This window comes from Macrobrachium rosenbergii, chromosome 36 (assembly GCF_040412425.1).
Source record: "Macrobrachium rosenbergii isolate ZJJX-2024 chromosome 36, ASM4041242v1, whole genome shotgun sequence".
Lineage (NCBI taxonomy): Eukaryota > Metazoa > Arthropoda > Malacostraca > Decapoda > Palaemonidae > Macrobrachium > Macrobrachium rosenbergii.
This window is the reverse complement of record NC_089776.1, coordinates 18,531,881-18,597,918: the sequence shown is the minus strand read 5'-3', so window position 1 is coordinate 18,597,918 and position 66,038 is coordinate 18,531,881. Positions and strand designations below refer to the sequence as shown.

The window sequence follows — 66,038 nt, the reverse complement described above, 5'->3', positions numbered from 1 at the left end:
ATTATCTAACAAAGGCCTTTGTTAACGATTTCCATTTTGCTGAAACTTCTTCCAGATTTGCACCTGTCACAGTAGAACTCAATATAATTTTTAGAACAATTCCAAGGTCAATATAAATCTTCTGAAGAATGCTCCATCAGATGCACGTGTACAAGGGAGGAATATATTCCTATTGTTAAGACCGCTACAAAACTTTCAATTCTCAAACATAGACATTACCCATAAATCGTTCATGCTCTGTTCTCTGAATATTGAGTCTAATTAATACAGAAACCCAAACAAACTGTGTCTCTCCAGAAGTTGACTGACTCGTGAATTAGTGGACTATATTTATAATTTAATTCTCGGGAAGAAAGAATAGAGTTCTATACTTTCGTTCCTATGAAAAAAAGTATTCATGGCAAAATTAGTGTTCAAATATTGTTTTCTTTTCGGTTATCCTTTTCTCTGTAAAATCTGCAAGTATATAGAAGGCCTCAGATATTTCAGATGCTGTGAAGATGGCTGGATTTCACCTTGTGCAAAGGTATTGCTTGAACAGATCAGAAATGCTTTACTTGTTATTTCCAGAACATCTGTCCTTTCATCTGTTGACAAACTGAGTTTGGTTTTTTATTGAAGCAAAAGGTTGTCTTACCTTACAATACCTAGTGTGGATTACTGTATATATTACTGTATGTATATGCATTCTCTATTTCATGAACATTGTCTCTTGTCTCTTGCTAACGCATGCGCATAAACCTGCACTCTGCACATGCGCATGATTATTCTTCCTGCTCCTCTTGGCGCCAGTTGTACGCCTTGCAGTACCCTCTCTGTGTAAACGTGTTTGCTGTATGGAATAGAGCAACTTATGACTCGGGATATTATTTCTCCATCCCTGCAACCTTCAGTCTTCTCCTATAAGACATCATCACATATCACCACCTAGAATAACAACACCAACTGTCGCTGTCACGCAGCAAGATTCCTGAGTGAAGTACTGCGAAAACTTCAGTTCCTGCCTCCCAGCGAGTGTCAGATAGTCTTTTGAATGTCAGATGCTCACAGTCTTCTAAAATTGCCCCAAAATATGGTGAGATGAGAATATGCAGAAGACTGTTAACGAGCCCAAAGAAATCAAGTGCGTTGAGTTGATGATTATGTGGCTTCAGCAAGTGCCTGTTTATAAGTATGTGAAACAGAAGGACCCACAAAGCATGCTATCTCCAGAAGACGAGTTGTACTCTTGTTTTTCCTTTTATACGTCGGTATCAATCCATACGTCAACAAAACTTTTAGGGCATGAAAATGATAACCTAATTACAGTTATTCACATCTAAATTACAGTTATTCACATCTAAAAATTACAGTTATTCGTATCTAAAAATGAAAAAATACTTCATGCATTTTCAAAACTTCCCCATAGCTGCATTCAGCCAATCCAATCTACATTCAATTTTTTTTACAGGATACATCAAGAGTGAAATCTGTAATTGCTGAGCAATATTTTGTACTGGAAAGCGTTTCCAAAGGTGTTAATTTTATTGTTATAATTTTCATTGCGCGCGTCGACGTTGTATTCCACGTCACCAAAATGATGAAATAAGAACTGAGATATGAATACGTAGCATTTAGAGTACCGAGTTCTTTTTACTTTGCTGATACCATAAAAGAAGAAACTGCAAAGCTTTAGGAGCAAATTTCTATTTATGGCAATAAAAGTCAAAAAACCTTTATGCGTGGTTTGGCCGTAGCTGTGATTCGTGGCCCGGTATGTTCAAAAGCATTATCCCAAACTTGAAACTGCAGTTACTGGTGGAGATGTTCCCATTTTCTTTGAATAAAATCCTGTGTCATGTTCCGCTAAGATTTCAGGGTGCAAATATTTTTCAGCCCAGTATGCTACTTTAGTGTTCACAGTAGCATGGTAGCAAAGTGTACAGTAGATAGTTTTGAAAATCATGGTTATATTTTGATCGTGTGAATACTTTTGGTCAAGGCTGGAAGAGTAAGCATAATTATAAAATCCTAAGAAACTGTCATTTTCTTCTTATATATCACAAACTTGCTCGTCACAGAACATGGCCGGTCTAGGAACTGAGTGTGATGGTGTTTCGTGTTTCTCCACAGGTTCATAATTTCCTGATGTTTTGTGTGACGTCTAAGAATTTGCTGTTTCATTGAATATCCAAGTAGTAACTTCACTTTGGACAGAAGAAAACCTTCGGTATATTCTTAAAGTTAAGCGAATACCAAATAATGTTTTAATTAATATCAACTACAGCAAAGGTATCAGTAATGAGAGAATGCATCAGTATAACATTTAAAGAGGAAAGACGGAAAAATAAATGAATAAATAAAATAAAATTAAATAAATAAAAATAAATAAAAATTAATAAATAAATACTGAAATAGAGTGGGAAATATTCAAATTAAAAAAAAAAAGCCGCAGGGATGTTCTTATCGCCTCCTGGGCAACAGAAGACAGAATTTCCAAGTTCTGGTTTCTGAATGAATGGCGAGCTCAAGATCCCAAGGCCCAAACTGGATGCCTGTTGCTTGACTGTCGAGGAAGAATCATTTTAAAATCTTTCAAAAGTGGCTTCTTTAATCCATAATGCTATCTCGTGCAAAATTTAAGCAGGTTCAGATGCAGTGAATGTATGGATGTATACGTAAAATCATACGTATTATCAATAACTACTTCAAAATTTGTTTCTTATTACTCGTTTCGAGAATGACTGATTAGTGCACGAGCAACTGAACATACAAGTAAACAGTGGTAAGCAAACATGTTATTTGCTATGCACACGTCCTCTTTTAAGGAAGCCCATGGAATTCCTAACACTGCTGGTGAAGTGTAAAATGTCTGTTTCCATTTGTCACGATTTATAGATCCTCTGAGTATTTCATGGAAGGACTTGTCCTGCATGTATAACAGGCTGGTGAGGAGAACTTCTTTGGTGCATCATTATCGTCATCCGAACGATTCTACTCTTCCCCCGATGTATAATGTTTATGTATACATGTTCTGCATTTTTGGTGATAAACTCTTCGAAGAAGCAAATTATTTATCTCATAGTAGTCCAGCCATTACAGAATCATTTTAAATTAAAAGATTTGCTCATACAGTAACTTTTAATGAAGTAATTTCTGGGACACACAGATGTTATTTTTACGTACCATTAATGACAAATTCGATGAGAACAACGAGAATAACATTCATTTGAATATGCATTACCGTTTACATTCTACATCAAAAATTAACACACGATTCGTGGAAAAACAACACAATTACTGATCGTTAACTGGGGGGCGGGGTTTGGGAGTCCTGAGGAGCACTAACCCCCGACTCCTACCCCCCCAACACACACACCACAACCAATTGCGCCCACGCTTTAATCGTCCTAGAATTGCTTTCTTTCTCCTCTGATCTCAAGGACAAGAGAGGGTAAGTGAAAAAACAGGAAGCAGGTGTGGAGGCGGTTTAAACAAAGTATAAATACTGAAGCCTTGCATTCATCTCAGTTTCCAATACAGTGGTGCCCAAGGTCTCATTCTGAATGCGATCTGATGACATACTTACAAAGGGACAATGGTTTGTAAACTTTGGTATTAATCATTCCTGTCCCTTAGTCCGAAACGACAGACTACCAAGAAGTCTGCCTATAATCAAACACCCTATGTATTTTTCTTTTTTTTTGCAATCAAAACTTATTTAATGCACATTTTTTTCTTTTTTTTTTTTGCTGAACAGCCTTAGTCAAAGGTGATGAAAATATATACAGGAGAATATATGCTACTTGATAGAATAAGAGATAAAACTATCATGGACAAAATAGAGCAAAAAGTCTGATACTTCTTGAAAAATGATTCCACCTCCATCTAGGTTGAACGCCTCCCTCCATCAGCAAGGTAAGCTAGGCAAGCAAAAGAGTAGGGTCTCAGATTCTGCCTGGATAGATTTAGAATCTTATTACTTCATGAATGGAGACTTCAAGGCCTTCTACTAAGGAGTGAAGCTGAAATGAGCAAGGAAGGTTCAGGCTGACGCATTGTACACTTTGTATAAAGTGACCTGGATGTGACTGCAATATATAAGGTAACCTTAATCTGCCCTTTACCCGAAGCTTTTGAACAGAATACAGCTTATCCATAGGTCCAGTGGCACCAAGAGAACACATCGTTTGTAAATGGTACAGGGTGTAGAGCACCCCTGCAGAACCAGCGGCACGAAGAGAACACATCGTCTGTAAATGGTACAGGGCGTAGAGCACCCCTGCAGAACCAGCAGCACCAAGAAAACACATCGTCTGTAAAAGGTACAGGGTGTACAGCACCCCTGCAGAACCAGCGGCACCAAGAGAACACATCATCTGTAAATGGTACAGGGTGTTGAGCACCCCTGGAGAACCAGCGGCACCAAGAGAACACATCGTCTGTAAATGGTACAGGGTGTTGAGCACCCCTGCAGAACCAGCAGCACCAAGAGAACACATCTTCTGTAAATGGTACAGGGTGTAGAGCACCCCTGCAGAACCAGCTATGTCCCACAGACAGAAGCTGTTTAGAGTTGAAGTGAAAGACCTCAGAGGTGACTTCCCGGACATAACTCTCATGAGCCTCCAGTGGACACAACAGAACATTATTATGGTTACTATTATCGTTATTCATAGCTTTTCCTAATTCAAACTGAACAAGTCAAATCAATATGATAATACCCAACAATTTAACTCAAAATACAGCTTGTGAAAAGAAACCTGAAAATATATAATTAGCCCAAATAACCATAGTCCATGAAGTAACCTCGACTGTACAATGAGCAAGATGCTAAGAGCATTAACATTTAAGAAATTGCCTAGCATTACAAGTAGTGTGCTCATGTTTTCGCAACCCATCTAGAATCCTGAAATACTGATGTCAATGGAGGGCTGGAAAAACAATTACTGTAAACAGTATTAACAAAAAGGTCTCTCCTGTATTTATATTTGTTGCCAAATTACGATTATGCTCTATTAATCCTGATTGTTCATAGTATGAGTGCCAGGTAAGCCTCTCCCTCTCGACCTCTCCAACACCTCTTCACCAGCATCACTAGTCTTTGACCCTCAGCCTCCAGAGAAATCAGTCTTGGGCACCACTCTCCAGTCATTATTTTTAGATTGATGCTGGTAACTTTTCAGAGTAAGAGTGCAAAAGAATCCTTACTTTTCTCTTTCTTTATTGTATTTCTCCGTAAACTATTGCCTTTGTCTCAACTGCTTCCAATCTTTGACCAACCTAGGTATGTAGTTCTTCATCCAAACTAAGGTCTAAGGAAAGAGTCGAACCTAGATATAAAGATATATAACAAGTTCTAAAGAACTCGCAATCTAATTCGAAAGCCCTGTTTGTGATCCACCCCTTTCTGGGCAAGGGGCATGCCTCTGATCATTTCTAAGGTTGTCACCTTGTACAACCACGTAACATCCGGGAAAAACAAATCACTTTCTGTAAAACAGTGATTCAATTTAAAATGTAAATAAACTTTGCCCTTATCCTCAAGTACTTAGTGAGTGTAACAAGCAGGAAATATGCATGGTTAACACTTTTAGTGCCAGTACACATACCTGCTTCATGCCACCATTTACAACAAACTCATTCGACCCATTATCACATGACAGATACTCTGGCTTTTCATATCTTATGGAAATATTTCACGATGTTTAAAAGGTTGGGTACACAAAAAAGTTTCTCCAGTGTTAAAAAAAATCCTATTTAACTTGCCTTACCACATCTTTCACAAGTTCTATACACAAAATGAATAATGGTAGAGATTTACCACGCGATATCTTCTTTTAACGTGCTTTTTCCCATTTTTTGTATGGGGTAAGTACGATGCCTTCTTTTGAAGGACTTTGATTTGGCTTTGGGGCAGACTGAAGTCTCAATCGGCTGCCCTGCCTGACATCACTTAGACCCTGGTAGCGCATGTACATGTTTCATACCAATCACCAGCTCCCTTTCTCCCAGCAGCGAGGAGAGTTGAGCAGTTAGGTCGACAGTTCGAGACATGTGAGGTGTCTGTTATGTTTTCAGGAGATGTTGGAGTGGCTTTGTTTGTGTGTGTATTAGTCTGTAACACCCATTTGCTTTTAAGCAAACCTATCCGTTGATTACATACATAATCCCGGGGTGTCTACACGGATAGCAAAGTGTCCGCCTCTCTGACCGGTCGGCTGCAGATTTGAACCCACACCACAGACCTCTATGAAGTCCAGAGCTGCTGCTCTACTGACTCGGCCATCGAGGCTCTATTTACCACGCAATATATAAAATATATATTATATATACAGTATATATATGTATATTGTGTGTGTGTGTGTACTTGTGTTTTTGTGTGTAATTGTATATGTATATTTTTTGTCATAAAAAAAGAAAAAGGCAAAACCATGTCTACAGTAGAACTCTCAGGTCAAAAATATTAACTGTTAGGACATTTTATCAAGATGAAAGCGTTCTTCGAGTGGTTATTAGATTTATTGGAGCTGTTTTGAAGTGATTTTTTCATTAAATCTTAATTTTTATTTATTTTCACATCTAAAACACATTCCTGCTTTAAACATTTTTATTAAAATTCAACGTGTGTTTTTCAGAGATAATGTATACTCTATCTTACTGGAATGCCAACATTGACCGAGGCAATATCAGATACCACTAAGAAATATAGTTGTAAACATAAAATAGTATTAAAATTTAGACTAGTTTAAAAGGTTAACCACTGGGGTGAGAGAATCTATAATTGATACTCGCCTCATTTGAAAAATTTAACTCCTGGGTACTACCAAAGTATATTCTAATAAAGAGTTAACTGTCTACGCCCTAATAAGACGTTATATTCACCAGTGGGATATCAACACAGTAAAAAATTATCCTGATGGAAGTGATATAGCCCATTTATTGTCTTCTGGAAAATGCCACAACTGAGAATTTCTCTTAAAGCATCATAAAAATATAGTTAATCTTAAAGTGATATTTATAAGTTCAACTAGTCGCATAAAATACAAATAAAAAACAATTAATATTTTGACGTTTCAGTCCCAAAATACCTCATGTTCTCTAAGAGATCAATCCAGTTTCCATAAACTCATCAAATATTGACAGATAACGAGGTTTGCACAAAGGATGCGTGTTGAGCTTACTCAAAGTTATCATCCTGAGCTCTTGCATGAGTTCCTCCAGATCTCTGTCCGTAAACTCCGGAACATCGTCGGGTTCCATCAGTAATGCCGGAATGAGAGACAAGGCAAAGGCCAAGCCAGTCTTATTTTTGTCTCGGAATTCTTCCAGGAGCTCCTTTTGGTTGAAGTACATGGGCAGGCCACCCCCTTCGAGCACCTCTTTGTAAGCCGAATGGTAGACGGACATGAAATGGTCGATGTTCGGTCTCCTGACGTCCCCAGTGACGCTTGTGTACAAGAAGTAATTCAAGTCACAGGCGAGAGATACCTCACGGCATATCTGTAGGTCTACTAGCATGAGATCTACCGGGTGGCCTTCGTCGTCATATCGTCATATCTGTAAGAAGCGAACCTGACAAGATCTCCGGCGCTTTTGCAAAGATATTTCTATGACTAAACGAAACCGTTTTCTGTCACTTTGTAAAAAAAATATAGCGATATCAGTCTACCTGACAAGATCTCCGGCGCACTTTTGCAAAGATATTTCTATCAGAGGCACGGACTAAACGAAACTTGGGAATATATTCTAAACGTATGCACACTGAATGTTGGGTATTAACATTTCGCGTCACTTTGTAAAAAAAAATATAGTGCTAACCTGACAAGATCTCCGGTGCACTTTTGCAAAGATATTTCTATCAGAGGCACGGACTAAACGAAACTTGGGAATATATTCTAAACGTATGCACACTGAATGTTGGTTATTAACATTTCGCGTCACTTTGTAAAAAAAAAAAATATAGTGCTATCGGTCTACCTGACAAGATCTCCGGTGCACTTTTGCAAAGATATTTCTATCAGAGGCACGGACTAAACGAAACTTGGGAATATATTCTAAACGTATGCACACTGAATGTTGGTTATTAACATTTCGCGTCACTTTGTAAAAAAAAATATAGTGCTATCGGTCTACCTGACAAGATCTCCGGCGCACTTTTGCAAAGATATTTCTATCAGAGGCACGGACTAAACGAAACTTGGGAATATATTCTAAACGTATGCACACTGAATGTTGGGCATTAACATTTCGCGTCACTTTGTAAAAAAAATATAGTGCTATCGGTCTACCTGACAAGATCTCCGGCGCACTTTTGCAAAGATATTTCTATCAGAGGCACGGACTAAACGAAACTTGGGAATATATTCTAAACGTATGCACACTGAATGTTGGTTATTAACATTTCGCGTCACTTTGTAAAAAAAAAAAATATAGTGCTATCGGTCTACCTGACAAGATCTCCGTGCACTTTTGCAAAGATATTTCTATCAGAGGCACGGACTAAACGAAACTTGGGAATATATTCTAAACGTATGCACACTGAATGTTGGTTATTAACATTTCGCGTCACTTTGTAAAAAAAAAAAAATATAGTGCTATCGTAAACTTTATCTAAACGAAACTTGGGAATATAACTGAATAACATTTCGCGTCACTTTGTAAAAAAATATAGTGCTATCGGTCTACCTGACAAGATCTCCGGCGCACTTTTGCAAAGATATTTCTATCAGAGGCACGGACTAAACGAAACTTGGGAATATATTCTAAACGTATGCACACTGAATGTTGGTTATTGCAGCACTTTGTAAAAAAAAAAAATATATCTATCGGAACAAGATCTCCGGTGCACTTTTGCAAAGATATTTTATCAACACGGACTAAAAGACTTGGGAATATATTCTAAACGTATGCACACTGAATGTTGGTTATTAACATTTCGCGTCACTTTGACTTTTGTGACAAGATTCCGGTGCACTTTTGCAAAGATAATAATTAAAACATATTCTAAAATGCAAAGTGTTGGGCATTAACATTTCTACAAAAATTTCAATAAATCGATTTTTTTGGGAAACCTACTGTGCTTTCCAGCATCTAGAACTAAGATACAACCGCAAAAATACTTGTAAAAAGAACTTTTGCACTTCCCCCTAGATAATCAAATAATTCAAAATTAAAATATATCCTACAAAAATACATAAAAAACATAACTACACGTGGGAGCATGAAGAGATTGTTTAATGGAGCCCAAGATCCAGCGAAGATATTGGATAACGTACTTTCCAACACGAGTCACTTAAAATGCGCGAAAACTTAAAATTTAAGAATAAACACATTACATATCTGTTCAAAAGAAGTTATAACGCAAAAGAACCCGTTATTATAACTATGGTGACGTGTAAGAAACGAATAACCGGGGCCAGCCCGATGGTCTAAGTGAGGGCTGATAAGAAAGCCTCCAGGAACCAACTTAGTGGTGATGTGGTGATCATGACAGCGATAAAAGCAGTCTGGCCCAGCATAATATATTCAGCGTTATTCTAATCTGGTTTCTACTCGAACAGCGAAAGGAAAGCTTCGTTGTTTACGCTGGTTGTCATTCATCAGCTAACACAAAGCCACGTAACATCCTTCTTTTACAGTACTTGAACTACAAATACATTTGATTGCCAGGGATAATGGTCAGTACTGGAGGTTTTGGACCATCCATAATGAATCAGATTTCAGGGGAAGTGACGCCATCGATGACCTTTGTTGTGTCAGGCAGGTTTGTTCGAAATAAATTGAACAGGGAAAGCAGAGCAATGGGTAGTTTACTGCTTCATTCTGCTTGAAATGTTTTCATCAGTCCGTTAATGTTATAACCAATTTTTCTTCTTCTCCGATGGGCAGCTTTTCATCAACTTACGGCGTTATTACAAATTAATTACCTTTAATTCCCTTTCACTCCAGTTACATTCTTGCCTTTTTCATTGCCCCCTTTCCCAAGACAGAAATTTTTATCTTCCTTTTTTTATATGCTGAAAAATTAAACGCCCCATATCTCTCTCTCTCTCTCTCTCTCTCTCTCTCTCTCTCTCTCTCTCTCTCTCTCTCTCAAAACTTTACGCTACAAGTGGTGAAAGAAATAATAATTTTGTTTATGCTTCTAAGAAAACGGAAAATTTAGGTGTTTTCTTTCTGTATTCTGTCTTTGGTAGTTTCTTATTGTCTCTCCATCAAAAGTCATTCTTGTGGTACAGAAGTGATCATCTTTGCAAACAGCAGTTAAACAAGCACGGAGATTAATACTGAGACTAGAAATTATTATTCCTCAGGATGTTTGGCAAATATGTGATTTGATAAACAGTAAAACAGTATTGCTGACATTCCCAAACTTACTTGAAAAGAATGTTGTTGTTCCAGCAGTCGCCATGGCATATGCTGCTATACTTCTCGCTTTGCATGGCAGTTGTAAAAACATTTTCTATCTCCAGTTTGAATGTTTTCAGCCATTCAATGGCCGTCTCGTAGCCACCGACTCTTTCCAGCATCATCATTCCAGTGTCGACGTTAGCTTGAAACACTGGCAAAAATAGGTCTCTGGCTTTGGGGAAAAAGTTGAAGAAATCCAGAGCGAGGAAGTCATATTTCTCAGCGGCGGGCCTCCCTTCCAAAGACTTCTTCCTCAGGAGGTAAGATGCCCCGTGCAGTCTGGCAAGCTCCGCCAAAACAAGAGAGCAGTGATCCTTGCTCATGCCTTTCTTTCTGTCAAACATTTTGTAGTCTCTCGCTCTTAGGTCCTCGAAATAAATCTGCTCCTTCCCTTCTTCCAGCAAGACAAGAAAACACTTGGGAAAGCGTAGAGGTTTTTGACCAGCAGCGGTTAGTGCTCCGTTCAACACGGGAGCAAGTTGTTCATAAAATTTCCCTTCCTTTTTGAACATGAATGGTGTCATGTCTGGGATACCTTCCATCCTCCTTTGTGCATTGAGCTTGACTATGTAAGACACTTCGCAATCCTCTTCATTGCCCTTAGAAAACTTGACTCCGACGCTTGTCACGAAACAGGCATAGTTATCTCCCGGTTTGGTGAAGTCAATAACCTTCCAAGATTTCAAGAGGGCATCGCTCCCCTTGTCTGCCTCAAGGACTTTCTTCACGCTGTCTTCAGTTATCACACTCTGAGGTGTGACAGGCTTCATTTCATTGGCCGCCACTGGAAAATATCAAGAAAATCATTACTAACAAACAAATGCATAATTATACGAGCACAAATTAAGGACTGCGCAAATTATGATTTGCTTGAATATCTGAACTTTTTTATTAGCATTGCTGACTAATTCTTGTGATATTCCTTATATCCTAACAAAGCTATACTTATAACCATACCAGATTTCGAGAATTGCTTACTTGCAATACATTAATCATTTTCCTTTCTCCCTTTAGCTTTTCTCTCTCTCTCTCTCTCTCTCTCTCTCTCTCTCTCTCTCTCTCTCTCTCTCTCTTATTGAAAAAAAGCCGCTGTAAATTATCAAAATAAGATAAAATAAAAAGTACATAATACTCGTTATTATATCAAAATTTGCTCCCAGGTTAAAATTAGTCAAAGTGTGGTTAACAATCTCTGCAATAAACAAATATCTGAAACCATTATAAAAAAAAACACACACACATCAATACAATGCAAAAAATCACAAAAAAAATATTTGCAGTGAACATTCCATCCCAAAAAAACAATGACAAATAAGTAAGATACCACCAAAAATAGATTCAAAATCGGACCATTATAAAAAAAAAGTATACGTAAGCTCGGCATGAAACAACGCCTGAACATCATCTTACAAGGAAATTAGGCAAAGGTTTGTAGATGATAGTTCCTATTAGTTGAGAAGTCAAATGTATTAGTCACTGGAAATTTTGTTCACTTGCAATATAATGTAATGCTGTATTTACGAGTATATATTACTGCAGGCATCCATTCGAGATAACCATCTGTTGATAAAGGCAGATGAAATTCTGAATTCCTAAGTTGTATATGGTGTTACATCAGGCACTAGCAGACAACCCAGCGCTGCCCGGGAAAACTCTGAATGACAACCGATAAACTCTCTCTCTCTCTCTCCAACCCTCCCTGACTCTTTCCCTCTTTCTTCTCCCTAACACCTCTTCTACTCTCTCTTACTTCCTCTCTCTTTCTCTCTCTCTTGCACTTCCTTTCTCTCTCTCTCTCTCTCTCTCTCTCTCTCTCTCTCTCTCTCTCTCTCTCTCTCTCTCTCTCTCCAACCATCCTTGTCTCTTTCCCTCTTTCTTCTCCCTAACACCTCTTCTACTCTCTCTCTCTTACTTCCTCTCTCTTTCTCTCTCTCTTGCACTTCCTTTCTCTCTTCTCTCTTCTCTCTCTCTCTCTCTCTCTCTCTCTCTCTCTCTCTCTCTCCAACCCACCCTGCCTGTTCCCTCTTTCTTCTCCTTAACACCTCTTCTACTCTCTCTCTCTCTCTCTCTCCCTGCCTCTTCCCTCTTTCTTCTCCCTAACACCCCCTGTACTCTCTCTCTCTCTCTCTCTCTCACTTCCTCTCCCTCTCATTCTCTCTCTGTCACCCCCTTCCAACCCCCACCCCCTTTGGTGCCATTGATGTCTTACCCCCACAGTAATCTTTTCCATAAGTCTATGGGCATAACCTGCCCCGTTTCGCTGGCAGAACCAGCCCCATTTCAGGAAAGCCCTTCCACCCCCACCCCCTTTGGTGCTAGTGATGTCTTACCCCCACAATGTTCTTTTCGAGATAGTAAGTCATATGTATACCAAGTTTGGTTGAAATTGCTCCATGCGTTTCAGAGTGTATGTGGAACATACACACACGCATACATACATCCATTTTTATTTATATAGATTAGTGTCAATTCCTTTTTTTCAATCAACAACTCTGTTATACTTGTTACAGGAGTCTCAACAATGTTTCTATCAATCATTGTGGAGAAACCATACTGTTTGTGTCTATCTGATGACCCGGCTACTACCGCAATGGACCCAAATTGCACAAGCCAGAAATCAATCCACACATGTTCATTCTGGCAGGGCATTTCCACATGCCTACATTTGATCAACTGAAAATTTTTTACTAAAGGCTGAACACTTCTTTACCCTGTCAGCTTTTGTTTCAAGCAAATGAAATTGGCTTTTACTTCACTGTAGGACATGTTTATATCCACACACTTTGGATGTGACTCCTTTAGGACATAATATAAAACAATATGTCTCTTATTAATGATGTTTATCGCATATGGAGCTTCCCGCTTCTCCAAACCTAAGGTGTCGCATGTGCATTTTACTAGCTGCCGTAAAAGGCACACAATATTCACGAAGTAGCAATTAAGGTATGCAAAAAGAGATATCGCTGCCACATTCAAACAGTATCAGCATTACAGCATGCTGGTGTTTTTATTCAAGTATCATTTTCCCAATGAACAAGTTTGTATGCTTTGACCACCTAATCTAAGGCCAGTGCAGTCTGAAATAGGTCCTCATTTGAACTTGAACAGAGGAGTTTTTCTCATTTCTAGCAGTAACCCATAATCATCTTTGCTCTTTATTTTTTGATATGGCTGATTTAGAAGTTTTCTAGCTGTAGGACGCAATGGGATTCCAACTACATCTAATCAAAGAGTCACTCATCTTCCTTGAGTTCAAACCTCAGGAATACTTGTAGCTTTGGGTAACGGCAATGAGCATTTCACTTCCCACAAGAGCTCCTGTCAATCAGTTCCCTTCAAATTCAGTACGTCTAAGATCTCAGATCACTGTTGCGTCACTAGTCACCACTTCTGTTACCTCCAAGAAAATACACCTCGAAATCAGTTATTGCAATCTGCGCATTCTTGCTTCCATCCGAATTTCCTGAGGAGTTAGCTCACTTTTCCCAATTTTAAAATTATATCATTAGCACCTAAAACTCCTCTATAACTTGGTGTAGACAATGTCATTTACGTGCTAGTTAAGAACTAAGCTTAATTTACCTCAGGCAAAGTTTTTTTAATAGCGAAACATTGCACAGGCGAGTTCTCTCTCTCTCTCTCTCTCTCTCTCTCTCTCTCTCTCTCTCTCTCTCTCTCTCTCTCTCTCTCTCTCAATCAAACAGTCATTCAAAACTCAAAATATAGAACCACCTCCTTGTTATCTCGTTATCACAGACTGTCGATAGCATATAATCAACAGTACTTTGATTTTTGATAGGAGTTATTTGGTTATTGCCAGACACAGAGTAATCCAGATAAATGATTTAATACGATAATACACATCCAAGATCCAACGTCTAAAACCCCTCAATTGTGTTTCACGTGCTCACTTATATTCTGTAAATTTTTCTCTGCCTTTTAACCTTAATCATGTAATCTTAATCAGCAAATCGGGCCAAAAATGACAAAAAATTAGGTCAATTTAAATTTTCATCACTTGGTTCATTAGGCAGGTCGATTACAGTTTGCTCAAGCTATTAGTCAGGGAGACCTCAATTACTAATAGGTGGCATCGTAAGTCTCAAAGGAGCAATGGTCACTCAACACCAATGTGAAATTTTTTCTTGAGGATTCCAAGCACCCTGCACAAGCCTAGTTTCTCAATCCGTCCAATCACATGCGACAGATATTTCTGGATCAAGGGAAAGACTGTAAAAACGATATTATTCATCATATAACAGAATATAATTAGCTACAAATTCGTGAACAGCCACAAATATCGTTTAATATTTAACTCACATTACTTCCGGAGTAACTTACACCAAAAGGGAATTATAAATACTAAGTGTTTCGTCACCAGTGGTATTTGAACCGCTGCCTGGTTGAGAAACAACGATGCACACTGAACCATGAAGAGATGCTCAGTGGTAAAAAGTCACTGTACATAATTGTTTTCAAACCAGGCAGTGCTACTTAAGGTAATAAGGAAAATGATGTGACGAGGATATCTTGTCAAAGGCCATTTTGAGGAACAGACAGATGTGGTCTAGGTTCAGTAAAAGCACCAGCAGCAACAACATCCCGTTTGCTTTTACAATGGTGGAAGAGATGAAGTACACAAGCTACACCACTCAATGTATGAATCTTCTCTATAAGATCCTACTGATTAGCTAGGTCAAAGGCAGTGCTATGATCAGTTTGAACAAGAATGGAATCCTATTCATAATCAAGCTATTCTTGAACATAACTACAGTTGACTCATTTTAAGAATATCACTCGGCCACGCCCACATCCTCCTTACCCCACCCCACCACCCCAACTTAACTAAGTTAGCCTCCCCTCTTTCATGATATTACTCATATGGCTGGCAGCCTATCCTTATTGTGAGCCAGAGTCGGACAGGGATGAACGAGTTGAAGCAGTCATTGACGCACAGAGAGAGAGAGAGAGAGAGAGAGAGAGAGAGAGAGAGAGAGAGAGAGAGAGAGAGAGAGAATTACTATTTGTGTTGTCTTGAAGAGGAAACTTTTAAAAGTATGTTGATAGAACAGTTGTACAAAAATAAGTACCAATTTACAGGTTCTAGACCCTCCTTTAGTTATTGAATGAACGGCCTTTCGATGTTATCAGCAGGATCCAGAGAAGAGTTAGTGTGTCATAGCCAAGCAGCAACTGATATCGTCCGAGAGTGCGGTACAATAATGTCATGCATTATCTAGGTGCCAGGGGAAGGGGGCGTGGCCGAAAGATATTCTTAAAATGGGTCGACTTTTTTATAGTTAGATCTCAAAGAGCCCTGCAAGAACAAGTTGTATTCTGTAGGTATACTGCCTCTCAGGAGGCAAGTGCCTGGATTGAATGTACTTACATAAGTGTTCAAAGATCAACTTAGTAACTTTAGAGAACTTAGAAAGGATGAAGACTGACTTGTTCACTATATTCGTCACCTATACAACCCTTTAGAACAGGAACCAAATTACATATTAGCTTTTGAAGAACCAATTTTTAAGGATAAAGCAGATAAACAGTCTTCACGATAATACTGACTAATCTCAATCTTGTCCTTTTTGTAAAAAATTATTGAAACAGGCATATCAGTATCTTGTCTATCATTTTACAATCATCTTATAAAGCTTAACATTTCCACCGGACTGACTCCTTGAAATGTGTTCATGATGAAAAAACTTCAACTTTAGTACAATATTGGATACAATGTATGATGTTATTTTACAAGACTTAGAATCGACAGAGATTGTGGCGGATGTACCGGCAAAAAATGTGCAGAAAACTTATCCAGAGAAGTACCTCAAGGCAGTGTTCTGTGATCTAAATTACTTACTGTAGTATATATACGTACTAATAAATTTTAGCTTCTGATAAAATATAAAAGAAGCCTATACTTTTACAGATAATAAACAGTTTGATCTTGTTACAGAAAACGTTATCAATATCATCTCCGATAAAGGCCATAATGCCGGATATGAAGAGTTCAACTGACAAAAAAATAGACATTAAATGGGGACAAAAACTGAAGACATTGATGGGATAAAAGTAAAACCTAAAATAACTAAATATATAGAGTATCATTACATTATATAATAGAAAGAAGTGAAGACATTATGAAGGCTAGGGGTACTGATATGGAAGATCTCGTGTTAAATTTAATGAAATTACATAACATGGAAGAAGAGATAAAGCTTTCACAAAGAAGTCTCTGAAAAGAATACAATAAAAATGCCTGTTTATATTTTTGTAATCACACGATTAGGCTATTGTAACGGTTTTTCTTTAAGATGGTTTGGCAAGTCATTCACAAAAAAAGGTACAAGGATCATCCCATAAGACGGCTAGTCTAATAGAACTTCACCGGTTACCGATTAATCAAGATTAAAATATAAAATATCGGTTTCCGCCAATACTTCAGTAGAAAGTATGTCACTGAAATATTTAAGACGTCTCGAGCCATATTTCCTAAGCGTAAAGTAATTTCTCGTTAATTAAAAAATTTTGGTTTGGAACCTGAATGGGATTCACTTTAGTCGAGGGCGATAAGAACGCTTCCAAAAGCAACCGTGAAGGACTGAAATAAAGGCGATTGAGTTCAGACAACAGTAACTGGGATCAAACCTCTTCCTCTTTTTCTTCTTCTTGTGATCTCCCAGCACGGGCAAGATATGAACTAGGGTTGACCGTCCCTCTGCCCTTTGCTTATAAACACTATGATGCTCACCTTCACGGTTACATTCAAATAAAACTTCCTTTTGCGCTTCATCGATACATCCGACCTTGATATCCACTAACACTGGTGACATTTAAGATTTAGATGAAATTTTTCTTGATAACAATTACCGACGATACATAATTTTTCTAAGTTTCAGCAAATCACTCTTGACACGCGGAGAGAGAGAGAGAGAGAGAGAGAGAGAGAGAGAGAGAGAGGAATGAATGACATCTTTCAGATTATCGAGTCTTGATTTTCATGAAAATCGAAATATAACTGGAAAAACAACAATATTATGAAACTCAACAGTAAGAACATTGCCTCGTACTCGTAAACAATGACGCAATATCCTTGCTCTCGGCACAAAAGCTTCGGGAACTCGCAGACAAGCGCACTACTCTCGATGTGAAACGCAAGTCACTGAGTAAAAGCCGACTGGCGCGACTCGTTCCACAGCACGGGAAGATGAGAACGTAAAAGAGTGAGAGTGACCTTCGGATGGTGCTTCTAGTCGCATTTTCAGAGGTTTTTCTCTACAGCTCTGCACCTACGTCATAGCATAACTAGGATGTATGTAGACAAAAATTCATGTGAGTGTTTGCTTGAATTAGCGCCAGGCCACAAATTAAGTGATGAGCAAACATAATTAGTGGCACGTAATATACGAATGTGCTTATCCACTCTAACGTTAGTTTCATACGATAGTCCAATGAGAGACGCCCTTGAAAGCTGATCCCCGAACCCTTTCCTTGAATATTTACATGCACACTCACGCATGAATAGTGTTTGGTTATCAGCTGCCTGAGAAGATAATGCAACATGAGTCAGGGGGACTTGAGGGGAATTCGTCACTTGCCTCGCAGCATATGTCGGTAACCTGCATCAACTTTGACGTTTTACAAAACTAATTCGTGGTTGATTACTTAAAATAACTATACCCATCCTAACGAAAAGAGGACCAGAAAACACCGACGTCACAGTGTGAGATGCCTAAAATGCGTTTGAAATTCTAGTTTGGGACTAATGACGGTGGGTTTAGGTTAAACCGGCCTTATGTGCAACTCGGGCTCATGCCCTGGGGCGTGGTCATGAGGCGGGAAGTGGGCCAACTGTGGACTTTCGGACAAATGCTTTTGTCTTATATCGTACGAACCAGAACCATTTGGAATGCTTAGTTTAAAAAAAAGATGAGATAAGAAGAATAACTGAGGAAGAAAATATTGCAAAAAAAAAAAAAATAAATAAAAACTTCTGATGTGTTCTAACTGAGAGTGGGCGTAAGCGTAAGTTATAGTTACGCTCACTGTAAATAATTTTGCAACACTTCCGGTAGATTTCGTTCGCCGATGAATGACTTATTCTTTTATATACATAATGATATTCTTTTTTTATCATTTTGCCATTAGGAATCATACCAATCCCAATATAGAAAGAACAGACAGAAATAAATTCATTTCATAAAAAAAAAAAATGTACGAAACACTTTGAAAAGCTCACTTGAAATCTCATTAACTTGAATAAGGCTCATGTTTCAATAAGAGACATTGCTCGTCAGCTTAGCATCAACAGAACAGTCGTATACAGAACGAGACTGTGGAATAGAGAATATAGGAACGTCAAAACTTCTCACGGAAATGGGTGACTGTTGCATTGGGCCTAATGGTCGTCAGGATCAGTGTTAATAAACTTTCCAAATCTGCCGTTGCGATCAAGAGAGAAAATAACCTCCTCGGTGACCCACAAACCATTCACATGTAAGAAGCTGAGAGAGAGAGAGAGAGAGAGAGAGAGAGAGAGAGAGAGAGAGAGATTTGTTTGACGAGTTGTCTACCTTAGACCTGATGAAGGCAATTTTCATAATTTTACATTGCTGAAAATATGCGTTTATTTAGCTACTAGCGTTTGTTTAACCTAAATATCCCAAATCATTAAGATTAGATCATTGAAAAAATTGCAAAGAATAAATCATTCATTTGTATACCTTTCGGGGAAAGTTTTATTGATAACTTTAAGCATAACCCATTTAACGTAATTCACAACTGCAATTGTCATTAAGCATCAAAGAGTGCTCATAGACCTCCGTGTACGAATTCACTTAGATCAATATAGAAACTGTTGCAAACACTGACAGACTTAGAAGCGTTTGAAGTAACATTCTCTATTTGGTAACACGCTGTAGTGTCATAGTAAAAGGAAAATGCATGTAAACAGTGAAAAGGTGGAAATCTCTTTAAATGCACAAACCACAACAGTTATTACGTGTGGCGGCTTCGTGAGTTTACCAACGTTGCCAGTTAGCACTTTTACAGGTTGTTCTCCGAAAGGTTTCGGGAAACTTTGCAAAACTTTTTTGAGTGACTAACACAAGAAAATACAATTCTCGGCTATCAGTTACCAAGTATTCCACTTTTCATAATGTACCTGGATAGTTATTCGGATAACAAGGAGAGTTTTTCAATAAAATAACTGAGACCTCCCATACTTTAATATCTATGAGAATGAACTGCTTCCATTTTTTCATCATCCATATCAACGTTTGATGCCAGGGGACAATTTGCTTATGCGTGGATGCGTTCTGAATTACGATGTTTTGTTAATCCTAAAGAATCTCCTTCCAGTGGTTCCACAATGATAATCAGCAGTAAATTGTTTTGACGACAATTATTGATAACGTAATCAAACAGTCAGTCAGCATTACGCAGCACAACCATTGTACCTATCGTCAGCATAATGGCTTTTATTTGCTGATGCACAGTTGGAAAAATTTATTCGTTATCGAATGCTTCCCGTCAGTGCGGTAAGAGTTCCTCGAAATTGTTCTTGCAGCTTATTTTAGAACAAACCTTTATACATCAACATGAATCCGCAATGAATGTGCCCATGAGTCTAATAATGCCTGGCAGCCGGGTTTGTTGGTATTTGTTTGACGGAGAGTGAATCAATTTTCGTCGTAGATTCAACTCCCACACCTATTTCAATTATACATCTATATCTAAAGTCGAGATATTTGCTTAGGTGAACAGATATAGGTGTTATGCATACGTACTTTAAGTCAAGCTTGCATAAATACTTAAACAGATAAGACGAGAATGAAACTATTTTTCATTCCACACTCAAGTTAAATACCGTGGCCTGTCAGTTGGGGTTTGACGACGCAATAAGGATGTGACAGAATACATCGCCCGAAGGTCTTTGTGGGACCCGTGACTTGGCTTGCACTGTAGTTGTTGCATATCTGCAATCGTCATGACAACTTCAGAATCTGATTTTCCAGAACACCTAATTTAGAGGGGGGGCGGTTGGCCTCACCTCCTAAAAGACTAGGAGAGAGGAGTCGCTCTGAACGTCCTCAAATTGCCACCGACATGAAAAATTATTTGTTTATTAGTAGCTCTTTATAAATGTATTTATTGAGAGGTTTACTTTTTTGTTACGGCTGAGTATCTTGAAACCTAGTGTAGTGAATGCGAATCTATTGCTTCCTTCGGGATCAAAGCCTATTCCTTTCCCTTCCCTGGTCTTGCTCTTATTTCCTCAGGACCTGGCCTGCGTTAGAACATGTTGCCCGTCCCATCGACCTCCGCACTTTGAAAGTCGATAGAATTACAGTCCGCAAAAAAGTAAGGTTATTCCAGAGCCAAATGTGAGGTTATTCCAATGTATAAGGATGTCATGCTTTTCCATAAAGATGCCCTATAATCAATTTTGTAATAGACAACTGGCAACCATTGTCATTTCAGCGTCATAAATGAGAGAATCAACTCAAGAGTGATGTTAATATCGTCTTCTGTGATTTCACGAATCCTTGGGAACTGAAGGGTTTGACTTTTCTTTTTTTACGGTGCTGAAATTGCGCTGGGCATCTTTATGCTGAGTCAATGATTCGAGAACCTTTCTCCTCAGAAACTGTTATAAAGAGATCGTTTTCAAGATTAGTCAAACGCTTTTGACACAGTAATACAGACATTGCAACTTGAGCTTATCGAATCCTAATGCTACACTTCAGATTCGACACAGTACTGACGTTGATATTAATGATAAATAGCAGTAAATGAGGAAAAAAATATTTATTTATATCTCAATCAGACTTCCACTCATCTATGCATGTCCCGATACAAGAGATATTTCTTTCTTATTTAACTGACGGTTACAGATTACATTCAGTTATTATATTATGTTAAATAGTGATTAACGATATTGTTAATTTCATTACCCTGCTACCATAGTCCTTCCATGAATCAGTTCTGGAGGATAAAGGCGATATATGCAGACGATGTTTCTTTCCGGAATCTTGTGATGCTCTGCCTAGTACTAAACGGTTCTCATACCGTCACACGGGCCGAAATATCTTTTGCTGTAAACTAGTATCACCTCTCATTTTTTTTTTTTTTCAAGGGCAATGCTTATCCAAAGTTTAGTTTCAGATGCACTGAACAGTCTTCTGTAGAAGTTAAGTATACCTTAGTCTTCTGTAGAACTGGCTCGAATAGAGTGGGCTATATGCCATAGGCCTGCCCTATTTCTAAAACTGGAAATTGTTTAAGCCATGTCTCATCATCAAAGGAAATTGTCGTTCGTAGATTACATTATATAAAAATAACGCTGCTATTTAAGGTTTGTAACATTTCAAATCTTTTGGTTACATTTGTATCGGTGTTGGCTGGGGAAGGTATTGGACAGGCCTCCTTTTGCACTCCTGCCTCAACGAAGATGGCGACCTCTGTCTGCAAGATGACGAACGTAACACCCTTCACTTTTGCAGCATCTTCTGGCTCCCTTGGGCAAACTCTGGCATCGCTATGCAGCAAAAACATGCCTAAATTGTACCCCTGTGACAATGCCTAAGGTGGCTTTCATAATTTCTATTCTTCATAGCGTATGTTCGAATCCCCCTGTGGAAACCGAGTTTATTCTCACTGGTTTCGCCATCAGATGACTAGGCTTTGTGAATACAATACGTATTGAAATATAATTTGGAGAATGAAGTTACACGTACGACGGGAATGTTTAAAAAATCGTGGGGTCACATACCACTGCGGGAATGCGGAATCCATTTCTGCACGACCGTATAATACGGACGCCGCGAACACTCAAGGGGCGGGGCTTTAAGGAGGTCGTGTATGTTACACAACATGATGGCCAGGCTTCAGTCCCATCCACGGATAAATAACAGACGAAAGTAAAACTGACCGGACACTCGTGAGACATGAGAGTCTAGTCAAGAGTTCGTTGTAGCATTTACACTTGCCTGATTATGGTAAGTGATCAGCAGATTTCTCTCCTTTTGGCTTAATCAGAATACCAAATATCGACATATAAATGTACGGACGTCTAAGCTCAAATAAATTCTTATCATTGCTAGAAGCATAACGGATAGTGTTTGATTCTAATATTCAAAGACTGGGTTGGATCAAGGAATCTGGTGCAACGAATTTTCCTGACAGGCGCGAAAAGAGCCTGGAAATTCTGGGAGAGGAATGACGCCATGGATTTACTTAAAAAAAAAAAACGCTGAAAAGGTAAGAATGAAGAACAATATCATAAATGTTAGCATATATAAACTACGAAATGCAGGCCATGCGAGGGTGACATCTAGCGAAGGTCAGAGGCAGCGAGAGAGAAAATAAGACCTTGAGGATGGAATTAAGCTTGAGCTTCGACAGGAAATACAGGGTGCCCCACAAAAAAACGGGAAGTCTTAGATTCACATTACGGTATGTATTTTACACACTGTTGCCTGGCTCAGAGCCAATACTCCCGACTTCATTGAAACCTAACGAAGGGCCCTCAGAAAGTCCAGATCTCAACATAATGGATTTTACCATGTGGGGTTTACTGTTACATCAGCTTCAGTTACGGAGGAGAGAGGACAAAGACCTGCAATCCTTAAAAACTCTGTTGATGGAAGCTTAGAGCAATACCCCCCTTGAAGTCATCCAAAGGGCGACTGGAAGTAGCCTAGACCGTCTACGTCGTTGTGCAGCTGCCCACGGAAAGCATTTTGAACACCACATCTAACTTTTGTGCATTTGTTCTGTTTTAATTATGTTTTTGTTAACAACAACTGTTTTATGTTTCCAACAATTGAGTAAACTTTACCAAATTTCATGGTTTTTTGTTGGGCACCCTGTAGTTGAGCGACCACGCAGCAATAGCAGCCGCAGGCTGCCGGTCACGAATACGGGGAACCATTGTATTGGAAGCATTGGGAAAGCTCTCGAGTGGACGACACCTGGGAGAGCGTGGGAGGTGGCAGCGGGGTGGGGTGCAGGGGGATGGGTGCCTTTGGCCTTATTAGATCTTTTACGGTAATTTAATGTCAATAGGAAAATGCATGTAACAACTACATGTTTATAAATGTAGTGGTCATCTCTACATAATTATAACTGTTCAAAAAATATTTTTTCTTTTATTTTAACTGTTCAAAAATTGGGAGAAAATTGGGTCCAAATTCTATCGGTAAATATAACCCATTTTCTGTGGGCTTATTTAAAGACGATGAAAGTCTCATTTATGTTCAGTGACTACTTTTTGATAACTAATTTTTTGAATATCTGATAGCACTGTCAACAACACGGTTTAATTACTTTAGTTCTAAAGTTACATCCAACTAATAAACTATCACATTTTTTTCATTGTTTACAGATTTGGGAAAACAAATTTCACGGGCATATTTATCATTCTTTAATTTATCACCAGTTTGCCGCAGATTGTCTCCCTAATAGGTCATTAAAGAATATGAATAAAATGACACATTGGCTTGTTTCATAAGAACTTATGCTATGTACAAATAATAATTTTCTTTGAATGGTGTCACCACAGTTCTAGAATACTTCTTTAGAAAAACTGTCTCATGGGAAACTGACTTGAGGATTCCAAGAACCTGTGAATTAACCCAGGACTGTATTGGTGAGCTTTATGGGAAAAGTGGCTCTGGGAACTTTATGAGTTCTTTATAGAATTCCACAACAGCCTTTGCTGATTCATGGATCCTCGGAATCCCCAAGTGAATTTATTCCCATTAAATATACTTGAAAAGAAAGCGTTTTGGAAATATAACAATGCATCGGCTCCGTCTCCGAAATCCAAAAGAAATTTTACTCTCTCTCTCTCTCTCTCTCTCTCTCTCTCTCTCTATATATATATATATATATATATATATATATATATATATATATATTACTAAATAGAGAAGGAACCATTAATATATATATATATATATGTGTGTATATATATATATATATATATATATATATATATATATATATATATATATATATATATATATATATATATATGTGTTGATTAATGGTACCTTCTCCATATAGTCATTTCTCTCTCACTGCTTCTCGCTCTCTTTCTTCAACATCTGTTTAATGCAGATGGTTCTCTGTTGGAAGTCATAAAGTAAAGTGAGTCATACGAACGTGCAGAAGTACAATTATTATTATATATATATGATGATGTTATCCATATCATGCCAGTTTTCCGGAAGCTGATCTTGAGCTGAATGATTGAGAGGTCTAGTTCATTGTCACGAGATACCGCAGATGTCGAGAGGTCGACATCCTTTCAACTGTTTACTAACATCTTGGGGCAGGCCACACGAGTTCGGGTCGTTTCGGCCGCAAGCCATTTAGGCCGTAAGCACGTTTACGTGCAAAATGGGCGCCGTGTTTAGTACCAGCCCCTCGGGGATATACGTAAAACACCAAATAACGACGGTAAATACCATAAACATAACGGTAAATACCATAAACCCTATCGTCTTGCTTTGTCTTGGATGTTACGGCCGAAACGACAAGGACCGGGCCGGGATCCTCGGTTTTTTTTGCCATGCCTCTAGTTTAGGTTAGGTTAGGTTAGGGTACTTCAAATAACCACGCTCATTAGAACTTTGGGCGTGGTAAACGTATTGAGATTATTTTCAAGATGATTCTATGGTTAGTTTTTAAGATATTGCGCCCCTCTTTTTTCAGGGAAGGTCCCGAACCATAATACAATTGGGGAATATGCGACCAGGGCCACACCTCCTGCCTATGACACACGCAGGCAAGCAATGCATTCTAGAGGCGTGATTGCTGGACCATAAAAATTCCATTTTCCAAACCACTTTGGGAATCTAGTACTGCGCGGTCTAACAGGGTCATTTAGCTGTGTAGTCAAAGGTCCACCTCCAGTGATGTCGTTCTTCCCATTATCGTCTGTGGTGCCACACATAATTATAGTCTGTGCAAACATAATTTCATGTCTGTTGCAGAGCTACAACATCGTTGTCAAAAATAAATCTTAAAGGATATTTTTGCACCTTCAACTCGTAGCAATCATACCACTCGATAAATCTCTTCTGAAGGTGAATAAGGCAGTTTACCACTCTGCCATCAGAAGTTACGGGCCCCACCAACCTCTGCCTTAAGTGCCCCTTAAAAGCAAATTCTTCCTTTTGTGTTTTCTATAAATACTTGTAGAGAAAACGTGCCATTTTTACCCTTAATTAAAGTTACAGTAATCTTTATTTCTCTTCAAAAATAAATATGATATATGCACTGTGTCTTTTCAAACGATATATTTGTTAAGGAGCCAGAATAACAAATCTTTTTTAAAAAAAGCGAGAAAGTGTTTGCATCCAGTCTTCAAGACTTAACAGTAAGAAGTAGTTTAGGTAGGAGCGCAATGTAATACTTGCGGCTGTTTCACATTTGTTTGTTCCTTTGAAATCGTGATACCCTGATTCTGCTGATGAATACAGCACTTTTTTTTATTATTTTTTTGGCGGGGGGGGGGGTGGCTCTAAGGGAAGTCACAGTAGAAGTCTCTGTATCCCCGTCAAAAGTTAGAATTTCTGGGACTGAACAACTGATTTCCTCGAAGGTGATATTTTCACCCGAGGCTGGATGTAGGGCCGGTCTTGTGTTGGGACAAAGAACATTTCTTGGGTGTTGTTTCAACCAGCCAATAAAACAACCACTGACTACATATATACTTTAATATTGATAAATGCATACAACAAAATTAAATAGACTTTATAAATTTAATTTCTTGAAGTTCATACTCCAGAAATTGATGAGGTACTTAATTCTTAAGTTAGTAATAATGGATAGCTTTCATTTGCTTTTCTTAATCTGTGCAATGCATTTGTAGTGATCAAAAAACTCCTTCCATATGAAGCTTACCAGAAATGTTGTCACTCAAAATGTTCGCCTTCAGGGTAAGTGATGCAGCAAGCCTATACTGTAAGTATACCTTAGTTTAACCAGACCACTGAGCCGATTAACAGCTCTCCTAGGGCTGGCCCGAAGGATTAGACTTATTTTACGTGGCTAAGAACCAACTGGTTACCTAGCAACGGGACCTACAGCTTATTGTGGGATCCGAACCACATTATACCGAGAAATGAATTTCTATCACCAGAAATAAATTCCTCTAATCCTTCACTGGCCGGCCGGAGAATCGAACGCGGGCCTAGGAGAGTGCTAGGCGAGTACGATATCGACCCATCCAGTGAAGAACTGCAGCCTACTGTAAATACAGGCAGTTCAGTGATCGAGGGTTTCCAGAATGGACGTAATTACTGTAAATATCAACAGGATATCAAGAAAGCCTTGGAACGAATTATTTCCTTATATAATTTTTCACTCCTGTTCCTCCTCTTGAATCGTATCGCGTTTATGATACAACTAATCCTATCCACTCTCCTTTCTAAATTTGCCTGTATTGTAAACAGAAAAGGTTACCTTTACTTAAACCACAATGCACTCTTCTGGATTCTTTATAATGTCTCAGTGCAATTTCTGTTACTGTCTTTCTTGTGAGTTTATTTGAATTTATTTTGAATATTCTAGAATGTAGGCACTGCGATCAAAATCTGAATTATCTGAGGTTTTTAAAAGTTTCATGCATCCTGTTAGTATTATGAAATGTATGTGTGTCATACTTATCATGCATTGAAATACAGTCTAACCACAGCAACGACTGATAGATAGAAACTCTCAAAAGATTATTTATTTAATAAGACGTCATTTTTAATGAGAATGTAATTACTTGTAGTGGAATCTAACTTGGTTGGTAACATAAGTTGTCATTTCCATAACTTGATTTTATTGATAATTAAATATCAATACATTCAATACATTTATAAGTCATTCTCTAGTAAAAAATATTTTGCTCTCTGAAGAGACTATGAAAGTGAAAGCCTTTTTCCGGAAAAGAAATATTCATCACTGATGTGACGATATACCTAGATTATGACGTCATGGAATATTCAAAGCAGAGCCTGAATCATGGTAACAAACAAAAGTTTAATATTATATAAAAGAGAATCACTCATTATTTAGTTAAACAAATTCTAGGCAAATTTCCAATCATTCTTGTAGACTTATAAACTAGACCCCACACATCACTAAGAAATGACTGAACAGTGGTACCAAATGCGCTGAAGTATATGCTACCGAATATTATATTTTTCTTTGATGCTAAGATTTCTTAACATGAAAATATACGATTTTTGGCAATCATAAGTGTTTCGGAATAAAATGGATACACATAAAGTACGTTGCTTTTTGTGAACAACAATGGAATGTCACCAAAACTGAACTCAGAAAATATTTACCAGTTTTCAGGGTATCAGTCCCGTTTCCTTGAGTTCATCAAAGACCGACAGGAAACGAGGTTTAAACATAGGGTTCGTGTCCAGGTGATCAAGAGCTATCGCTCTGAATTCCATCGCAAGAGTTTCCATGTCTTTGTCGGTGAATTCAGGGACCTCCCCAGGTTCCATCATCAAAGCCGGCAAGATCATGAAGGCGAAGAGCAAACCATATTTATTCTTGCCACGAAATTCTCTCTCAAGATCCTCTTGGGTAAAGTACATCGGCAAGCGACCCCCTTTGAGCACTTCTTTGTAGGAGGAATGGTACACGGACATGAAGTGAGCCAAGATGAGGTTTCCTCACGTCTCCGGTCAAGCTGGTGTAAAGGAAGTAGTTCAGGTCAGTTGCTAAGGACGCCTCCCGGCATAGCTGAAGGTCCACCAACATCACTTCAATCGGATGACCTTCAGCATCGTATCTGAAAGAGTTGTTAAGCAATGTTATGGTTCCAGTTTTTCTTCTTCTTGTTTTTGGGGGGATATTAGCCAGTTTGTGAGTTTCTTTTTAACAAGAGTAGGAATTGCAGAAAAGATACAGTGACATCATTTCAACATGTTCTATACCAGACAAAAATATTAAACACTGCTGATAATGAAGCTTATATTTCATTACAATAATTATAAATGCTCAAAGAAACAATAACCCCTAAAGGCATACCAAGCTCGGTAGGCCTACCGATCTTTCATGTACAAGAGTCATCGAGAAGTTACGTCCACTCAGAGTATAAATCTTTTTTATATTTAAAGGTTGATTGATCGAGCAAATTTAGTCAGTTATTTTCGTTGAGTCTGAACTCAGAGATGAAAGCCCTGTCTTTTAAAAGAGGATAAGTTTTGGAATCACAAATACGTTAAGGCATGGAAATGGTTTAATCCCAAGCAGCGTGGGAAAAGAAATGGTCATTGAACGGAAGAAAAGTTGGATTGCTGCTTTTATCGCAGAAAGCTTAGAATGAGGTGGTTGTCAGAGCTACGTGTCTAAGAGCTGCTGGCCGCTGTCTCTTTTCCCTCAATTCAGCAGCATGATCAAAACACAAGAGAAACAATGGCCCTACCATGCTGCTGAGAAATATTGCCTGCAACGAGTAAAAAAAATTCCATTAATTCGATAAGCAACCTGCTGAGAAAACATTAAGTGGACAGTTGTTATGAGACCAGTGCCTGTTTTCCACTCAAATGGAAAATGAGAGAGTAGGATTCTATACTAAATTAAAACAGACATCTTTATAGCAGAAACCTTAATAATTAAAACGACATGATCATTCCAAGATCATGATTTGAAACGTGTAAAATGTTCAAAGGCTGGGCTTCATTGACATCAAACCGGGGAATTTGGTCACGGAAATTATAAGAGATGGGAAAACCTACCACTGAAAAAGTTACTGGGTCTCCATCCAACTAGGCTGACAAAAACGGGATTGCTCTAGAAAAAAAACTAATACGAAGTAGAAGGAAGAAAATCCTACTTTCAGTGGCGGTAACACTTCTTGAAAGGTTGAATGAATGACCAGCGAAGTCGTACTCATAAAATGAGTAGGCTGAAAATGGGCATCACAAAAGGAAGAGATAAAGAATGTCTGAAAGGAGAATCGTGACGAACACCGCTACTTATGAGTCTCCTAAGAGGAGTCGAGAAATAAGTAGGCTTGGCTAACAGATCTCTTTGACCACTTCGTTAAATGCCCTGGAGATATCAGGAGCAGGAGAATAAGATTCTCCAAAGTTCAGCAGAGCAAAAGACAATGTAGACAGGAACTCAGGTTTTTGTAAATAGTGCCTTTCGGAAAACGTATCGGTAATCCAGATTAATTAGTTATAGGTTTCATAAGAATTAGGAAATGAATATAGTTTCATAAATTTTGGTGGAGTCATAGGTTACGTCAAAATTATTACACTTTGAAAGGTTTGAAAGACCACTTCTCTTTTGATTGTGTTGAACCTAAGAATATCATAGGGAAGAAACCAGTATTATGCCCAAATATGAATAATGAATGATATTATCGAGTAGACCTTCAATAAAAACAAGCACTTTTTTGTATTCTATACGACATCAACATAAGAAGATATTTGACAGAGGGTCAAAGCGCACAGTTCAGAACACTCATTTGACAGAGGGTCAAAGCGCACAGTTCAGAACACTTATTTGATAGAGGGCCAAAGCGCACAGTTCAAAACACTGAGGTCTCTTGCTTTTTCACATTCGAAAAAATAAAAAGTTGTAGTTGCAAAAGTAGTTTAAAATCTTGTTGTATTTATTTATATCTTTTGATAAGATGAAAGATCAAGATCTACTTTTTAATCCTTAATTTTGGAAATCTCCTTTCCAAGCCCCATAAAAACAGACAAAATGAAGTAATTCATATTCGATTTAAGAGGTGTGAGTAGCAGCAGAAGGAGATACTTTGAATTACTGATGTTCTCTTTCCATTCACTCGATGAACAAAGGTCAGGAACAGCCAAAGTATGATGAATAGAAATATGCTTCTATCTGCGTGGTTAACATCTCTACATTACTGGGGGATTTCGTCACCACAGTACAATCTAGTCATAACTAGGGGTTTCGTCACCTTAGGCTTCCAGTTCCTAAATAACAGTTCATGCATAGAGACTCAAAGTAAACAATATCTCTTAAGATTCAACACCTTTTACTTACCTAAAAAGAATATTGTTGTTCCAACAGTCCCCATGGCATATCGTGTTGAATTTTTCACTTTGCATTTGAGCACCAAGAACATCCTCCACTTCACTTTTAAATGATTTCATCCAGTCAATGGTAGTCTCATATCCACCTACTTTTTCCAACATCATTGCCCCAGTATCAATCTCCTTGTGAAACATCGGTACAAATAAATCTTTAGCTTGGGGTGTAAAGGTTAACCAGTCTTTTGAGAGAAATTCATATTTTGCCGTGGCGGTGTCCCCTTCCTTATACGTCTTCATCAAGAGATATGAGGCACTATGTAGTCTAGCAATTTCCTTCAAAACAAGGACAACGTGATCTTTACCCATACCTTTCCTTCTATCAAACATTTTGAAATCTCTCGCTCTTAAATCTTCAAAGTAAATTTGCTCTTTATCATGTTCCACGACAACATGGAAACATTTAGGAAGGTGAAGAGGTTCTTGTCCTGCAGAATGTAATGCCTCATTTAACGCGGGTAAAATTTCTTGATAAAACTTTCCCTCTTTCTCAAACATGACCGGCGTTAATTCCAGAAAACCTTCAAGATTCCTGAGACTATTAAGTTTGACGATGTAAGTGACTTCACAGTCTTCGTCGTTCTTAAGGTAACTGACTTCTACACTCGTAACTATGCAAGCATAATTATCCCCTGGTTTGGTGAAGTCAACAACCTTCCAGGATTTCAGAAGAGCATCACCTCCTTTGTCGGATTTAAGGGCTTCCTTAACATGTTCTTCGGTGATCAGGCTTTGAGGTGTGATGGTCTGCTTTTCAGGGGATGCCACTGGAAGGTTATAGAGAAATATTTAGTTTCATGATAGAATCATTCAGAATACCTGATAATGAAGGATCCATTATCAGGAATCCTATATACTCCATCTATACTTAAGAAAAATATAAGGAAGATAATCTTGTAAGAACAAAATCCCATAAAAGCTGGTTTTCTTCATTATGCTGACGTCATCGACTGGCAAAGATTGCCACAAGTTACCAACAAAGTTGTCCGTAACAAAATCAGTTTATTCTTGCAAATCTAAATACATAGTCAAGGATATGCTTTCTCGTACAAAAGAAAACTCTGATAAAATGAATCAATAAAACCAGCTTAGGAAAACATGTGTAATTGATTTTTTGGTCGATCAGTTTTTCCAAAGCAATGGTGTTACAATCAAAAATGATCATCATTGGTAAACAGATTAAGTAGCTTGCATAAAACCTTCATTTGTCCACTGAAAATCATTACGAAACACTATACAAAATATTTTGTCAGAAACTATTTCTCTAAAGATAATATCTAGATAATGTTGCTCAGGAAATTCATTGTGTAAAAAATAATATCTTGCCAATATTGTCCTGGGAAGTCACTAAATAGTCTGTAGATATAGTATCATAAAAAGATATAGTATCATAAAAAGATATAGTATCATAAAAAGATATAGTATCATAAAAACACCATTTGCTCTCATAATGCAGAATCCCCTCTGTAATGATGGAAATCTTTTATTAATATTAATGATAACATTCTCAGCGACCTATACAATGAAAGAAAGTAACTGGTTTTCATTTTATCAAGAGGTGAGATTAGCCTCTAGAAGTTGCTGAAATCTATGATTTTGCATAGATAAGTAGATGGTTATGTGTCAGAGGGTATCTATTCGTCTTGGTTGATGACATACGTGTTGCAATGACAGTTAATAGTTTGTCGTATTTATACCATATTGTAACATCAAAAGGACCAAGAATTGATAAAACGTTGTTTAGATAAGTTTCACCATGTTATACACGCATTTAGTTGCAATCACAGCGCCGTATGTAGGATAAGAAAGTCAGCAACATCCTACTACAGTAAGTTGTTCTGAAAATGGCAAATCTTTGGTTGCAGCATGCTGTGAGGCACGAGAATGCTGACCTAAATAAACTTTCGTATTACAAGGAAAGAAAGGAAACAGCTTACAGGAAGGGACCAATAATAGAAGGTAGACGTTACCTAAATAATACATGAGAATATGAGTTAGTATAGATCCTGGGAAGGATTACAGAAACTAGGCAGGTCAAGAGTTTCCATTTTTAAACTTTAGCCAGCCTTAACCTTGAGCATAAAGATTCATCATTCCTTGACCACAAATGCCAAGGGCAGAACTGACATAGGTATACGTACACATAGCTTAAATAGGCCAGTTTTAGGAGATAGCGATATGCAGTACTGACAGTACCCATACTGCCGATATACCTGCTCACTTAGAAAGCTAGTTGCCCTGTCTAGCTCGTTTCGTCATAGAATGTTTTTACAACAAAAATAAGATTGTTCCATCTAATGCCCATTTTCATTAAAACATAAAAAATTATATCATTATTATTGTCTTAAATAAACAGCTAAATAAAACAAGAGCTGATCCGTAATACATACCGATTTGAAGGTCAAGTTCTTACACAGACATATTCATATCACAAGAAAGGTGAATGTTTTGCCAAAATGGGTAGGTCAAGACAAATATATATAAATTAAATAATGATTGATTTATGTTCTTTACCAGTCTAGACTAAGTCTTCTTAAATCTGATCAACTCTGTCTACTTCTTTTTAATTTTTGCAATAACAAGGACTACAAGAAAAGTAAAAATTACAGTTTGTAGATCAGACAAGTTCTCAACCTTTTTCATACCAAGTATCCACTGATGCAAGTACCCTTCCAGAGAACCAAGTATCCCTGAGTTAACCAAACGCATACCATCTGAGTTTACTTCAGTGTCCAAAATATCTCCTGAGTTTACCATGTTACCCTTTAGTGAACCAAGTACCTGGAATGAACCATCTACCAACTGAGTTATCCAGGTACCCTAAAACAAACCAAGTATCCCATGAGTTATTTAAATACTGCCTCATTTAACCAAATACCTTTAAGAGAATCAAGCACTCCCTCAGTTAATCAAGTACATTTAAGAGAATCAAGTATTCCCTGAGTTATTCAAGTACTCCATCACTTAACAAAGTCTACTACAGACCTTCCTTCAATCTTCCTGTCGTTTAGATCTTTATTTATCCATGTATTATGGAGAATCTTTTGTGACAAAAATTTTTTGGGGTTCAATTAACCAAGTTTTCTCCTCATACTTTTACTCCTCAATATGTATATATGTATGTACATAAGTCTGTATATATATATATATATATATATATATATATATATATATATATATATATATATATATATATATATATATATATATATATATATATGCAGGGTGTAACGCGAGTTCATACAAATATTTTGGGAAATGATTGAATCATTCTGAGCAGAAAATGTTCTATAAACATATACATTTTAAGGCTTCATTTGTGGGTGAGATGAATTTTTAAAATAACTGTTGTCATTAAACGGACAAGTAATATGACGCGTACGGGATGTCGGAATGAATAGTCAGAGATATAGGGAGGAAGGGTTGATGAGGCGCATTAGGCAAATGGGTTGCCCGTTTAATGATGACGGTTATTTTAAAAATTCACCTCAACGACAAACGAAGCCTTAGAATGCACATGTTTAATAACATTTTCTGCTCAGAATGACTTTTTCTTTCATTTCCCAAAATATTTGCAAAAAGTCGTGTTACACCCTGTATATATATATGTGTGTGTGTGTGTGTGTGTATTGCAAACCCAGCTAACCCTCCAGTGAATCAAGTACCCACCAGGGTTACTAATACCCCTCTGTTAACCAAATACCAAGTGTCCCTTTGAGTGAGCAAAGTGTCCCTAGTATTAACCAGGCACCTTTTAACTAATCATTGTAACCTCTGCAATAATTTAGAATTCTATGGTTTAACCAAGTATTCCTTGAGTGAATCAGTACACTTAGATATAAAATAAATAACCCTAGTTAATATAGTGATCCTTAACTGAGGCAAGTGGACCAGTAACCCCCTGAGTTAGCCTCGTAATCCTTGAGAGAACGAAGTACCCCATAAGTTAACCAAATACCTCAGATTCAACTAGTTCTCCTTAAGTGAGCCAAATTACCCTGAGTTAATCAACTGCCTTTTGAATTAACCATGTGCCCTTTGAGTTAACCATGCACTCCTTCAGTGACCCATGTACCCCCTGAATTAAGCAAAACACTCCTTGAATGAACACAGTACATACTGAGTTAATTGAACATCTCTTAATTGAACCCATTATCTCTGAGACTGTCAAGTAGGCCTACTCCCTGTGCTGACCGAGTTACTCTTGATTGAATCAAGTACCTCTGAGTTATCCAGGTGCTCCCTGAGTTAACCAAATTACCCAAAAGTAAACCAAATACCCCTGACTGAATCACATAACAGCAGCTTAGCTCTGTGCTATTTAAGTTAACAAGTTCCCTTAAGTGAACTAAGTAATCTCCGCGTTAATCAAGTACTCCTTGAGCAAATCAAGCTACCATTAAGTGAACCAGGTGCCTGCTGAGTTTTCAGGCCATCAACCCGAACCTCATTAACCTGCCATAGAATACAGTGATTATAAATCAAGGCTAATTCATTAAAAAAATTGTACATTAATTTTATTCGGTGTATTAATTATTAAATACATCCTGTTCGATTAGTCATTGACAGCTGAATGAGGTTACAGTAGGGTTAATTTTCCATGGAGCCAAGGTCGAGGACACCAGGTGTAGGCCATCGTGCATGGTACTTTTTTTTTTTCTTGTTAGTCTGAGAATCACAGTAACCCTGGAGTTCAGCGATAATTTGATTTACATCTGCGCATTTACAGTTCTGATTTTATTTACATCCGCGCATTTACAGTTCTGATTGTATTTCATTTCCTTGCATAGCTGTTCGACATGTGAGGATTTGAATATAAAATACTTTTCGTTTTGGTAATAAGAACAGTATTTATTTTTCATCTGTTATGTTTAGGGTGACCAGACGTCCCTCTTTGCGGGGGACAGCCCCCCATATCGAATCTCTGTTCCCCAAAAAATCACTGCCTTCGGGGGACGTACGGAATTTCCCCGCCTTGTGTTCCCTATTGCATGTGCAAATCGTAATAAACTGCTGATTGCCAAAAGATAAGAGTTAAGATATTTTTTCCCGAAACCTCTAAGGCTCTTGCTGCACCATAGCTAGGTCGTGGAATGTATGAGTTGTGCTCTTGCGCTAGTCCCTGTATGGTTAGGTCCAGCTGCTATGTGTTGGTAGTCGATTAGCAATCAAGCAACACTCCAAAGAGGACGACATCGTGGCATCCAAAAGGAAGTGGACTTTCAATACAGAATTAGAAAGAGAATATCCTTTCATAGGAAAAGCAAAAAGTGAAAGTGATGTCAAGTGTTTAAAGTGCATGTCGTACTTTTCGATGACAAATGGTGGAAAATATATTGAACGTCATTTAAAGACTAGTAGGCATAAACGTGCTGGTGCCTCCGCCTCTTCAAGCAAGTCAGTGACCATATTCCTACAGAAGGAAGGATTTGGAGAAGAAGAAAAGAATTTGGCGGCAGCAGAAGGAACTTGGGCTTATCGTGCAATGCAACACAACTTTTCATTCCGTTATATGGATTGCACTTCCAAACTTATTAAAAAGTGTTTTGACAATTCGTTTGCATGCGCTCGCACCAAAACGGAGGCAATTTTGAACAATGTTTTCCTGCCTCACGCCTTACAATCCTTAAAAGAGGATTTGTCTCAGATAAATTGTGTGACGTTATATTGTGACTGCTCTAATCACCGAAATATTAAATTGTGTCCCTTACTGGTTAGATACTTTTTGCCCTGCCATGTTGTCAAGGTTAATATTTTGGAAGTGAAAAATCTAAGTTAGAAATAAGCCATTTATCCCAATCATAAGATGCTTCGAGATTCAGAAGGGAAAGGGCATGATGTAGGACATTTTAAAAGTGTAGTTGGATCCTTCTTCAAAAGAAAACAGTATCCTGGTCTCAAGTTCAAGAAGTACTAAATTTTATTCAAGAGACAAAACCTGATTTTACATTGGATGGCAACGAACTTTTTGATGAGGTTACGTATGTTAAAGAGTTTCTGACGTATGAAAAGATCCAAGAATGGAAAGACAAGGATTCGGAAGTGGATAAGAAATGGTTAGAGATTTTCTCACATTTTCGTAATATAAAATAATCTTTTTAAAAACATTTCAAAGTTTGTTGAGTTTTGCCTGTGTCTCCCTGGGTCCAGTGCTCCTGCAGAGAGAGTATTCTCTCAAATGAAAAACTTTTGGACATCACAGAAAAGCTGCAGGTAACTGCACTGAGGTCTGCACTAAAAGTAAAATGCAATTTCGACTTGAGTTGCTCTGACTTTTCTGATTATCTTAAAACTCAACCCTCACTCCTTAGGAAAATAAAATCAAGCCAGAAATACATTCAAGAGTAATGGTTAATGTAAAAATGTTTTTGTTTTGTTTCACTATTCGTAGAATCATGTCTATAGTTTCCCTTTTATGCTATCAAAGCATATATTTTACCATTGAAAGTAACACTTGCTCTGAATAAATGCTGACAGAATCATACTCTCATTTATTCAAATGTGTGTATACATATATCTAAATATATAATTTTTTTAAGAATAAATCTCATATGTCAGAATGAAAAGATCAAGCAGCTGTAATTCTGTAATTCTCTCTCTCTCTCTCTCTCTCTCTCTCTCTCTCTCTCTCTCTCTCTCTCTCTCTCTCTCTCTCTCTATCTGTCAGAATGAAAAGATCAAGCAGCTGTAATTCTGTAATTCTGTAATTCTCTCTCTCTCTCTCTCTCTCTCTCTCTCTCTCTCTCTATATATATATATATATATATATATATATATATATATATGTATATATATAATATATTAGGGTTATGCTTATGCATAGCTTATACATACTTGTTAATTTATACGCGTGTCCCCCTTTCACATCTCAAATTAATGGCCACCCTAGTTATGTTCCAAATAATGGGTTCATTCACAAACGTCTAATTATATTATAAGGAAAATAAGTGAAGAAAAATCATCATTATATGCTGAATCAGAATAGCCACTTGCACTTATTTTCTGAAAGATTTTATGCTTATTAAAGGCCCCACTCCGGAATTCAGCAAAATTAACTATACACCTTGCCATACAGGAATCCCGTTAACGTTCCGAGAACGTTTGACCAAAGGGAAGACATGGGCGAGTTCTGAACACCACCAAAAACACCAGTAAAATAATAAACATCACCGGAAACATAGACGAGAGTTGAAACGTCACTAAAACTGAAAATGGACAACAAAGCCACCCATATACCTACTATTTATAGATCCCTTTTTAACACAACAGCCTCAAGGGTCGAGCGCCGAGCTTCCTCCTCCCAGTGTGGAACTACACTCACTGGCTGATGCCTGCGAGGAGAGGGCAACCGTCCCGTGGTTTTTGACTCACTGTCGTTGGATGTCGTACTTTCACTCGTCGCTTGGTTAGCTTTAGTTGTTCATGTTCCGTATGAGAATATTTCTATATACTTGTAGACTAATGTAGAGCTTACTACTGAAAGAATAGAATCAATGCACAAAGGCAGGCAAACACACAACCATACAATGTGGGAAAGATGTTTATTGATAAACAAGATAATTGCAAGTGAGATTGAGATGACCTTGAATCATACCTCTCTCTCTCTCTCTCTCAAAAGTTTACCATGACATGTGCGCATATATAGTTACAGACACTTCACGCACGAGTGTATATATATATATATATATATATATATATATATATATATATATATATATATATATATATATGCACAACATTAAGTAGTTTTCTCTAGCAGAAGAAAAACAAAACAACCGTCACTGCCACATTATGCTTAGACTGCGAAATCGTGAAAGACAACGCTGAGCAGAAAACTTCCATAATATTAGCCATTCATAAAAAAAAAAAAAAAAAAAAAAACAGAAAATGCTCATCATCATCCTGTCGAACCGCCCCATGCAATCTCGTGCCAACTGGATGTTAAGGCCTTTCTTTCACACCACATCTTTCCAGCTTCTTTCTAAACTTTACCTCCTCGTACCTCCGAACATCATCGAATTATTTCCTCATCCCACCAGCCCGTCATCTTCCATTCTTTCCACATGGCCAGACTAACACGAAGATCTGAGTCTCGTCCTTTCACCTTGAAAGGATTAACGCACCAAATGGTTTTCCCTTAAGTTTTCAGGTATGTTTGTTTATATGGCAATCCACCGGATATTTCACAAAGTAACTGTTGAATTTCAGTGATATTCTTGTGTGTGGAGGTGGTAGTTAGGTGTAAGCTGACTGGATTATTTCTTTAAGGTCCTCCGGCAGCCGGGCATCAAAAGGTTTTGTTTCTAGATGTGAAAGCAGGACTTTTTTTTGCTATGACATTTATAGAAACATGATCTCTCTGGTTACTCTCGATTTTGCTATTGTTATTGGGTTGTATGTGCTCATGTTAGCGGTTTTTCAGTGCTATTTCCTTTGCTGTCGTTGTACATTTTTCTCTTAATTATAAAAATTGTCTCTCTCTCTCTCTCTCTCTCTCTCTCTCTCGGTTTTTTTTCTCTCTCTTTTAGTCCTCTCTCTCTCTCTCTCTCTCTAACTCTCTGGCTTATTTTCTTACTCTCCTTTTCCTCTTTTAGTCCATAGCATTAGATGTTTAAATATATATCTCTCTATCTCTAACTCAAAATGACTGGCTTATAGTCTTCAAGGTCAGGGCGGCTATCTAAATACCATGATTATCTTTGGGCTATATAACCCTGGCGAGATGTGTTTATAAACCGGGGTGTCCAGAAAGAACAGCGGAGGATAGAAACCGAGGAGACAAAAACATCCAACAAAAGACTTTTTGAAGGCTGAAATGATGATATATATATATATATATATAGATGACTTAGACCAACATAAATGTATATATACATTTGGTACAGAACAGTCAAGGATAGAAATCTGTGGAGGAACTTGGGAAGGTTTCTCTGTGGAACATTCATTAGCAAAAGGACGGTATTTTTTGAAATATTCACTAAGGCTGTATTTTCATATAATTAAATGACTTTTTGATATATATTAAAATATATATAACATTTTACAGGGTTTTTCTTTGTTTAAATGTCAAAATGGGCAGTTCTAATATATACAAATATATATACAGTACATATATACATATATATTAGCTGAAGCCACTGGGAAAGTTCAAAATGAAACGACAGAGTGCCAAGCACTTTCGTGTATTTTCAACACATCTTCGGGGCACAAAGTAATATATATATATATATATATATATATATATATATATATATATATATATATATATATATATATATATATATATATATATATATATATATATATATATATATATATATATATGTGTGTGTGTGTATATATTGTATATATATTATTAGAGATTTACCTGGGGAAGAATGGGTAACTTACCACGTGGGTTCAATTCTGACTGCAGGTGTAGGTTCAGGTAAAAAGCGTAAAGGAAAAGGTTAAGCTGAGGGCTTTACTTCAATGGGGAGAGTTCAGAGAAACACTTGGAGTTCACTTACAATGACTTATATTTATGTTAACAAACTAAATCAGAAGAATGGGGAATTTGCAAAACCAGACAGGGGGAAACAGATTCCTGTCGAATCACTAAAATTACAGTAATTTATACAGTAACATAAGCAGGGGAAAAATCCACTTCGTAGGACACCGTTGGGTGAGAGGCCGTGGTTGTAACCATGGCACAAGCACAAGGAGTGAACAGATAGATTCCACAGCTAGCAACTCCATCTGCAAACGAGAATGCAACGGTTACTTACACAGATTTAAGTAGCGACCGGGCATCACAGTCTCTTCAATTTCTTGCGCTTGGACCTTACGGCTTTGTAGTGACAAGCGTATCCAAAAAAGCGCGAGGAATTCGAGAAGTTAAGAGGGCATTGTGGCTATTACAATTACATATGTATCTGGTAAAAGTGACCAGTAGATTCATATATATATATATATATATATATATATATATATATATATATATATATATATATATATATATATATATATATAATTGAATAATGTTAAAAGAAAAAGAAAGATATATATATATATATATATATATATATATATATATATATATATATATATATATATATATATATATGTGTGTGTATGTATATACTGTATATGCATATGATATACACGTGAGTGCGTATGTTTCTTTGCCTCTATGTATGTGTGTGTGACTGTCTAGGCTAGGCGCAATTAAGATATTAAAGATATCAACGTAATTTATAGGACCTCTGAAACCACTGATATATCAGTTTGCCCTTCAAAGAGACAACAAGGCAGCAAGACGACTGAAACCCTCATCAGCTGGCCAGAACGAAGACTTGGTAACGTTGCCACGAAAAACATTAGTAAGTGTAATGACTAAAAAAAACTAACCCGCAAGCTCCTAATCCCCACTGACTTTCTTGCTACTTGCTGCTTCCCTGTAGGTGCTATGTACCATCAGCAAAACGTTTATGCCTTTGAAGTAACATGAAGTGAAAGTCCATCAATTTTGGACAGATTTAAAATGCAAAATGAGTGGCTGCTGTGCTTAACAGAGCTCAAAATTCGAGTAGCAAGTTGCAGAGCTAAACTAGACATGCTCACACGCTAATCTTGTACCATGTTACAACTTCCCGGTCCATGTAAGTTATATTGTCAGATACTAACAGTAAGCCAAGTATTGTCCATAAAGATTCATGTATTTAGAGGTAGGGTAAAGTTGCCTTGTACTTGGCATTCGTTATTCTATCATTATCGGAGCGTTGTTTTCAAGCCTCAGCATCAGCGGCGTCGCATGACATTCTTTTTCAGCAAAGAATCCACGTAGTAGGGTAGTGCCGTCAGCGCACCTCACGTGGTGCAGCGTAGGCCACTAGCTACACATACTTTCTAGTCTTTTACTTTACCTTCCTTCTCACTGCCTTTCTTCATTCTTGATGGCCATCCTCTCTAACATTTTTCTTAGCGCAATTGTGGGGTTTTCTCCCAGTTCAACCTTTACATCCTTGTACTTCATCTCCTTTACTGGGTCCCTTTATCTCGCTGTCCTACCACTCCAGCTCGATCTTTTGTCTGTCCTGAGTGCTGGATGGCCGCAGGTGCCCCTTCAGTGCTCGGCTTGAACAGCTTAAATCTCATAAGATCAATCAGTTCGACGCAGAATTATCTAAAGTGGTACTTTCATGTTTCTCAGTAATGATGATTTTGATTCAGACCGTCATCGAAAGTTTAACTCCTCGTTTGATCATTCCCCACAAGATTTAATATGTGTTAATCGTCCTGCAACTCATCAGCATTTTTTTTTTTTCGGTGTCGTGATGTCACTACCCCAGTTTCAAAAGTTTTCCTTCTTTTCCATATAAAGTGGTGAATCATGTTGTGAACATCGATGCTTAAAGTAATCTGATTCTGTTCCTTCAAACATTCTGCCTTTTACTTCAAAGTTTGTATTCATACATCTATTAATTTTTATTCATATGTATTTCAGTCTGCTTCTCTTCTCTGCTATGTATGTACGCGTGGGCATTGTACTCAAGGTAAGATTGCTTGACAAGTTAATGGCCCTTTTGGCTTGTGGCATAAGAATGTGTGGTCATCATGAATAAAATAAGTGGATTTCAAACCACTGACCCAAGGTCATCAGATAATGAAAAACTTTGATTATTTATAATGAATAAATATTAACTGAAAATTGAATTTCATACTGTAGACTTGAGATGACTTGGTCCAAAGACCTTATGATTTAGATGTGCTACTACAGCAAACACTGTCGTTGTTCCGCAAAAACTTTAAAAGGTCGAATAGAAATTAAGATTTTATAGTTAAACGAGCAATTCTAAGTCCCTGAAACGAATTCTTCTTAGTTTCAACATAACATTCAGAACTTCTTTAGAACATGCGCTGTTTGTTAGAAATAAACAAGTAAAAAATGCGCCGAAGTATCTTTTCGCGCAATCGAGTTTTCTGTAAAGTGTATAATCAAAGCCACCGAAAATAGATCTATTTTTAGGTGGTATCGGTATAATGCTGTATAAGCCGAGGCCCATGAAATTTTAACCACGGCCCGGTGGTGGACTATCCTATATCGTTACTAGAAGCACGATTTTGGTTAACTTTAACCTTAAATAAAATAGAAAATGCTGAGGCTAGAGGGCTGCAATTTGGTATGCTTAATGATTGGAGGGTGGATGAGCAACATACCAATTTGCAGCCTTCTAGCCTCAGTTTTTTTTAAGATCTGAGGGTGGACAGAATAAAGTACGGATGGACAGACAAAGCAGGCTCAATAGTCTTCTTTTACAGAAAACTAAAAGGTCAAGTATAGTATTCTTTGCAATAGAATTCATTATAAAATTTAAAATTATTACTTTTTCACTTTTAAAGTAGTTTTTATAAAGCGTTTTTTGGCTAAAAATTCTCATTCTAACAACGACACAAAGGTAAGATTCCTCTTCATTCTTAAAATATCTGACCAGGATTCGAAGCTGACACCCTTTTGTGCAAGTGATTTTGATGTCAGGTTTTTACCATCAAATCTTGATCGTTGTTTCACCATGGCTGAAAGACACTTGCAGCTCACAAAGAAACTATGTTTTGCATTGGATAATTTAATTCTCATGCAAGCAAGATTGATTTTAATGAAATCTGTTCATTGATTTTAATAACACATATTCATTCACGTTCTTTCTTTGTCGTCAGTTCATTCCTTAGATAGACTGGTATACTTACTAGTATATAAATTAGCAACTTCTGAAGGTCATTTAACAAGAAAGAGAGACTGAGTTACGGGAGAAAGGCTCGCAGATCTCGGGGCCAAGCACAAAACATTTAGATGATTAATTCATTAGTTTTCAAGATCAAATCGTAAATCATCAAGTCAAGAAAAAATTACCCTTCACACAAAAATCTTAAAAGCCAATAGTTTGGAAAATGTCAGTTACATCAGAAATACATCAGTATAAAAATGCTTATGACGGAGCCTTCTATAATCTAAGAAAATAAACAAATAATAATTCGAGTTGACTGGAGTGACCTTTTACTTTTAAGCCTAGGTCACCTGGGTTTATGGGTATACCTTTATAAGACCTTTCAGGTGAAATCCAAGATAGAATTTTAAAAAATGCACATTATTCTATTGGCAAAATATTTAAATGCCACATTAGCTGACCTTAGAAACAGTTTGGATAGTCCGTCACACTTCAGGATATCAGTCCAGTTTCCAGAAACTCGTCAAACATTGACAGAAAACGAGGTTTGAACAAAGAATTCGTGTTCAGTTTATCCATAGCATTCTCTCTAGCTTCTCTCATGACGGTTCCTATGTCTTTGTCTGAGAAATTTGGAATTTCTTCGGGTTCCATTAACACAGCTGGTAAAATCATCAAACCAAACATCAGACCGACTTTATTCTTGTCTCGGAATTCTTGCATGAGGTCCTCTTCGGTAAAAGACATCGGCAAATCAGCCCCGTCTAGCACTTTTTTATAGGATGAGTGGTAAATGGACATGAAGTCATCAATATTTGGTGTCCGGATGTCTCCTGTCACGCTGGTATACAAAAAGTAGTTGAGGTCAGTCGCCAAAGACGCCTCGCGACACAGCTGAAGATCAAGTAACATGACATCTGTGGGGCGACCTTCGTCGTTGTATCTGGAAAGAGTAAAAACTAGTTCTAGTAATAATTCTATTTCTGCACTTGTTTGAGGGGAACATTAAGCAAGTTTTAATGCGGAAAAGATAGATTTAGGGGAAGCATTACGTTTGTTGCTAATTGAAATAATAATTCTGGCAGACATTACACACAACCTCAGAAAATATAATAAGTCTAGTCTTTCACTCAGTTATGAAGGATTAAGCAAGTTTTAATGCGGAAAACATAAATTTGGGGGAAGCATTACATTGTTGCTAATTGAAATAATAATTCTGGCAGACATTACACACAACCTCAGAAAATATAATAATTATGGTCCTTCATCTTTCACTCGGTTATCAGTTTAGGGGAAATCCGTCCTCGTCAAAGACAGACTCCTAACACCCACGATGCCACCTCCCGGCCCAACCCCCTCCTCCCCCCCTCAACCATTTATTCAGTCACTCTTGAATGACGTGGTTGGGTAATTGCTTCTTTCCCTCTAACGCCAAGATTTGGAATTCTCTTCCTTCTTTCATTTGCCGTGACTTTTACAGCCTTCCCTGCCTTCAAAGGTGTTTCGGTCCCTTTCTCTGGTATTAAGCGCCACTTTTTTCCTTTCTTCCTTATTTTTCTTCTTTTTCTTCCTGACCTCGGATAGATATTGCACTAAGAAGTTAAGTATACCTTAGTTTAACCAGACCACTGAGCCGATTAACAGCTCTCCTAGGGCTGGCCTGAAGGATTAGATTTATTTTGCGTGGCTAAGAACCAATTGGTTACCTAGCAACGGGACCTACAGCTTATTGTGGAATCCGAACCACACTATAACGAGAAATGAATTTCTATCACCAGAAGTCAATTCCTCTTATTCTTCATTGGCCGCTCGGAGATTCGAACTCGCGGCCAGCAGAATGCTAGCTGAGAACGGAACCCACTCCCCCAACGAAGAACTATATGGCACTAAGAGGGCATACCCTTTGTTCAAATATAGAGACTACAATACGTGTGAAAAGTTGAAACGATAATTTCCCCCAGACACATTTCAAGTTACAAATAGAAGAGAACTTACTAGGTCAGTTGTTTGGAAGCTGTATTGCGGTATTTTAAACAGTGTCTGACTTACCTGAATAAGATGTTGTTGTTCCAGCAGTCTCCGTGGCATATGCCGTTGAATCTTTTACTTTGCATCTGAGCAGAAAAAACATTCTCTATTTCAGGTTTCAAGGATTTCAGCCATTCAATGGCAGTCTCATATCCACCAATTTTTTCCAGCATGTTTACACCAATATCGGTATAGCTTTCAAACACTGGTAAAAATACCTTTTTAGCACCGGGAGTGAAGGTTAGCCAGTCTCTTGCAAGAAACTCATATTTACTTGCGACAGTCTCCCCTTCCCGAAACTTCCTCATCAAGAGGTAAGATGCGCTGTGCAGTCTGGCAAGTTCCGCCATGACAAGGGCAACGTGATCTTGATCCATGCCTCTCTTCCTATCGAACATTTTGAAATCCCTTGCTCTCAGATCTTCGAAATACATCTGCTCCTTCCCCTCTTCCAGGGAAACGAAGAGACACCTAGGGAGGTGAAGTTGTTCTTGGCCCGCCAGAGTTAACGCTTTATTTAATGCCGGCAGAACTTCTTGATAAAACTTCCCTTCTTTGGAAAATAAGATCGGTGTTAAATCTGGAAAGCCATCTATTGCCCTCTGGGCAGTGAGTTTGACAACATAGGTGACCTCGAATTCTTCTTTACTATACATCGAGTATTTAACTTCCACGCTCGTAACCATGCCGATATAATTATCTCCAGGTTTGGTAAAGTCAACGACCTTCCAAGATTTTAAGAAAGCATCGCCTCCCTTGTCCGCTTTGAGAGCTTCCCTGACATGTTCCTCGACAATCAGGCTTTGAGGAATAGTGGTCTTCTTCTCAGTTGCTGCCACTGAAAAAAAGGTTAAAAAGCACCATTAATAATTAAGTACATGTATACATGTGAGCAAGGTCTTTTAAGTATACTCCGAGTATATTTAAAAGACCTTGCATGTGAGTATCCTAAAGGTAAACTGACAACGGGAATTTTAATATATTTTTAAAGTAGCTTTTATAATTCATTATCCCTTCATTTCCCATCATATTTCCTTTCCTTGCGTATGATTTTTTTATGGTGAATTATATTTGCAAATGGAACATTTCCCGACGTCATGGATTATTCCTAAGAAATTTTCTGGAGAAATAACTCCTGCTGTGATGTTCATGCAACTGATCTTACACTTTTTTCAAGCATGCGCTTATTCATGTCGTCCCAAAGACACGTGACTGTTTTAATCCTTGATATTATAACCTCGCTTTCACAGGTGCCACTGTTAACGTATCAAAAAAAAAAAAAAAAAAAAAAAAAAAAATATATATATATATATATATATATATATATATATATATATATATATATATATATATATATATATATATATATATATATATATATATATATATATAGTCATCGTTTGTATTGGAAGCATGAAATTCTCATCTTCCTACTCTCCCTTAATTTTAGGGTACGTTCTTCATCTAAGACCCTAATATCCCTAAGGGTATTATTTGAAGAAAATTCTATTCGAAAGTGTGGTCTCATTTTCTCAACACACCTTGATTTCAAATCTCTTATCTCGGACCATCTCAGCCCTAGGAGAGCTGTTAATCAGTTCAGTGGTCTGGTTAAACTAAGATATACTTAATTTTTCAGCACTGTGCCTCTTAAGTTCATGCATATCCTTTCCCCAGGCCTGTGCTCTTCCAGTAACTAACATGATCAAGCTCTTAGTATACCACCTACTATTCATTACTATATTTGCTTTCAATTTTAGGGAGGGTTTTGCAGACTAGATATATGTCATGTAAGGGAAGATGCAGAAATGTGAAAAATTAAATGCATAGTGTTAGGCTTCATTATGAAAAGCTATGCATTAACTAAATCACAAGGTTATTTCATATTTCAGGTTAACTGGCTGAGGAAAATGCATCTGTCCGCTGAGAGAGAGAGAGAGAGAGAGAGAGAGAGAGAGAGAGAGAGAGAGAGAGAGAGAGAGAGAGAGAGAGAGAATAGGATTATGTTGAAGAAGATCAACTGCAAAATATAGTCATGGGTTTTTTTGAGTAACTGGCTATAACTTTTGTAACAGACTTATAATGAATTATTGTTACATTATAATAGTTTTTCATTTTAGCACGAGAGCAGAAGAGCACGGGTCAAAGGTCTGATACCTTAAGGAATTCTTGATAAACAAAATATCAAGGACCGATGAGGTAATAAGAATACTTCAACAGAGATAGAGGAGATAATAAATATTGAACCTTCTTAATTACTTGATGTTTTTCAGTAAATTGCTATCTTAAGATAATAACTGATAAATCTCAAATGATTGCAAGTCATTGTAGGATGCCACTTCAAGTTTATCATTAAAGTCACTATTATTCCTGAAGGTCACTAACATTTAAAATAGCAAATGTATAAAATGTCTACAGAATATTACATACACGCACGTACAGCACTCACATATACAAATAAATGTGTGTGTGTGTATTTCCGCTTGCGTAGTCTAAATATATAATATTTTTCTCAAAATGGCCCATAAAAACAAATAAATGTGAGTAGCCCACTGTAATTCGGCCAATACACATCAGGCCCACCCTCGTTTCAGCGGAAACTGAGAGGTGTTGGAGAGGCAATATTCGTTTGTTGTCAAAAGGTGTTTAGACTGAACCGGTTCGGGCTTATGAATCAGGCTGATGTAGACAGTAGATTTATCCACCTCTCTTGAGTTAGCCAAGTGTCTACCTCTGTAACTAATACAAAAGGCACAGGTTCGAATCCTATCCGGGGCAGATGCATCTATAAATTATAATTCATTTGGATGAAAGTTATTCTTAAATGACTATTTGTGGTCTAATTAATGTCTGTCAAAAATGAAACGTATGTATAAATTATATATATATATATATATATATATATATATATATATATATATATATATATATATATATATATGTATGTGTATATATATATATATATATATATATATATATATATATATATATATACTACTGTATATATATATAAATAAATATATATATATATATATATATATATGTACTGTATATATATAAAATAAATCAGAACTGATAAAACCCAAAATGTCTCGACAAATAATACTTCATTTATGACTACAGGTGAATGTGGAATGATGGTTGATGGCAAGAATATTTATAAAGGATATGAAGGTGTCCGCACAATACCAGGGCTACGGTTCTGTCCGTTGAAAAACAAATTGCTGTTAGACAGCATTAAAAATGCTTTCAATATATATACAAAGACACACACACACACACACACACACACATATATATATATATATATATATATATATATATATATATATATATATATATATATATATATATATATATATATATATATGTATGTGTGTGTGCTTGTGTGTGTGTGTATTTCTCTGTGTCTTAGAATAACTGATAATTGAAGGTAGGAATAAGTTTCAGCCCTCTGGTGGGTTTGAACCCATATCCTCAATGCTCTGAGTTCCGGACCCTCAGTATAATCTACTAGGAAGTCAGTACCACGAATGTGCTACCCTCTGTTGGATCAGCTTCAAGCATGCTTTCCCCGTAGTTGTAATGTAAAGCGTCGAAGATGCTTATCTAATTGCCAGTTGCTTATTTAATTGTCAATTGCATTAACGTTCACACCTTGTGAAAAAGTACATATATATATATATATATATATATATATATATATATATATATATATATATATATATATATATATATATATATATATATATATATATATATATATATATATATATATATATATATATATATATGCTGGACCTTCTTACCCTTTATCCTTTCAGTGTATAGCGCCAGATAGTGTTACCTTTTTAGTTTTAAGTAAGTACCTTTAGGGCGAGGTTGCAAGCCCCAAGCCCTAACTCACTGATGTTGTTTACTGGGCTTTAGTGCTGATGCGTCTTCACACTTTTGAAGGTCACCCATCCAATTATGGATAGTTACCCATCCACAACCAAGCGTTACTTAACTTCGCTGATTAAGCGATCATCATCATAACTCGCGAGTTTTGTAAAATTGTATATGACGCATCACTGAGACTCCCCTTGTCAATTAGTACTCGAAGCGATAAAAAGCTAGAGAGAAGTGGCAACTGATCAAATCGCAAACTTAAATTTTGAAAAAGATAAAACAAAACACTTCACGGGGCACTTCGAGTCAGCATTGGCAATAGACTTTCAGACCAATATTATAGCATTAGAAACAGAAAATAATGTAAAGCAATATGAAACGGTAAGAGAAAACACAAATGCTTCCTTAACAACTGTAGACGTACTAGTATGCGGAGACGACACCTCTTTCCCTCAATAGAAAGGACGAGGTACACACACACATACACTTCCTCCAGTGCGCTGGGCGAAACTGCCAGTGCCAAGGTTGCGCAACAAACAATTTCAGAAGGTAACCCACCGTGTACCCCTCTGAAGCGGTTACCATAGCAGGAATATCTTACATGTTTTGACCGTGCAGCCGCTGCTGAATCCGTGTGTTAATACAGGTAGCATATATATATATATATATATATATATATATATATATATATATATATATATATATATATATATATATATATATATATATATATACATACATATACATATATATATATACATATATATATATATATATATATATATATATATATATATATATATATACATATACATATATATATATATACATATATATATATATATATATATATATATATATATATATATATATATATATATATATATATATATATCCATATCAAACGCTTTCTTTCAATGACTGCTAGCCGGGTTGTAGTAAGTTTTACTGAAACTGTTTATTAATCTACCTATTTATCATATAAATCTCATGTGCTTATATGATGTTTTATGCATATATATATGCCACTGAGTGTGGTCATTACTTGGACAGGTCGCCACCAGGAAAAGACTGACTCGTTGACTCAGAAGCTCAATGAACATCCATTAATTGTGACGTGGAGCTAACAATCTCACCTCATAAATACTCTTTGAACCCCACAAGAGCAAATCCTACAACAATATCTGAACAATACCTGTTACTTCATATACCTACACAAATGACTCATCAGAAGCAGCCAACTCTCTGCACACACACACACACACACACACACACACACTCACACCAGCGATCACCTCTCTTCACAATCGTGTCTCCTGGCTATCAAGACTCTTCCATTAAAAAACCTTTTCGACGTCATCTGGCCAATACTTTCGCTTTCCTCTTCCTCCTCTGTTCTCCCAATACTCCTGAACTATCTTACTCTCCATTAACTTACCCTCCTTCATTCTCTCACTGGCACCAAACCACCTCAAAACACTCTGACCCACTTTTTCACCTGATCCCTTTTTGGTCTCATTTCTCACGTAACTGCTTTCCTCAATCTTTAAGTCCGTCTTATTCAGCAAATGGCGGCAATTAATGTCAACAACTCCCAACTGCTCTTTGATATTTAGTCAACATTCACACTTAAGTTCCATCAAGGAGAGTTGGATCTATAGCTTCTTTGTGCTTTCCAGCCTATGCCTCATAGAGACTCTTCTCCCCTCATGCATTTTGCCAAGAGCAGGTGGCCGCCATGTTTCGATTTTACTATGATTATCCTCTGTTTTTTCCACAGTTGTTGCGTTTACCGCCCAATTTGCATGTAAATGGGACATTTCTAGTCTTCTGCTATGCTCGTAACCTTCCTTTTGGTCACTGTCACTACCAACTCTCTTTGCTTGGAAACGCTTTTAAACATTTTCACCAGTTTCTGCATACTTTATTTATAATCAATTCTCAGTATGGGACCATCTATAAAAATTAACCCAGTTTTATAATACAAATTCTCACCGACATCAACTTGATTCTTCCATCAATAAATATAATTGAAACCTTTGTGAAGACAGCACACCCTTGTTTGATACCCAATTTTAAACCTGACCAGTTACTTTCCCTTCTAGACGTTCCAGATGCGTTTTGCTTTCCTCATCAAAACTTAATCGCTCTAAATATCTTCAACATTGCGTCTCTGCCAGTTACATTCTGATTTTTAGGTCTGTGTTTACTTCATATAGCATTTTTTCCTTTGTTGTCAAATCCTGGCGTTAGTAGCTTAGTAGTTGTGACGCCAGAAAAATCCCAATAATTAATTAATTAATCTAGTTTCAAACCTTTCCCTCAGTTGTTTCTAAGCAGACACTTAATACGCACACTCTTCGCGGCAAACTGCCTTACTCTTCCCTTATCAGTCTTTCTGTTATCTGTCTTACCCTCTCTATCAAAACCTTACCTTATCCTTTGCTGATATACTGAGTAAAGTTATGTTCCTCTAATACCTACAATTACTCCCTCATTTGGGGCCTTTCTTTTCCTTATACTTATTACAGCACTGATTAGCCACTCGTTTCCACATTCATGATCTAATTGTGGCTCAATGTTTCCTAAGAGCAGGTCCTGTAGATTTATGAGTCTAGTCTGTCCTTGTATGGAATATTGATCTCAAATCAGGGGAGTCATGAAGCCTTAGGTCTTTGAGTTCTTTGAGTTCTGGAGGTATTTTGATTTCAAAGCTGATATTTAAAGCTACTCTGGGTCATCCTAGGACAAGATGTACAACTTGCGAGCCTTTCTTCCTAGGTGTAGATCTACTACCATTTGAATGACTACTTTTGCTAAGCATAAAGGTTACAGTCGATGGCAGAAGAGGGTTTCAAATCTGTCCTGGCAGAAGCTATAAAAGTATACCTTAGTTTAACCAGACCACTGAGCTGATTAACAGGTCCATTCTTAAACTGTCTTGATTTATCTTGCTGCTGAAGTAGTTTTGCTCCTGAATGGAATGACTTTTTTTGCTTTGTTTATTTTGAGTATGAGCATTATTCTATATAATACTAATCTTTTAATAAAATCAAAGGATTCCCACTTTATAAGGACTCAGTTCTTCTACCATCCTGCATTTATTTCAACTTTATCATCATACTGTCAGTTCTATTAATTAGGAAAATTTCTCGACTGTAGGTATTTTCTGTTCTATTTACCTTGTTGTTTACCTCAGGATTCATAACACAAATACTCTGTAAAATTCACAATTCGACCAACCAGTCTGAAAAATTTTCAGAACTTATAAAAATTATTCAACCCATTTCAGCCTGCATAGAATATATCACGCTTATCTTATGTAAAACTGTTGCACTCTACAACTCCCATGTTCAGACATATTTGAACAAGACTGACAGTTATGCAGACTGTGCAAGCATCAACATGTACAACTAAGTACAGAAGATCATGTCAGTACGTCTACCTATGCCTGTTTGCTGAACTGTAGATCCACTGATTCCTGTCTTAAATAGATACTTTTTTTAAAAGCAAAAGGCGAGCAAATGTCACATTCTTTGCAAGGCAGCATTATTGTTACATGATAAATTTATTTGTCTACTATTCATTATTCACACTTGTCATCTTCAACCAAGTGTAAAATATACTCTTCATTCTAAGTACATATATAGTAAGTTTTGCATATTTTTTCACGTTTTCTCTGGTATCTTCCTGACCATCTTCATAATTTGTGTTTCAAGTCCTTGGCTGTGATGCAATTCTGAGTATGGTAGAAGGAGATGCTCTGGCTGCATTTTACATTTTACCAAATAATAGCGTACAAACAGATGAAGGCTCTGGAAAGGAAAAGGAAGGTGGAATAACAACAGGTCATCTGCCGGGCAAGCATCTGAGTGAGCCAGCTAAGGCAGGTATCCCTAACACACTACTCATGGAGATGGGAACTATGATGAATGCAGTGCTACCAATATTGCTATTTTTACTAGATGCATAACTCCTTTATGGTCTTGGGGAACATCTCTCATATCAGTTGATTACGGCTTTCCAGGGGCCAGTCAGCAAAGCACAAAAATCTTTCTTTAGTTTAACTTTCTAATGGAAAATATTGAATACGAGCCTGCTGGCGCACGCTACGCACACTGGAACTCGACGCTGCTGTCTCCCTTGCCCTTCCGATCCCCTACCTATCCCGCCCCCACCTGGGGTGGACACACAGGTTTGTAGGAGGGTGGATGTCTCCCCTACCCTCCCGTTCCCCTACCTACCCTGCCCCCACCTAGGGCGGACAAACCAGTTTGCAGGGGGTGGGTGGCTGTATCATTCTCCCCTACTGCCCCCCGGGGGAGGACAAACAAGATCAGATCCACTCAGATTTCATTATTATAGATGATTATTTAGAAGCTAGCTTTAAGGGAGAAACTTCATACTTTGTAATCAAGGAGAAAATGGAATTTTTCTTTGGAATTCTCATGATATCTGGCTTAGATCCTGTTTCTTCCTGATTGTTATTTTAGAAAAATTCAACTGTGACTAGAAATTAAAAGGCATACACTGCAATAAGAAGAAGCAAGTTTGAAAAAATCACTTAGTTTATCCATTCGGGTGAGAATTCCTTGCTGGATAAAGCTGAAACATGTTAAACTTCGTTGTTTCAAGTAGGTTCGTAACTCATTTCCAACACAAGAAATCACTCTCTCAAGATGAAGACATTGTTGAATATCATGGTTAATATAGACAGAAAAAGAGCACCAGATTTTGGATACAAAAATTTGGTGCATCTCATAATCGTTGACTTACATCACGGATGTGCATACAAAGGAAATCTTCCAAATGAGAAAACATTTGGTGAATGCATAGCCACAGTTCAAAAAAAAAAAAAACCTGTTGGTGGTGTTATTTAGGGAAAGCAATATATTTCAGAGTTTAAATACGAATAAGAGATTTAAAGACAATATCCTCACTCATTCAGGCAGCTTGTTTCTCATCCAGCCTTGGTTGCATCAGTCATTCTCTACCCAAATGATTTCTGGTATGACATTTTGTATAAAGGTACTATTATGTTTTAGTCCACGAAAATGTTGTTGAACATACCAATTCTTATTGAAGATCTCACTTCAAATGTACATACTTTAAAGTCTTTCTAGCTTATTAGATTAAAGAATATAAGGAAGTTAGACGATAATAAAATTAGAAAAAAAAAACCATTAAAGCTTTAAACTAAACCATGTTTTGTCTGCCAAATCTACACTGAAGGCAATAAATACAGTCAGGTGAAACCGAACAAACCTGAGTTTCACGGAAGTAATGAAAGATGACCTATTAAGAAGAGAATCGTCTAAATGTAAGTGGGTGAATTGTGAAAGAGCTTCATCAAGGCTAATGCGGAACAGGAGGGAGAGAAACCACTTAAGACAGATGCAGTTCTGCCGACTGAAATACTGTAAGTAAAGGGTGACCTGAAACAAAGAAAAAAAAGTACATAAGATTTCTCTTATTAGATTCCAAATAGCCAGAAACTGAGCGTTCATTACTTTCCAAAACTTTATCTGTAAGAATACTAAGGCTATTGGAAAGAGAAACCCACAAGATTCTTGTGTATAACTTGTTTACTGGTAAATATTTACATATTACTTTGATCTCGAGCACTTTCAGGTCCTAACTGTGACCCTTTTTCAAGAGATGAAAGTAGTCAGGCTGGTTCAAGGCCCAGCAATCTTCTGGAACTTCTTCTCCCTGTGCTGTCATTTATATGATGGCTGTCCTGGTTTCCATTCTCTTGAGAGTTGTTAATCTCCTCCTGTCGGTTTGATATCCTGATCTGATGGTCAATGGTATTAATCCTTGTGGTATGTGAGTAGTCACCATCGGTCTGTTGGGCAGGAGATCTAGCCTCCAGGTCAGAAGGGTCGATCTTAGCTTCTTTTAATATTAAAGATCGGCTTATGGGATCTTCTGAGGTAAATTCTTTGTTTCCATCTACCACTTTAATCTGTCTGATGAGTGCCCCTTCCACTACCCTCCTATGACTGATGTTATTGCTTTTGTATATAAGCCTACTGTTTTTTAAAATCCATCCTATGGTCCTTTTCCCAACAATGCCTAGCTATAGCACTCCCCAGTGAGTTGAGTTGTACTGCCCTCCTGTGTTCTTGGATTCTAGTCCTTATTCCCCTACCTGTTTCACCCACATATATTTGTCTCCACAATTGTTGCAATTAATTATGTATACTCCCCCTACATCATCTGCATTACTATCTTCTCCTTCCAATTTATTTTTACATACTTTGTTTTTTACGGTGTTGTCAAAGGTATACACAAATTTATATTTAAGGCTATTGTAGGAGAAAGTGGACTAATAACATTTTGTAGAGAAGAAAACCCGTAAATAATAAGTAACAAATGCTAGCGTTTAGGAAGAAGCAAAATTGTAGAAAACTGTTCGGACAATTTCACAAGCAAACTATCAAAAAGACAAGGGTGCAATATCTTGTGACCCAAAACGTTTTAGTAGTCCTGGGTGCTGTAAGGATTCTGCAGAATAAAATGATGGGAAAAGGTATAAAGTTGGTATGAGAATAACTCATACGATCATCTGCAGCAGAGTCAAGGTTGTGTTAGATATATACATTGATGTAACAAAATAGAATTTCTCATGAGACAACTGCAATAACTTCATATCAATGAAGCAGAGAAATAATTTGTAAAAGTTTCTATTGACGACTTTAACTGAAGAGGGATATAGAATCAGAATAGTAAAATTTCATTTTGACGAAGAAAATTTCAACCCAACAAAGTTAAAAATTCAACAGAAGCTAACCTAAAAATCTTCCTTTTCTCTATACGTAATAATTGCTGTGATTAACTATGTTGGCCAGTTTTGTAACCATGACAATTCAGATCCACTGAATTGAAACGTAATAGTCAATACTTATCAATCTAATCTGAAGCATTTCAAGGTTCTGCCGTAGTAACAGGTTTATTTTAAGTCAAAACTCTACCTCTACTCGAAGAAGAGGGTGAAGATAATGATGGAAGGTTACGGATCAAATTGATAACGAAAAACAATACAAAAAAAGTTTATATTATAGATGTGAAGAATGGTGTGACTATAAGCTCATGAAGCTAACGCTATATAAAAGTGAAAACAGGTTCCGTGATCTGAATTTCAATTAATGGCCCTTGAACGGAAATTTTAGATGAAAAATCTAAATGATAAACGAATAATACATTACTGAAATTCACAAGAATCAAGTCATTTACTAAAGCATGAAACATTTTTGCCAACTTCTAATGAACTAACAAAAGCTTATGCTGCAGAATGTGTTTCAAGAAAACATTTCCGAAGCCCAGAAAACCTAAGGTTCTTACCTGGCCTATGCAGGGACTGGTAGCCTTAAGCCTTTGTCCACCCAAAGCCCAGAGAAAACAAAAAAGGAAAGGAATCTACAACGTTATAATGTTTACGAAATTGCCGTGAAGGGCGTATTCTTCGTTAGATTGCCTTATCGCACAATGATGCCTAATCACGCAATCAAAATGCTTTGTCTTGCTAGGTTTTCGAGATAACTATTTTAGCTACGGTCTGAAGATCAAGGTCAAATGGTAAGGAGCCTTGTTTACTCTACTTAAATTATCCAGAGTCACGTTTAGCTTGTTGTCCCCTGATGGTCAGTTCAGTTTCGATAGGCCATGATATCTGATAAAAACCGCATTTATGGAACTGTTTATGATTTCACGGCATTCGCAGTAACAATGATAAGGTAAATTTACAGGTATTCAGAGTAGATCTGTCACCATTAGTAATATCTTCGCTACTTTTCATGCAAATATTTTAACTGACCAAGAACAACCCTCCAAGTAATGGCCCCATAAGCCTCGAGCTATTGTTATTACTATTATTATCATTAGCGATTTACATTCACCCTTATGGAAGAGGCTTAATTGTCATTAATTGAAGGAGCCCTTGTATGCAACAAAAAAGAAGAATAGAAAGATTCTGGAAGAAATGTTTTGCTAAAAGAAAAAATGGATTCTCTGTCTCTAAGAAAAGGAAAGTTGATGTTTGTTTACACAAAAGAAGTGATAGTTCATCAAATTAAAGGAATTTTTCTATAGTCGAGGCGTCTACTGGTTTGTATTTCTGTCCACAAGATCTTCTTAAAGGTTATTGACAGTCCCAAGAGAAATTTTGAGGATGGGTGAGTCATAGCTTATAGAAGGGTTTATTATTTTTTGAGTTGGGTCTCGATCCAGAAGCAGATCCGGGATTTTAATGGTCGCTTCTGAATGCTCTCTTATTTGCTGTATGATCCCAAACTGACAAACTTCTCACTTCTTTGCTAAGTCATGTCGACTTCTCCTAGAACTTTCTGTTTCTTCATTTTCTGTGTCAATCAGTAATAACAATATTGTTATTAAATGGAATAATGAATATCAGCTTGGTTCATAGCAAAATCACCTTATGTTTGCATCCCAAAATCAATCAACCTTTTGCAGCAGAATTTAGCTTAGAGATAGAGAGGGGAGGGAATAGGATATAGAAAGAGAAATGTAGAGGGCGAGAGATTCTTTCTCATTTCAATTGTCGTGTAGATATTAGTTTTAAGGGAACATCATGGTTCTCATGAAATCTTCCCTTTGATAAGCTGCTAAGAGACCCCTGAAATGCAATATGTGGTAAAATCACACTGACTGGATCTTGCATAGGAAGACTGCAACCACATCCGTATGAGACGCCAGTCTGCTGCAGCGAGGAAAAGAGTTTGAAGCAGTTAATCTTGACTTGACTAGCTAGTGCAGTCAAAAAGTGAAATAGATATGTAGATACACAAATCATTATTATTCGAAGCCTGCATTTGAATGAACACGAAAAAACAGACAAAAAGTGGTCACCTCCACATGCCAATCAGCACACTCAAAGTCTCTAAACCGTTATTTACAGCAGTGATTCTATGGCTGTATCACTTGAGGAAAAGAGCCCCTTTGTAGACAATAATTTGACCAAATTGAGAGGGTCGAAAGGCTGAAATCAACAGTTACCAGTGATAATAACAATAATAACAAAATACTATTACAACCAGATTGACAAGTCTCCAAGAACACAAGAGAATATTAAATGATCTACCATCGCAGACCCTACTGGAGGCATGATCGATATATTAATTGTCATTCACTATGAACATCATCTACCCAAGAAAAATGAGCTCCAGAGAAGTACCCTAATATACAAGCATGCCTGTCATAGTTAGGAATGTGGGCCACACTAAGCTACACATATTGGGTGACCAGGACTTGCCTCTCAAGAAGGTTAACTTATCATTTTCCAGATTGTGCCATAAAGAGGCACTTGCACATAACACAAGCTCTGTCTCTTTAATTTGTAACAGGTGCTGAGATTTTGGATTATCATAAGAACAATGATGCTTCATCCCCTTACAGGTCAATCTACAGTACGAGAAAATTTATTTTACTAATTTTAAAGCACCTTCATATGCATAAGGCTCAACCTAAAGAACCCCAAGACAATGGAGTTTTCAGCACTGTCCGTTGAATGATCAACTCCATACCTTTGTGTTTCTCCCTCGCACCCTGACTGTCAGTGCATCCATTTAAACTAATACCTATACCTTCCAACTGAGTCACCAACTTCCCTCGTGCAGTGTATATTCTGCTTAAATATCCCATGCATTGCCTCTTGTATTTGGTCTCTGCTGCTGATATAATCTCATAGGTTCGAAACAGCCAAATTTATTGAACTAAGTTACAATTTCGGTGTTGTTTTTTTAATACCTGAAACCTTACCCTTTCGACTATGGAAACAACATGAAAGTCATTTCACCAGCTTGAAAGAATTAAAAAGATCATCAATTGCCAGGATCCTGTATACACTCACACGCACACACACACACACACATTATATATATATATATATATATATATATATATATATATATATATATATATATATATATATATATATATATATATATATATATATATATATATATATATATATATATATATATATATATATATATATATATATATATATGTACTGTATATGTGTGTGTGTATGCAAATGAGTTTTTGTCACACAGTGACATTTTTATATTCACAAATATCTAGCTGCAGTTTCATATAATAAACAATTCATTCTACCATGCTGGTCCATCAGTCACTCCAACTGGGCATGCAAACGGAAAACAAGCGACAGGTAATTGACTGGAATTACAGACAGAAAACTAGAGACAAGTAAAATTAGCGGTAGGTAAACAAGTAATCACGGGTTAGCTTCGTTACTGGATGTCAAAGCTGGTGGTTAAACCAGATTACGGCAGTGAAGCCTGGAAAGATTTATAAAAGCATGACTGAGTTCCAAACTAAGCTGAATGAGTTGTGCCTGAATGTAGGAAGAGGTTCTAAGGGAATGGGTGAGAGAAATATTATATATTCCTCTGTACAAAGGTAAGAATGACGAGGAACAGTCGAATCTATGGTGCAAAACATAATTAGTAAACCAGGGAATATGTTTGATGAAATTTTGATTGAGATGATTCCTTCAGCATTTTAAACCTTTATTTGTTTTTATAAATACTGTCTTAATTTGAAAATAGTAATAAAATTTACTAGATGATGCCGGTATCTGTAAACGTAGTTATAATGTTTTCTTTTCTTTCACTATCTCTCCATGAAAAGATGACAGTGGAAACACCTAGCGAAGCAACAGCTCACTCCTACGAGTGGCAAATTCTCGCAAGCCTAGGCGTAGGAAGTGGGATTTACTTGGGGGCGCAATACAAATTTGCCAGAATGAAACCCCAGAGTTTTTTCAAATTGCCAATCTGTGTTTAAAACGCCTGTTAAATTATAAACAGTAGGTACAATTTAAAAAGTCTGGCATAACCATGTAGCTACTATTCTATTCTGGATTCAGAGTGTTCATCATGCATCATAGGTTGTTTGTACAAAATCCAGTTTAAATGCAGGGACAGCTTTTAAAATCTTGCGCAACTTATGGCATAGTATCAACATAACATTATCACCATGATATATCTACATGAAGGAAAGATATAAAAATACAAATGAAAATCTGTATTACACTCTTACAGGTTATAGCGCATTTGGGGATAAATTAGAAGAACATTTTGTTTCTCCCCTTTCGTGTACAATAATGTTAATGTCTACCCTGTTGGCATGACCTCTTTCATTGCAGAGAAGTCCTAATGCTGAGAGCCTGTCTTGCCCCATAGTAGATCTAAGGTAGGTTTTGAGTCTTCTCAAGCAAGAGAACGACCTCTCTGCTGAACAAGATGTTGCAGGTAGAGTTGCCAGGTTTTTTGTCACCTCACTGAAGTGTGGCAAAGTCTCACACAGAGAATTTAACTGGATATAGTTTACCACTGTGTTTGCAGTTTTCAACTCCACGCCTTCCAGATTGTGAAAACAGGCAGTTTCAGCCATTAGGGTATCTTGATCCACATCGTGGGAGATTTGTTTACAGTTGGAGTTTCCCGCCTCCTCCGTCGCCAGCGAGGATGAAAAAACGGAGTCTTGAATTCATAGAAAATGAGTCGGATGAATTTTGTAATCGGATGGGGATGTTCTAAAGTAAATGGTAAATTGAATATCATAATTCATGTGCAATTATTTATTTCCTGGTTAATTTACAAATACAAGTTTATCATCATTTGTATTCTTATTCTTGTTATTTTTTAAATTATAGAATTTTTTTTCTTCCCCGAATGCCCGAATATTCCAACCCATACACCCGAATTTTAGCAGATTCCCGAATCGGGGGGTGGGGTGCAGTTGCCCCCCTGTGAGGGAGCAGTTGCCCCCCCCTTGCCCTCCCGCCTCCTGCACCTATGCTCGCAAGTGCTATGCAAAGTACATGGTTCCTTATTTCGTTTTACTTGTATATTTCATTTGAAAAATACATTGGCTGGCTGGTATTATGATGCAAATATTGCCACCATGGAAAAAAAAAATAACTCCCATAAATTCTGATTCATCCAAGGATATAGAGACTTAGCTGTGCCATACTTTTAAAAAAAATCCAGCTTAGGATGTATGTCGAAAGGGACAGAGGATTTTATAGCATCAAAAGAACAATTATATGTCAAACGGTTAGGATTTTTACCTGATCTCACTCTTGACTGTAACTTCTTACAATTCTCATGTTCATATAACAATGTCTTTGCCTATACAAAAGGAGCTGAATCACAAGCAAAGACTAGGACAAGAACAGCAAAATTCTAATTAAATATAACACATAAAATTTATGACTGACAAAAAAAAGGGTGGCTGGGGTACAACAACGTATAATAAGTGACCTTCTTTTAAATACAGGGTTGAATTGGAGGCCCAACACGTCCAGATAAGTTGCCACAGTAAATCTTAAAAAGGAAAAGTGACATTCACATAAAGAAATAATTTGTATTAACTTGAGTGTGGCATTATGATGCAGTGGGCGCTACTTTTCCATAATGAAGTGAGCTCACAAGAAAATCGGACCAGGAACTTTGACAATACAGCTTTCCTCTCTCCCTCCTTCTCGCCTTTTATATGCCGACTTCAGAGTCACAACTGAGAAGCAAATAATAAGGGGAAATAAAACACACCCTGAAGATTAGAATTGCCATTTTCTTGTGACAGCCCACATCTTAAATGACTCTATACTCCAGAACAATGCACCAGGCTGTCCCTTTACCATCAGCAGAGGGAAAGGTAACAAGAAGGTTAAAAAAACTAGCAGAATTAATCCAGTGCAGCACAGGCACCAGAATCTTTAATGGTAGGAAGTGCAATACTTTATCATTTTGAAATGGTAGAGACCACGGTATTCTTGTCAGGGAATTTCTTATCTCTGCAACTGTGTATGCTCTAGAGACATATTTCAATTTCTTAAAGATAAAAGACATGGTAGAGGCAGCCATAACCAATACTTACTTGGTGAAGGATTTGATTGCCTGGATGGCTAATGACCTTGTCAAAAATAATTTAGGAGGTATACCAAGATTTTTTGCAAACCTGAGGAAGTAATGTCTGCAGGAAAGGATTTCCTCAATATGGATAACAAGGTTTTATCTTCAAGCACAGTTACTAGGTGCCTGCATGAGAATAACAGTGATATGGGTGGGATTTCTTTGAATAAGTAAACGTATCAGGATTCAGTAGGTAAAAGCTTTGCTTGTAATCAGGAATATTTGATCAGGGCTGAGGAGCCACAAAGAATTGCAAGATATGTAAAAGTATCTTAATGTGGAGGTACAGTTCCATTATAGCTGGTACTGAAGACTTGAAAACTGTTGATCTGATTTAGTCCTTGAGGAGTTTAGAGTCAAGATTTTAGGGAATGCTCATGAAAGAGTATGGCTAAAAAATATTGTATCAGTAAGAACAATTTTTGGGAGATGATTGCCTAATTTACTATTTGCAATTTGGTCTACACCTGATCTCTCACTTGTTTTTTATCTGGTGAGATCATCTTTGGGGATACTGTAAAAGGTTCCTTAGAAATCTTAATAAATCACAGGGAAGCGGATACTATGAATGGTGATTTACTTAAGAGTGTAGCAGAATACAGATTACAACTAACTGATGCTTGCATATTTACAAAGAAAAAGTTGTGTGAATCTCTACAAAAAATTAAAGAAGTTTTCTATAAGAGAAGGAGAAGGTTATTGGCACTGATATTAGTTACTAGCACAGGTCACTAGTTTAAAGGTTTTTCAGGGTCTTGCGTGATGCTTGGGCAGATCATGGACGCTATTATACTGTAAAATTTCCAGATATGAGAATCTGCCATCAACCACGATCCTTGTAGACTTATTCATAAGAAGAGCAAATTCAGAAGGAAGTAGAATATATGTTGCAACATGATCTAACAGCCGCTAGTTATAGTCCTTCAGGTTCTCCCATAAATTAGTACCTAAATATCACGATCAATACAGGTAATGCTTTGACCATGGAAAGGCAAATTCAGTAACGGACAAATACGTTTCCTCAGCCAAGGCTGATGACTGCACAGATAAAATAGGAAGCGCAAAGTTATTCAGTAAATTTGAAGTTCATGAGACCTGTTTGCACATCCGCCTCTCAGGAGGGGCCAAAGTTAATATCCATAGGATTACTGCTGACAGTTTGTTTGAATGTGAGGCCATTTCCCATGGCATGGAAAATGCTGTCTCGACTAGCTTAGTATTTCATTATCAACAAAAATATTAATGAGTGTACTGTCTACTTAGTTAAATTTTTAATGACTCCTGGGAAAGGCACTTGGAGAGGTTTGAAGAGTCTGTCAAGGCCACTTGTCAGGTTTAGTAATGAATCTTGGCAAATCACAATTTATATAGGTTTCAATAACCTAAGTCAAAAAACTTTTCTCTGAAAACAAAGAATGCTAAAGCTATCTTGCAGTTCTTGGTATAAGTGATTCGTATCAAAGTTTTCACATACTTATACTTCAAGTATTCTCTTAAAGAAATGTACCTTCCTTATGGTTCGAAGAGTGCTGGCAATCACTCTAAAAAATTCATCAACATTTGTCAGTCCCCCTCCCTTGCTTATCTCTCCGTTTAAATTATCTATTGACAACTGTGATATAGGAGATAGCGGCCTTTTGTGTCACGGTGCTAATGGCAGTGTTTAGATAGGTGTTTCACTGATATTATCCCGGCACATTTTAAAACAAATATAACTACTTAGGAGCCCCTGATAGTTTGTACAAACCATAAACATTAAAGCTCCTGGGCTAATTTCTGTGATGAGAACCAGCGTTTAATATGTTGGAGTTTATTATCGCAAGAATATAAACGAGACATCTATTATACTAAGAGTAAAAAAATAAAGCCCCTAAATATTTCAGGTTATGATGACTCCTGAATTATGCATGCCGACTTTCCTGGATACATGATGCTTATTCATGCATGTGCCTTCTCTAAATCAAGAGAAATTATCCCAGTTTTGAAAACTTTAGATGGTAAGAGTTGCAATACCATTAAATGACTGAATCATCTCTAAAAATCTCACCGGGTTACCATAAAAGCTGCACTTTGTTATAAAACCCGCATAATAATTACTGGAAGTAGTGGAGTTGTAAGTGACCATTCACTGCAGTTATTTTCCAAATCATTTTCTCTGACAGGGGAAAGTGTCACACGGATGATGAATTATTTTCTTATAAAGAATAATTTGTTTTAATTTCTCAATAGTAAAAACACACATGACTTACATTAGATAGCAATTGTATCTTTAGACATACTTGCACACCTTCCCTCCCCTCTCTCTCTCTCTCTCTCTCTCTCTCTCTCTCTCTCCAAGAATGGTTGGCAGTGGAAGCATATGGAGAAGCAAAAGATCGATCCAGTAAATGATATGTCCTCGAAAGTACTGTATCGAGGAAATAATTCATTCTACATTTTTCCCGTATTTTTTTCTTTGTAATTTACATTGGAGGGTAGACATTGCCGAGAATTGCAACGATCTACTGTCTGTGAATGGCAGAGTGATTAAAGATGATTTCCATTAAAAAGCCAGAGTTATGGATTGTCTTGCAAGTGACAATAATACTTGCGAATGCTAGCACTGTTCGCCCTTGGAGTGTTCTTCAGTTTATACATAAATGTTGTTCCTCACTGGACGGGCTGGTATCGTTCTCGGTAGCACTCTGTTGGGTTCGCGTTCGATTCTCCGTCCGGCCAATGAAGAATTAGAGAGATTTATTTCTGGTGATAGAAATTCATTTCTCATTATAACGTGGTTCGGATTCCACAATAAGCTGTAGGTCCCGTTGCTAGGTAACCAACTGGTTCTTAGCCACGTAAAATAAATCTATTCCTTCGGGCCAGCCCTCTCTAGGAGAGCTGTTAATCAGTTCAGTGGTCTGGTTAAACTAAGGGATACTTAACTTTTACATAAATGTTTATGTCCTGGATTTCCGTCGTAATATTCCTGGGATTTATGAACTCAATGTAGGTAATATCTTATTTGGAAGCTGTTCCACAGCATTTGAATCCTCACACTATATCTTTACGTGGGATCTTGGCACCGTATCTTTACTTAGAACCTTCACTGTACCTCTTCACTGGGAATTTTCACTGCCTATCTTCGCTTGCCATCTTCACGCTGTGTCTCCATTTCGAATCTTCACGTCGTACCTCACCCTGGAATCTTAACATTGTATCTCATTATATTTTTATATCATATTCGTGCCGATAGGGGACCTTCATTAAAGGAAGTTTTAGTCCGTACTCTTTACTAGAAGTTAAAGATGACGGCCTGCTCGTCAGAATGGAGTGCGTTGTGTGTCAATATATAAAATTACTTATAAAGTAATTCTTCTTATTTTTTTATATTCTTAGGTAAATTGTCAAGGCTAATTATGCATATATATATATATTTATATATATACTGTATATATATATATATATATATATATATATATATATATATATATATATATATATATATATATATATATAGATATATATATCATTACTCATCTATTACTCCAAGGTCTCAATGTCCCGGAATCTTTTATCGTAACAGGAAATAAGACAGATGACAGAGGGAATGACAAGGCGAAGAAACAGTGCAGCTTGAGTCAAGGAAGAGGTTGTGATGATCAAGAATTTGTTATAGAACGAGTACGTGAAAAGTACGACGGGGACAATGAAAATGCCGTGCACGATACACATGAACCTTGAAAAATCTTATGATAGAATTTGTAAACGCAATGTTGAGGGTCTTGAGGACGTATGGCATATAAGAAAAGAATAAAAGTTTCTGTGAAAGAAACAAAGCAAGCGTTTGAGTGTGTATGGGAGGATGGCTGGTTTGAAGCAAGAGTGAGTCAAATACAAGGATGTGTCAGGTCTCTATGGCTATTTAGCCCCTCTGGTCAACCGGGCCGGTATGGTTGATGTCTGTCACAGACGAATCCGTTTCTCACTGA

General features: G+C 37.2%; 2 protein-coding genes and 1 pseudogene across 3 annotated transcripts; all 3 read right to left on the bottom strand.

The window, feature by feature from the left end:
* Nucleotides 1–6,899: 6,899 nt before the first annotated feature.
* Nucleotides 6,900–17,623, bottom strand: LOC136856697 (uncharacterized). Its single transcript, XM_067134755.1, has 3 exons — nt 17,463–17,623; nt 10,359–11,176; nt 6,900–7,530 (listed from the first exon to the last, which is right to left on the bottom strand). Coding segments are annotated over exons 1-3 (1,269 nt in total). The 5' UTR covers nt 17,464–17,623; the 3' UTR covers nt 6,900–7,080.
* Nucleotides 17,624–26,102: 8,479 nt separating this feature from the next.
* On the bottom strand, nt 26,103–37,849 carry LOC136824992 (uncharacterized; annotated as a pseudogene).
* Nucleotides 37,850–39,931: 2,082 nt separating this feature from the next.
* On the bottom strand, nt 39,932–49,639 carry LOC136824991 (uncharacterized). Of its 2 annotated transcripts, XM_067080988.1 has the most exons (4): nt 49,530–49,639; nt 45,236–46,052; nt 43,648–44,129; nt 39,932–40,220 (listed from the first exon to the last, which is right to left on the bottom strand). In XM_067080988.1, coding segments are annotated over exons 1-3 (1,269 nt in total). In that variant the 5' UTR covers nt 49,531–49,639; the 3' UTR covers nt 39,932–40,220; nt 43,648–43,678. The 2 variants fall into 2 exon arrangements, with proteins under 2 accessions (XP_066937089.1, XP_066937088.1); XM_067080987.1 differs by lacking the exon at nt 39,932–40,220 and having other exon boundaries at nt 43,100–44,129.
* Nucleotides 49,640–66,038: the final 16,399 nt, after the last annotated feature.

Bases quoted from the DNA above. Each gene is read 5' to 3' on its own strand.
- LOC136856697 (XM_067134755.1), bottom strand. The intron at 7,531-10,358 runs TAAGTTTGGGAA...CAGATATGACGA, and splicing joins ACAACAACATTCTTTTCAAG to TATGACGACGAAGGCCACCC.
- LOC136824991 (XM_067080988.1), bottom strand. The intron at 44,130-45,235 runs GTAAGTCAGACA...TACTCTTTCCAG, and splicing joins AACAACAACATCTTATTCAG to ATACAACGACGAAGGTCGCC.